Genomic DNA, 72,089 nt, shown 5'->3' on the forward strand with positions numbered 1-72,089 from the left:
AGGATGCAGGTCTTTTGCACATGGCAAAAGAGGGTGGGAGAGATATGTGTATCTACGGAAAACAGGAAATCTAGACAAATGGCCATGGAATACTTCCCTTCTACTCCCATATTAAGAGGGCTTTTGTCAGTGTTAGCATTGGGCTTTTACTTTTTAAGAAAGTCGAATTTACTGCAAATAACAAAACAGGACATTGTACTCTGAAAATGGTTAATCATATTTCTCTTTTTCTTCCTTTCTATAGAAACTGATCGTTCTAGGATTTTTATGAGGATGGCCTGGAAAAGACATTATAAATGCAGTTAGGATACTTTCTGAGTATACCTACTTCCGATTTTCCTCTACTAACAAAAGTTACAGGAGAAAGAATCCCAGGACGATGTTCAAATAATGTGATCAATCTACTAATTATGTAATTAAATTGGACAGTTAGGTTGATTAAAATACTTTGCTCCTAGTTTCTAATTTGTTATAAGGTATAATCACTGCATTGAACTTTATATATATATATTTATTATTATTATATATATATATTTTTTACCAGGAATTGTGCAGTTAGAATGCAAAAACATTTGGATGGAGTGCTTACTAAGTGCCAGGCACTCTGCTTTGGGTAAAGGATGCACTCAGTATAGTGCTGTTGTTTTCTGTTGTAGTTGTCACCTCTTGTGTGCAGAAAAAAAGAGAGGTAAGCCTGTGAGGGTTTGATGTGCATATCTATATCTACGTTACATCGCCTATCTATATTATTTTTATAAAAATTTACAGTTTAATCTTGGATGATATGGGTCTATTTCTAAAGATGGATCCACCCTCAAAGTGTTAATGCAAATAAATTTCTAGCCTTACCCATAACAGCTTAATAGTCATTTGTTTTCAATGTTGAAGTTGTAAAAAAAAAAAAAAACTGTTCAGAATGAGCCTGTGTAATGGCCTATACAGACCCAAACTCTAGGTTTGCATTTCTTTACGATAGTAATTATTAGCAGAGTGAAAACCAAAGTCCTTTTGACAGATGTATGTTCCCTTTCCATTGACCTTTAGTCTCTCAAATTCCCTTTTGAGAGAAAAATATGACTGAAGGTGATTTGTGGTAACCCTGCAATCTAATCTCATCATCTGCTGTCTTCTCTCTGGTTCTCCGTGCAATGTCCTCACCTGAGTAATGCCAGGCCGATCATCTCACATACATGTGGCACATTTAGGTAATTTTTCATCATAATTTCAATAAAAAAGCAGTACAGATTGTTGGCAGAATATAAAATATGTCTGAGCATACAAAGTCAGGGACAACTTATTTTGAAGGCTATTAAATTATAAAACTACATGACTCAAAAATTTTTATATTCTTTTTACACTTCTATATTAGTGACTAGAAGGATTATTTTTGTTATATATCTAAATACAATGATTAAATGACAGTAATAAGTGAACTGTAAACTTAACTGTTGACAAATGCTGGCACATTATTAATCATATTGTTGAAACTTAAATTGATATAATACTGAATTAGTATTTAAGATGCTGATTTTCTGCTTCTTAGGCAAGTCCTTTTTCTGCACTACCACAAAGCTTACGCCATAGTAGTACATCAAGTAATCAATCTATTTGATAGCAAATTTGATAGTATGTATATAAAATAAGTATTATGTTATGATATTTTGTATGATGTATGATATTATGTATATAAAATAAGTATAAAATTTCACATTTCTTTTCTCCAATTAATTTCTTTGTATTCTGCCTATCTGTGAAGGAAGCCAAGATGGGGGCAGATGAAAGTGGTGCAAATCTAAAATCATGACACCGGAGGAGGGAGAAAGATAGGAAGAGGGAGATAGGTTATCTTCTGTTAATTCTGAGATACATTAGAAATGAAATCAGTATGGAATGTTTCAATAAATAGACAAATCAATCTATATGCTTATGTTCTTTTGAAAATAGAAATTTGGGGTAAAGTTTTTCAGAGAAAGAAGAAAGTCCACCTGTGGACAACTTTGGCTTGTGGAGTTCCATCCTGCTCATGAAAGTCCCTTCTTGATGCCTAGCCTGAAAATTTCAGATTTGCTTAGCCAGCCCCCACTGTCTTACAAGCTAACTCCTTATAATAAACCAATCAAAATCTCTCTCTCTCCTGCCTGCCCCACTCTCTGTCTTGTGCATGTGCATGCAAGGTTTCTATTTCTCCAGGTAGAGTCTACTTTTTCAAGTATCATCTTTTTTTTTTTTAAGTTTTTATTTAAATGATAGAGTCTACTTTTATTTGAAGTTTAAAAATAGCAAATTATTAATAATGTGTACTTAGCAATTTAAAATTACTTTCAATTTTAATTAAATATAGTAAAGTAAAATCCCCAAGGTATTTTTCCTACAGCTAAATTTAAACATTAATATGAATGAATAATATGCTATTTGAGAATTATATACATTATATGATAATGTTGAAAATTAGAAGCATGATTCCTTCTGGACATATCAGAGTTTCAATTAAAAATTTGCAAAAATGTTGAATAACTCCTATTGATTGATCTTGTTTCTGTTTCTGTAATTGAACCCTGGTTGATACAGTGTTGCAACTATTAACTGTTACTATTATGTAAAAACTGAGAATGATTCACTGTTTATCTACTAGAAAAATGGGGGATTGATCCACACTAAATCCAGAGTGGCATTGCAACCTAAAACCTTTTTCTTTTTGCAGATTTAACTTTTTCTGTGGCTTTTTAAAAACAACTGCTAAAAATCTGACCATCCTGGAGCACGTGCGTGGCTCAGTTGGTTAAGCGCCCTCTTGATTCTGGCTCAGGTCATGATCTCAGGGTAGTGACATTGAGTCTCTGAGTTGGGCTCTGCCCTGGGCATGGAGCCTGCTTGGGATTCTCTCTCTCCCTCTCTCTCTGCCCCTCCCCGCTTCCTCTCTCTCCTTCCTTTTCTAAAAAAAAAAAAAAAAATTAAAACATCTTGACAATTAGGAAAATTAAAAATATTTTTTCTTCTTTAAAAAAAGGAAAGCTAAATGAACAGAGATTTAGATATAGTTTCTCTTAAATTGAAACTGACAAATGAGGTCACTGGAACTGTAATATATGAAAAGCAATAAAGTAAACCATGATTTGAATGAGAAATCCAAGGAAGACTTAAATGAGCATTAATTCCAAATATTTGCAGAAATCACTCTAAAGATATTGTCAAATCCTAGAATGCACTGATACAGATGAGCAGTTGCTTCTTATAAAATTAGTGGGATGCAGCTATTCTTAAAACCCATATGAGGGGCGCCTGGGTGGCTCAGCCGTTAAGCGTCTGCCTTTGGCTCAGGGCGTGATCCCACAGTCCTGGGATGGAGCCCCACATCAGGCTCCTCTGTTGGGAGCCTGCTTCTTCCTCTCCCACTCCCCCTGCTTGTGTTCCCTCTCTTGCTGGCTGTCTCTCTCTGTTTAAAAAAATTCTTAAAAAAAAAACAAACCCATATGATAGGCAATATAGGAAAAAAAAAGTATCCAATAGAGTCCTTTAGATTACTCACTTTTCTTTCTTCTTTCTTTCTTTCTTTCTTTCTTTCTTTCTTTCTTTCTTTCTTTCTTCTTTTTTTATTACCAGGTTTTTTTTTTTTTTTAATTTTGTTTTGTCTTTGAGATGTTTTGGGGTTTTTTTTGTTTTTTGTTTTTTTTGTAGATTTAAGAGTACTTGCATTTTCTCTTGATTGCATTTAAATAAACTCTTATTTGACAACAAGCTGTTATAAAACTCTTAATTTTTTTTTCTAGGAAAGATAACCAAGTTTCTTAACTTTATAACTTCAACAATTGTCAGTATTTCTTAAGAACTACTTACCATTCAATTAATTTGGAACCATCACTTCTCTTAAAAGAACATTTTGGTTTACAAGAAAGTATTTACTGATGGTTGAATTCTATTTATTTTTTTTTTTTACAATCCCATTTCGATTGGAACTCCAACACACTTACTAAAGAGAAGCCACTGTATATTCAGTTTCCCTGGGGCAGAGATTATACCTCTTTTGTTTACTCTTCTGTATGTCAACATGTCTAACAGAACTAGGTGCTTATAACTGCTTGTTGAATGACTGTGTCAATCCTTTTGAAAAGGATAATTGCCCTTTCATCTGGGCATTATCAGAGTTTAAAGAGTACACTTAAATTTTCCCTTCAGCAAAGGAATGGGCAACCATTTAATCATATCTTCTTGTTCTCCTTACTTCAGCTCCTCTTAACATCAACTTGGGATATAAATTTGATGATGAAAAAAAAAAAAACAGTCACAGGAATGGACCTTAAAGGGATAGGTCATAAAAACTTGTTGTATGAAAGTGATGGTGGGAAGAGAAGGCAAGCCTGCCAGAAAGTACTCCAGCCCATCAGAGAGAGCTCTGGTCATCCCGTGAGCTTGTAGAGTCATGTTACTTCGGCGACTGCTTTGGAAAACAGTGCAGTTCAAAAATGTTTTAAAGGTTGTATATTAGATTAGAATTTGAAGTGAAAAAAATATTTAATGTGCACAATTCATTCTTTGCTTTTCCTTTATTTCAAAATGGGCAGTATGGGTCTTGTTAACTTATTTATTAGAACTGAATTCCTAGAGTCCACAACTAACAGCCAAGCACTTACAAAAACCAGTTTTATGGAACCAGCATGAGAGATAATAATGAGGACTAGAGAAGGAATTAACAGAATATGTTGGAAGAAAGTGTTGCATAAAGGAGTGTGTCAGAACCCAGATGAAAAGGTGGGTATAAGGCTAAAACAGAATAAGAAAGCTACTGAAAGGATTAGTAAGCATGAAAAAGGAAAGGAAAGGAATGGAAAGGAAAGGAAAGGAAAGGAAAGGAAAGGAAAGGAAAGGAAAGGAAAGGAAGAAAGATATGTGAGATTCCAATTTATTTCTCTAGGTTTATCTCTGATCTCTCATATCGGATTCATTACATTATATTCCCACCATCTTCCTACTTATGTAAAGTCCTTTTATGACCTTTGCTGATATTCTTCTCATTATATGGAATGCTTTGTCTTAATTCCCTTTTACCCTTCTCTACTGGGAAAGCTCCTATTCTCTTTTTCAAAACATATCTAAAATATTACCTCCTCTGTGAATCTTTTCCTGTCATCTCAACACAGAATTAAGAGTTGATATGCTTTGGTTCATAAGTTTAAGATATTAGAGTATTTACACATATAAATTCTTATTTTCTGTAAGAGGATATGAAATTACCAAGAATCAGAAGGCTATGTAGTATTCCTCTTTGTAATCCCAAAGTCTTATATACAGCCAAATTTTTCAATAACTTAAAAAGATTACTTCTTATTGAGTGTTATCATTTTCCAATTATTTTTCTAGACTCTGTGGTTATAACAGTTAATAAAAAAACAACATATCTGTCCTCAAAGGAAGGTGGGATGAAGGGTTCAGGGGACCAAAATGAACATATAACACATAGATAATTAAAATAATTTTGGAGAGTAATAAGTACTTTGAAAAAAAAAAAAAGACTGGATATTGGGTATAGAGCCAGGGCAGGGGATCAGAGCCTCCATAATAAGGACCATCCCTGTAAGTGGTTGAAGAAGGGACTGGAGGTGCCTGCAATGGCCAGATTGCTTAGAATCATGTTGCATGTACTTGTGATGAGCATGGGGTATTGTATGGAAGTGCTGACTCACTATATTGTACACCTCAAGTAATATTACACTATATGTTAACTAACTAGAATTTAAATAAAAACTTTAAAAAATAATCATGTTGCATATAATGAAGAGTTTCGATTTTACTGTAATTACAACTGAAAGGCATTGGAGGGCTTTAGATACAGGAATAACATAATAATGTAACTTGCGGTGTGATATGTTAATATGTTCACATGGGTGCTCTGTGAAGAACAGACTGTGGGGAGACCAAGACCGAAAGCAGACAGACAATATACAAGACAGCCAGTAAATATATTTAGAAAAACAATTAATGAACAAATCTCTCATAAATAGAAAGATTAATGTTTCTGATACTTCCATGTAATTGACATAAAAAAAATTACAGCCAAGGGACTGACTGATTAGACATAGACATACTTTTTCTTAGATGCCAAAATATCTATAGTTTATTTTTATTATCTGTGCAGTCATGGATGTTATTACAGTGTTTCAGAATCCAAGGAGTAATTAGCAACATTCCTGATGGAGAAAGCCAGTTAGTCACACTTCTCCACCCATTCACATCCAACGCTTTATATTTATACAAAAGAATACAGACTACTGGGAAATATTAAAAATGTTTTTCATAATGACAGAGAATAAGAACCCCCATTATTTTCCTTTATATCAGAAAATTGGTGTCTTATTTAGGAAGTGTTTCTTGTACTACATATGTGCCAGGAATGGACTGAATATCCTTTAGGAACTCCTTCTATTGTATCATGGCCAATATTTTCATATACTGATAGGATAAAACCATCAAGTCTTTGGAAAAAGTAGTACATAGTATGTCCTGAACAATATATTTTGTACCATTCAAAAGATTATAGTAATTAAGAGGTAGTGAAGATCTGTATATTGAACAATACCTTTGGTATATAAAAAGAGAAAAAAAATTGGAATAAAATGCCACAATCATTAACCTATTTTTAAGTGAGATGGCCATTCTACATTCTAATGCCAAGGCATAAAGTCCTTTTTCTTTTATTTCTTTTTTTTTCTTTTTTTGTTTGTTTTTAAGATTTAATGTATTTATTTGAGAGAGAGATAGTGAAAGAAAGAACCAATTGTGGGGGGGTGGGGGTGGGGAAGGGAGAGGGAGAAACAGGCTCCCTGTTGAGCAGAGCTTGATCCCAGGACTGTGGGATCATGACCTGAGCCTACTTAACTGAGCCACCCAGGCACCCCTAAAGTCCCTTTTCTTAAAAAGCAAGATAATATTGGTGGATGTATCTACTTCTATGATTTGGGATCCTGTTAATACAAAGGAAAAATTTCACATATGTGGAATTTAAGAAACAAAACAGACGAACATAGGGCTAGGGAAGGAAAAATAAAATAAGATAAAAACAGAGAGAGAGAGAGAGAAACCATGAGACTCTTAACTAAAGAGAACAAATTGAGGGTTCTTGGCGGGGGGATATGGCTAAATGGGTGATGGGCATTAAGGAGAGCACTTGTGATGAGCTCTAGGTGTTATATGTAAGTGATGAATCACTAAAGTCTATTCCTGAAACCAATACTACACTGTAACTAACTTAAATTTAAATAAAAACTTCCAAAAGAATACAAAGGAAACATTGTGTCATTATAAAATACCTGATTCAATGAAAAAAACTTCCACAATAACATTTTTTGGCCCTTATTAGATCCCATATATGAATGAAATCATACAGTATTTGTCTTTTTCTGTCCAACTTATTTAACTTTGGATACTGCCCTCAATGACCATCTATGCTGCTCCAAATGGCAGGATTTCCTTCTTTCTCATGGCTGAATAATATAATGCGCATTTTTTACATCTACATTTTCTTTATCCCTTTATTTGTTGATGACATTTAGGTTGTTTCTATATCTTCACTACCATGAATAACGCTGCAATGAGCATGGGATTATAGATATCTTTTCCAGATAGTGATTTCATTTCTTTTGGATATATACCCAGCAGTGGGACTGATGGATCATGTGGTAAATCTATGTTTAATTTCATAAGAAGACTCCACACTGTGTTCTGAAATGGCTATATATTTTCATGTGCCTCTGACCACTGGTATGCCTGTTTTTGGGGGAAAAAAAGCCCATTCAGTTCATCTGCCTAATTTATTTATTTATTTATTTTTTGCTACTGAGTTGTATGAGTTCTTCACATATTTGGATATCAAGTCCTTATCACATATATATTTTGCAAATGTTTTCTCCCATTCCTGAAATTTCCTTTTCTTTGATTGTTTCTTTGGCTGTATAAAAGATTTTTAGTTTGAGGCATTCCTTTTATTGATTTTTACTTCTGTTGATTGTGCTTTTGGGATCATATCAAGAAAAAAAATCACTGCAAAGACCAATGTCAAGGAAATTTGTCCCTTGTTTACTTCTAGGAGACTTATGGTTTTAGATCGTGTATTTAAGTCTTTAACATATTTTAACAAACCTATTTAATTTTTATACCAGTCCTATCAGGGGTACACTATTAAGCACCTTTTATATCTGAGAACATGGGAGTCTTAAAAAAGTGAAGTGATTTGACCAAGATCATACAACTAGTAAGCAGTATTCAAGCCTACCATCTTATCTGCTACTATACTGAGAGAGAGAGAAGAAAAGGCAAGTCATAAAGTACACAGAGAGACATATCAGAATGTCTGTAAATTTTAGCTACCATTTATAAAAGCAAAGCAAAATCATATTTCCAAATTTAAAAAAGAGCAGCTTTGCTATTTTGCTATTTGCAATATTTGTTGAAATTTAGGCACTTCTACACTTTCAGTTTAAGTTAAAAGGACAGTCAAGGAGTATCTTTACAGGCACTAAGACAGTGTTCCACTAAGCTTGGGAAATCCCCAATGTGCTCAATTGTTTCTATGAATCATATGGATTTCAAATGTAAAAGAATAACAGAACAGTGAGCAAGAAGCCAGATATAACCCCAAATCACGGCCTGAACATATTTCTATAACCCTCAACTGGCTGTGTTTCAATAACTCAATTTCCTTTGCCTCCCGTTTTCTTTCTTTCCCACATTAATGCTGCTTCTTAAGCTTGTTTTGAAATGTGTACATGTTTGAGGGCTTTCCATGAATGAAAAGGTCTACTACAATGTTATTTATGGTTTTATTTGAAAAACATACCTATTTGTTTGTTGGTTTTAGTAGAATGAAATGGTCATGTTTCTCAATTTATATCCATTGCCTTTTAATGCTTCCCTTAGCAAATCTAATATATTCATTTTATATTGTGTTCTGCAATTTTGCAGTTCAAATGCATGGCCTTCTGTTACTTCCTTAGGAAAAAAAGCTCTCAAGACATGTAATATCTATGATTTAAACAGTATTGTCATTATTATGGAGATTCAGTAGGAACCAATGAAAATATCAGAGCACTTAAAAGTAATTTTATATACATAATATCACTGAAAGGAGATCATGTGGAAACAGCCTAAAATATTAAACCAGTCTCCAGTATGGCAAGGCTAATATTTTCTGCCCCATATCTTCTTGAATGAAGCAAATCATTTATCATAAGTGCTAGCTCTAGAAATACTTCAAAATCATGAAAAATTCTAATAATAGTCATTTTATATATCTATAAAGAGAAAATGGAAACAACTCTATAACTTAGAAATAATAGTCAATTATAAATGTGACTCACTCTGGGAACTAGACACCTAAGAATTAAAAAATATGTTATATATTTTAATTTTAGATATAAAGGTGGATACATTATTGGTGAAATCAGGTTGCTGAGTAAAAACACTGAAACTATGGAGTCCATTTGAGCATTTCACCTACAGTCTCTTACCAAAAAGCAGTGTGTAGGGGCAGGTGGAACTAGGTAGGGAAAGACAGGAAGGGGACTACGTGACCAGGCTCGTAGAAACCCCAGATGTGGAGTAATGTTATAAATGAGATATTAACCAGAGAGAAGGGAATTTAACAAATCTACCATGTTTGTTCTAAATATAGACAGGATATTCTCATGGTATTTACAAATCCACCATGTTTGTCTTACATATTGACAACATATTTGTGCTTAATTAAGCACAAGTTCCCTGGTCAGTTTTCTATAAAAGACCAACCATAAAAGCCCTCGTTGACAGCTCATTTAGGACCCCTGTCACTCTAGAGAGTTTTTTCCTTTCCTTTCTGTTCCCACCTTCCCTTAATAAACTTTCACTTCATCGTTTTGTGTCAGTGAGATTCATTCTTTGACTCCGTGAGACAAGAACCCTGCGACAGCAGGACTGGTGTTTGTACCTAGAAGGCTTCACTTAACCTATTTCAACAGGGCTCCCTCTGCTCTTTTCTCAGATCATATATATATAGTCTTTAAACTCTCCCAAATTCACTAGTACAATACCTTTTCTATTTCTTTCTCCAGAGATTTGAAAATATTTATTTATTTATTCCTCCCAACAGTGCTCTGTTTGTTGGTTTGCTTACTATGAGCCAAATGTTTGACCCTGGAGAAATTGTGCTAACCAGGATGTAAAGGATGAATTCCATTTCAATAAAAATGTATGGGTATAGAGACTTGGTTTACTATCAATACTGATAAACAATTCAGGGACGTGCTAGTAAATGGTTAACAGCTTGCTCTCTGGAGTCAGGGGAGACCCTGATATATGGCATTTGTCCATTTCTCTGATGTTAATAGTTGTCCCATCATTGCTAATTTCAGGCTAACAATATGATGTCACTGAACAAAAAGTTGAGGATGGGAAGAGATGTGCCCGGTCGGCTCTGAAGTTGGCATGAGCTAAATCTAGCACGTTACAGGATTTAAAGATCACCTACTATGTTAAATGTTGAGGAGGAAAAAAAAAGAGGAGCCTTGCTTTCAAGTCTTTTAATATGTCAGTGGAATTTTATGTCATATATACACAAACATAGCCTTTCTGGTAGCAAATGCTTTTTAAGAAGAGCTAGTCTATGAATTTGCATGTGGTTTATAATAACTCTATAAAGTACATTGGTATCTAACAGAGAAAGGTTTCTATCTGTGCTGAATTAAATTGACACAATTATAGTACAATTAATACAAATAGACATGGCAAGGGCTTTACCCACTTAATTCTTTTACTTACTTATTCATTATTCCATTTGCTAAGTATTTATGGAAGGAACCCTTTGTCCCTGGCCCTATGTCAGACACGAGGGATATGATGAAAACAGATTGACAAGATCCGTTTCTAGGAGCTTATTAACTACCCTCTGTTTATAATACAGGTTCAGGTAATTTCTGGATTTGTTATTATAATGCATTTTGGGGAGGGATGTAAAGGGAAATGGGAGAAGCAATGGATATTGTTGGGAAAGGTCCCTGAAAAGATGTGACCGCTGGTGGACCCAGGAGCTGGACCTGGGCCCTAGGAGGCCCTTTACCCATTCCACTCTCCTCAGAATACGGGCTCTGCTTGCCTTTCTCCCTCCCAGTGGCTGCTCTAAGGACAATGCCTTGAGGAAGTGGTGTGGTGTCGAGAACACCTGCATGTGCGACTGAATCTCTATATAAAATTGTAAGATCTGACAGGCGGGCGCGGGGATCCATTCATCTTGTGGCTGCCCGAGACAAGCCTCCTATGTAAGTTCCTTTTGCTTATTGAAACTCGGCCTCTTACTAATCTAGAACGGCTTGCTTCTTTCTTCAGTCTCTCCCTGCCCTCTGTGTTTAGGGGCTAGTTTTCAGACTGTACCCCAGGAGCTCTCAAGGAGGTTACCAACCCAGAGATGATGTTAGAACTCTTCTAAGCCAAAAAGTCAATGCTCTTAACTATTCTCCATCAATTCCTCCCTCTGACACCCACATCACGTTTCACACCCAAGTAAAACATCACTTTTCTCTTTTCCTCACTGGGTTTACAGAATTTCGCCTTACGGTGAATAAGGAACAGTATGGAGGGAAATGGCATGGAACACACAACGATAGAAAGTAGACAGGATCAGAGTAGACTTCTCTCATCTACTGTTACCTTTCACAGTATTTTGAGGGAAGGGAGATACATATATATACTTTCTAAACTGGAAGGTAGCTGGCACTAACTCCGAGAGCCGTAAGCATTCTCTTGTTCCTCATAGGCCTCCCTCACCATGCTTCATCCACCTTAATCACCTCCTTAGTTTCCATCAGCTAGTGTTTCCCCAAAACTGCCAGATCAGGAAACCACCCAGGCCCTTGACCAAAAACGTAGGTACCCAGCTCAACCTCTCCTTTAGAGATTCTGACTCAAAAGATCTAAAATGGTAGTGGGCTTTGTATTTTAACGAGGATCCAGAAGTGATTCTTTGTAAACCGAGTTGTAGGGCGGAAGGCTGCATAGGCATTTCAGTTTTCAACCCCAAAATGATTAAGAACATGCTATTGAGAGTCAGTGATCTCAATATATAGTAATTTGTGGGAGATAAACAGGTGTGTAAGCAGAAATAAATAATCTATTTTGTTATGTATGAGTTGACAGATATACATAGACATACAGACGTATAGATAGGGATATGCAGATATATATCCACGTGAAAATAATTTTGATGTGCTTAATCAGTGCCCTAGATTGATGCAACATAGCGTTTCATGCATCATTAAGCTTAATAAAAGCATCTCCTGTGAGATAGAGTTGGAATTTATCTGAGTTCAATCTCAACCATGGCTGCACGTTGCTATTAAATTGCTATGAGTGGGGCCCAAACACTCTCTAAAAAACTAAACAAGATGAAACAAAACAAAGTTTCCAGCTAATTCTAATATGCAAACTGAGCTAAGAGTCACTATCATTGGTATAGAGAGACTTGGTTTACTATCAATACTGATAGACAACTATTCAGGGACGTGCTAGTAAATGGTTTGACAGCCTGCTCTCTGGAGTCAGAGGAAGCCCTGATATATGGCATTTGTCCATTTCTCTGATGTTAATAGTTGTCCCATCATTGCTAATTTCAGGCTAACAATATGATGTCACTGAACAAGAAGTTGAGGATGGGAAGAGATGTGCCCGGTCAGCCCTGAAGTTGGCATGAGCTAAATCTAGCACATTACAGGATTTAAAGATCACCTACTATGTTAAATGTTGAGGGGGGAAAAAAAAGAGGAGCCTTGCTTTCAAGTCTTTTAATATGTCAGTGGAATTTTATGTCATATATACACAAACATAGCCTTTTTGGTAGCAAATGGGGCAATAATGATAATAGTAATGGTAAACACTATCGTTTATTGGACATTCACTCTCTTTTGAGCATTATGTCAATAGCTAATTACATAAAACATATTATATTTATATATACTACATAATATATAATCAACTGAATTCTTATTTTGTGAAGAACATTGTTCCTAACATTACCATATTATTTCTATGATGTGAGTACTATTTTTCTTTCATTCAGAAAAGGAAACTAAGGCCCAGGGAAAAGAAAAATACAGCTTTCGTAGAGTCCGACAACAGGCTGAACCCAAGTAATGTGAGTTCAGAGCTAACATCTAACCATCACTCCCACTGCCTTAGTGGTAAGAAAATAAATGATATCGGAGGTCAGAAAAGAATAAATGCCCAAGGCCTAGTAGGTCAAAGCTGGATTCATACTTAAGTGACCTATGAACTCTTGTTCTCTTCAGAGTTTATAATCAGTAATTAATGCTGCCAATATCACAGCAAAATCATGATGAGTAATCATGTTATAGCATCTGTTTCATGAAACCTATAAGAATATATTAATTATGACAAAACAAAGACATTAAGCTACTAGACTGATAAATTTATAGCATCTGTTTCATGAAACCTATAAGAATATATTAATTATGACAAAACAAAGACATTAAGCTACTAGACTGATAAATTTATAAGGAAACTATGATTTAATCTTTTGCATAAATTCACAAAACACAGTGACCATGATACCGCGAGAGCTTTATTATAATAAAGGGTTTTTTTAAAAAATTTATTTATTTATTTGACAGAGAGAGACAGCCAGCAAGAGAGGGAACACAAGCAGGGGGAGTGGGAGAGGAAGAAGCAGGCTCTTAGCGGCGGAGCCTGATGTGGGGCTCGATCCCAGAATGCCGGGATCACGCCCTGAGCCAAAGGCAGACGCTTAACGACTGTGCCACCCAGGCGCCCCAATAAAGGGTTTTTTTTTTTTTAACAATTTAAAGTAAAAAATAATATTTCACTGTCATCAAATGCATAAAACTACCAGACTTATTACCAAATTACTGAGCTATTATCTTCAAAACTTAATTCTCCTTCCTCTATTTTTTCCAGTATTTACTATTGTAAGGATGCCTAGGAGAATCCTTATTTTTTCTCTCTAGTGGTAACCCCTCTCACTTTGTCTCTCTTTCTTCCCCCTATCTGGAAGCAAGAAGATTTCTTTATATTTTTAATTAAAAATATGTCTCTAGAACCTAGACTCTAACAAGGTGTGGATCGCTTTTCATGGATTTTGCCATGAATGTATTGTACACTTTAAACTGCATACTGAATTGTTTCCCTTGGCTGTTTTCTGGTAGTTTTCGTCTCAGAATAGATCTAGAAAGAAGGGTGCTAATAGAATGGGGAGTAATGGACAGCACTGTGCTCCCGCATCAACTTGATACATAATAAGAGTGCCTCAAAGTCAACCACATAGTAAGAATGCCCACTACTCAAATTCTGGATTGACTCTGAGCTTGCACTTCCTCAACAGGGACAGAGGACATTGGGGTGAGGAACTAAGTGATTTTTCTCCTACTTCTCCATACACTGCCCCAGTCTGTTCTGGCAACAGAGGTACCTTGCTCTTGGTAAAGCCATTCTATCAACTTTATAGATAGAGAATATTTTGTCCAGATTCTGGAATTTCTATTTATCTGATTTACTCCCTTTTATGTATGTCTTTAAAGTTATTTTAGTGAGAAGTTGAAAAAGTCTATGCCAATTGTTTCAAGATTAATATTATTTTAAAATTTGTCAGAGGATTTCTTAAACCAGTTGATTCTTTGGACTGTTTCTAACATACCAGTTCTAGTCCAAGGTTGCTGTGGCTCCTCATATCCTCCAAGATTATTTCTTTAGTGTGAATCAGGTTTAGCTACTCAGGTCAGGATTTGCCTAAGAATATCTGCTTTGGTCCTTTGAACAACAATAGCATAGTGCTGTCTAAGCCCACCATAAGGAATAAAAAGAAATTTAAAAAAATAATAACTATAAAGCAAGTAGCCAATACTCTTCTAAAGAATACATGTAAATTATTTTATTTAATCTTAAAAACAACCGTAACAATAAAGAACTATAATGACCTCTGCTTTCAAGATGAGAATGCTTTGAGAGTTCATGTAAACCGCCTAGTAACAAACTGAGACACAAAGTCAAATTTAGAACTGAATTTTTGTGTAACTTCAAGACCTGAACTGTAATTTACATAGGTGAGTGATGAGCTTGTCTCAACACTAAACACTAAAACAATAAAAAAGACACAGTGAGGAGAGTGCTTGTATATTATTACATTGTCTAATTAGAAAGTGCAATTAGTTTAGAAAGCCCCACACTAGTCACTTCTACCAATAACAGATTAAAAACTTGGGAGGGGGGATATAGATATCCTGTTTTGACAATATAGGGTAGTCTTTAGTTTTCATTTAAGAATCATCTATTTTTATTAGGTACATATTTCATAAAATGTTGTCAGAAGAGAGAAATTTCAAAGCTCAAATCTTATTAAAAATCCACAAATACACAAAAGTCAACCTGAATTTGTAATACCCTTTGCATATTATGATCAGAGAAAATATTTAAAAGAAATAGAAATATACCACGATAACACTTTTTTCTTCCTTTAGAGATCAGACTGATGACAGCTTTTATTGTTCATGACGGAAAAATCTAATTTCACAGCCAGTTTGAAAATCTTGCTGTTTCAGCAGAGCTTTCAGAGATATGTGAATGAATGGGGTCAGCCCTTATTGTACAGCAACTATAAAATCCGAAATTTTTGTGACCTTCATATGCAACTTATATTGCTAACGTCATATTTCTTAAAATGAATGGGATTTCGGTGGTGCTAGGTCCCCTAAAATTACTAAGATACTGTAACTGATCTGCAGATATCTGCCTCTTTAATGCCTCTTGTCAGGGGATCAACATGAGCATACTCAAACAAAATATTTTAATTCTTTTTTTTTTTAAGATTTTATTTATTTATTTGACAGAGAGAGCCAGCGAGAGAGGGAACACAAGCAGGGGGAGTGGGAGAGGAAGAAGCAGGCTCCTAGCGGAGAAGCCTAATGTGGGGCTCGATCCCAGAATGCTGGGATCACGCCCTGAGCCAAAGGCAGACGCTTAATGACTGAGCCACCCAGGCACCCCAAAATATTTTAATTCTGAACAAGCCTTCACATAGATTGATAGGGTAGAAGAGGTAGATATGAACTGAATAATACTAACATTTTATTTAAGAATCCTGAAAAATAAAATTATAACCTTTTATATTTAAAAATTGGTACTTTGAAACTTTCTTTTCAGTTTCTTCATTTTGAACATAGCAAAATTTTACAGTAAGTATAGTTGTTTCCTTAAATCTGCAGGAAATAATTGTCCTCATCTTCCTACAAAATAAGAATTCAAAAGTCTAGACTCTTAACATTTCGCTCTTCAATAACTTAAAAGGAAAGTGGATGAATAATGTATCAAACCCTTGGTAACTGACAACTTTTAGTGGTTAGATTTCATTTTCGTCTATTGGCTTGAAAATAATGTTAAATCACATTTGTAATGAAGATGGTTAAAAGATTTGTGATATAGCAAAAATAACCTAGTAGATAATATTCACAGGTTTATAATGCTCAAACTAATAAATATTTAAATCACTCAAGTATAAACTACATTTATTTCCTACATATTTATTTCTAATAAAATTGGCATACAAAGCTACTCCTTAAAACTCAAAACTTAAAAAGTATTTGTATTGCTAAATACTTTTTTAGAAAGTGTTTTTTCCTAATACTAAACATATTCTCTATTTTTTAATCATTTAATTTATCAATAAGTGTATCAATAGTAAAGTGTAAGTTACTATAGTCTTTAAACTTATCTTATGTGGGAGGTGTCTCTAATGTGACTTAGCTGAAATTATTTTTTATATAATATCAAAAGTTGTGTTTAAGGTAAGTGTCTTTAGGACATATCTATGGGCTATATACAAAAAGCAAAATACAACATGTATAAGAAGTATACATTACATGTCATATTGTCATTCCTACATATGGTCACAGATGGTTTAAAACAGAGAAAATAACACCAATCAAATCTAGTGTGTAATCATTTAACATGGAAATGCTCCCAATGTTCTATATTTGTATTTTTTTCCACCGCCTCTACCCATACTTTCTATACAAACCTATTTCAATATGTGTTTGTTAAGTATTTACTGAACATTTTCTACCTTTCCAGATGAACAAGTTAATTTTTCCATACACATAACACTACACTCTATTAATTTGTAGTCTAATGTTATAAAATTTTAAAATTTATTTTGTAGGTGTCACTTGCATTTTATTTACTCTCACTGAACAGTGGTCTGAGTAAATTAACCCCCTTTTTTAGCATCTTGTATAGTCACCATCGTAGAATTGGTTAGAAATCACAAAGCAAATATGCACACTCATATACACTAGGATCTCTGAGAAAGATGATGGCTATGGTCTTTTTCCCCAGAAAAATGCAGTGATAAACATACACGTTATTTCACATGAATTCAGAAACACAAGCTAAAGCTAATGGCCTTCAAGGTGAGAAAAACAAAACAAAACAAGACAAAACAACCACAAAGTTGCAGAATACTTGAAACATGATAGAGTATCTGGTACCTGACTTGCTCTCCTAACATCAACAACTATGAATTTGACACCATGTATAATACAACTGTCTTTCAGATATTTGACACCAGACATCACAGTGTTATGATCCTTGAGAGAAGAAACAATAAAGGTGAGACTACATTTCCCTGGCATTCTGCCTAGACAGGCAGGATCTGCCTCTTCAGATCATGACACAGGCAGGAAGAAATCCAAGCAGGGCATGGCAGTCTTGTTGGATTGAGGAAACAGGTATTTATATGTTTGGGGAGGCCAAAGCATGTGAGGTTTTAGGAGGAAAGTACTGAAAAAAAAAATAGCTTTGTTGATAACACACTCACACACTCCGGAAATCAGCATTGGGGTCCCTTGAGTATTTGGATGGATCCTATGAAGTACACAGACAGGATTTCACTTCACTAGGCCACGCAAAAAAAAAATAAAAAAACAAAAAAAACAAAATGTTTCTTGAGACTATTTCCAAAGCTCATAGAAGCCAGATGGATGTTAAGTTTCAACCAGAGCGAGAGACCTTGTTGAATACTTGTGGCACGCAGCAGATACCCAGGGACAGTCACACCTTGGGAGCAGGGAGCAAGCTCTAGAGCAAGACTACTGTAAATCCACCCTCCAAAGTATAAAAACAAGTTTTATAAGATGCAGTAACTAAATTGCCTTCCAGGATGAAGTCAAGTACTGTGCAAAGGGGGACAAAAACCTTAAATCATATCAGGTACAACTGCCAGTGTCTAAGAATACAAGATACGTTGCAAAAAATGGTAAGAAAAATTTGACATTAAAATAGTAACCCACGGGTCCAAGAAGTTCAACAAAACAAAGCAAAATAAAATAAAACTACACCAAGTCACATCATAATTACTGATTATTAAAAACATGGTAATAAACAAAATCTGAAAACTAGCCAGGAAAAAAACAAGCTACCTTATGTATACAGGAATAAAGAATGACTACCCACTTTTCCTCAGAAACTATACAAGGCATTGGAAGTGTCAAAAGAAAAAGAAAAGTCAGCCTAGAATTTTCTTAAAAATATCCTTTAAAAATGAAATAAGAAACTAATTCAGAAAACAAAAGCTTGTGAATTTTATTTATTTATTTTTACATTAGACCTTCACTATTAAAAATTCTAACAAAACTATTCAACTAAAAATATTACATGGAAAATTGGATTTATAAAAGGAATAAAGGGCACTGGAAAGAAAAACTGTAATATAGGAACTTTGCTTTATTTGTTTCTTATTTCTTTAAAAGTTAACTTAGTGCCTTGTTTTATATGTAAAACAAAATATTGTGAGATTCATAACATAGGTACCAAAGAAATATAACATTAGCACAGATAAATGGGGGTAAAATAGAAGTATACTACTGTAAGGATTTTATATTACATATGACAGAGCAAGTCTGATACATATAACATCACCACATGGTAGGATATGTTAAGTTGAAGACATATCTTTTAACACTGGGGTGATAAGTAAGAGAGTAAATTGAAGAGAGATTACTAGAAAAACCAATAGTGAAGATACAATGGAATATACAATATATCCAATCCAAAAGAAGGATGAAAAAAAGGAATAAATGGACAAATAGAAAATAAATAGCAAGAAGGTAGATGTAAACGCAACTATATTAATAAATTCACTAAATAGGGAGGTATGGTCTAAAAGTTTCAATTAAAAGACAATGATTGTCAGACTAGTTTATATTGCCGCAACTCAGCAATAATGAAGAAAGACTACTGGCCTGTGCAACACCATGGATAAATCTCAAAACCATTATGCTAAGTGAAAAAAACCACACATAAATGGCTACATAGTTTTGTCCCAATACAAAACTACAGTGACAGAAATTAAATCAGTGGTTTTCAGGCACTGGGGATAGAAGGAGATTATTAACTACAAAAGAGTATTAGGGACTTTTTAAAGTGACAGAAATGTTTGAAATCTTAATTATGTTGGTGATTACATGATTGCATAATTTGATAAGACCCAATGAACTATATATACCAAAAAGGTGAGATTATATGGAAATTATACTTCAGTTAGACTCCAATAAATCTTATTTTAAAAGAATGAAAAAAAAAGCATCCAAATATGATCGATTAAAAAAAACCCCACAATTTACACATGAAAATAATGATAGGTGAAAAGTACATATATGTACATATATATGTAATATTTATGTATATATATCATGTAAAACTAAACATAAGACAGCTGCAATGGCTGTCTATATTAATATCAGAAGGATCAAGGATAAATTGGTAAACTGTTTAAAAAGAAGATTCTTCAAATCATCAAGAAGACATGACTATCTTAAATATTTGCGTATCTAATAATAGAGCTTCAAAATAAATAAAGCAAAAACTTCCTGAACAGAAAGCATATGTAAATAGGTGCACAATTAAAGATTTCAAACCTCCTAAAAATTGATAGAAAAACAGATGAAAAAATTGGTTAAGATTGTATAAGACTTGAACAAAACTATCAAATAAATGGACCTCATTGACATTTATAGAACGAACACTCCACACGAGCAAGGGGTAATGGAGCTGGAATAATTATACTCCCAGATTCTTCAGCCTTGGGTCGAGAGTGACCCAGATACGTAAATCCACAGACAATTCCGTTTTCCTGTGCTTGTAGGCCACAAGAGTTCCAGTAGCCTGGGAGGACAAGCTTTTATTAAAGACATGCTGGTGCTGGCAGTTGGAAGTGAATGCACAACAGGAGCCTGGTGGGCAAGAAAATCCCATCTAGGGTGAACAGAGAGTGCGCTGGCAGTGTTTGCTAAGAGACGTCAGTGGTAAAGTTGATGAGGGGCAGTTTCTGAGATGGAAGAGGCAGAACCCAGGCTGCCAGTGGAAAGAAAAAAGAGCAATTATGAATAATAAGTAGATAGAAGAGGAATCAAGAGCCAAAGAGATGGATTAAGCTGGGAAAGACTTGAGGATATGTGTTACATACTAAGGGAGAGTGTGTAGAATGTTTAGAAGGAAAGCTTGCAGATACAGTAGAGAGATTTTAACATGGGGGACGATTGAAATCTAAGCACACAGAAAAATGTGACAATGTGATTAACCCTCAAGGAAACAGAAACTAAAAGATTGAGACATTTGTAAGAGAAAGGGTGAGCATGAAGAAGAAAGAAAAAAACCAGGTAATTATTGGGTGTTTCCTAATTAGCACACATCGTTCAAGCATTGCAGATGTGTTAAATAGTTAACCCTCAATCTTTTGAGCTGTTATTCTCATTTTCCAGGTTAAAAATTAAAATAAAAAATAAAATAGAGCACAAAGAGAGAAACTGCAGTGCTGTGGTTCCAGAGTCAGAGCTTTTAACCACTCCCTATCCTACCTCCTTCCACGAATTATATTCTATTGTAATGTTTCAAATGGAGACCAATTCCCAGTGAGGAAGGGCCCACGATGAGCCACCAGAGGACCCATCAGAATGAGTGAAAGTTTCAAAGTCCCGGCAAATAGGGAAGTCAGAGGAGTGCAAGGTCAACCTACATTTCCCAAAGTGGGGCAGTTACTTGGAAACAGATAGGAAAAAGAAAATGAGTTTGAGAAAGGAGAGAAGACCTTAACAATGAGGACTTTTACCAGAGCCTGAAGCATGTGATGCTCAGTGTTAAAAGAATGCTAACTTCATGTTTTGTGTGTTCGTTTTTATTTGATTCCAATTGATTCCAATAACCGATTCAAGTGAAACCGTATGATAGTTGTCTTTCTCTGACTTATTTCACTTAGCATAATACCGTTTAGGTCTATGTCTGAGTTGAGAGACACATGGTTTGTAGGTGAATGGACAGTCAGTATACATCCAAAGAGTCTCACGGGACATTGGAGGATGATTAGTGTCGCTTCAATAAAAGAGCAAAATCCAAGATAACATGAACAAAGTGGAACAGAATCTTTTAGGCCAGGAAGAGTCCACAGGTTCTATGCAAGTTATGGTGAAGTTTCCATAGTATCTGATGCTAGATCTATTGCGGGGCATTCGTAGCTTTTCTAACCACTTACTAAACTATGTGGTGAACACTTCCTCCTAGTGCAACACTTTTAAGACTGACCTTTCAGGAGGGATTTAAGATTAATACAGGAGAATTCTCCTGAATCTTACGATCAAAGGCATAATCTTGTGTTTTGAATGGCGGGGACTACTCATTTGTACAGGATACCTCATCCTATCATCTGCATTCTTTGTATCCTATCCCAAACCAATTTCAGTGTTCTGATTCCTTGTCTTGTGACCATCATCTGCTTATTTGTGTTCAACTTACATACTGTTTCCTAAGGCGAACTGCATCCCATTCCTGTCCTATTGATTTGGAACTCCTAATGCCAAACTTGATTGCTTATTTGTACTTTAATCCCTGCCTTTCCCTTTCCTACTGCTATGGAGCATCAAAACTAGGCAAACGTCCTTCTCTAAACGTTTACCCGTTCACCATCAGTGCCTCTCACCATGCATGAACTGCCGGGGCACTTTGGTAGATAACTACCAGCTTCGTTCTTGGAATACTGCAGCAGCCCCTGGCCAAAAACTTACGTTAAGGATATAACAGGAAAACATGTTTGTGACCTTGCGGGCTTCAGTGTAAATGTCAGAGCCAAGCGGCTGGGAATGCCCGGTCTGCCTACCGGCTGGGAACTCCCGGCTTGTCCAACAGTTGGGAACGCCCAACTGTTTCAGGGCAGAACACTGCTGAAACCTGATTGCTCTTGACAATAGCCCTCAGGGTCCATAGAAACATGTTTAAGAATAGGCCCCACTTGCTAAATATTACATCATCTGATCCCCTGACCTTCCCCGTGATGCACCACTATCCTGGGACCTTCCCCGTGATGCACTACTATTCACTAGAATGTAATAGGATCACTCCCTTGATTAATTGTGATTGTGATTGTTTTTGATTGTTGCCAATAAATACGTGAGGTTGCCGCTGTTCGGGGCAATCGCTCCTGACGGTCGTCCCCTGCACCCACGCTCTCTTTCACAAGCTGACCTGTCCATGCCTCGTCCTTCTCCCTAATCAATGAATCAGCGGGGCTGCGGCTGCAGTTCTGCGGCCGGTGCCGTGGCAGAATACCTCACTCAGCATTTATGCAGCACAACCTACCCTAGTTATTTAAATTGTTAATACTAATTTTTAGTACATAAAAATGAACATGTGGATACTATAAAGAAAGCTATAAAGTTAGGGAAAATAATTTATTGAAATCCAATGCCATCCATAATGGGAAAAGGGATACGAAGAAAACACTAATTTATAACACTTTTTTCCCACTTGTAGGAATAAAATTGAATAAGGGAGTCCGTGAAACGCTTATAATTACAAGTAACGTTCAGCTGCAGCGAGAGTACACCAAAGTGAGATTAATGGTACTGTAAGGATTCTAGACGGCTCAAATGGGTGAGTAACAATGCTTGCAATATACTTCTGAATCTTTTTTTGAAAGTTCAAAAACAAATAGCTAAATACTAAGCCCTGGTATAAAACAACCGAAAACCACTTTAAATTTTAATTAAATATAACAAGGTAAAATTCCCAAGATATTTTTCTTATAGCTACCTTTAAGTACCAATATGATTGAATAATTTAGTATTTGAAAATTGCATGCAATATGGGTAATTTTGAAATGTATAAGCATGAGGCTATCTGGATATATGCAATTTTTAATTAAAGACTTATTGGCTGTATTTTTTTTTCGTAGAAATACCCCAGACCCAAGATGACTTAGTGTAATGAGTGAATTGTTACCCCCCTCCAAGAAAAAAAAGAAATGCATGTTGAAGTTGTAACCCCTGGTGCCTATGAAAATGATCTTATTTAGAAAAAATTGAGCTACCCTATGATCCAGCAATTGCACTACTGGGTATTTATCCCAAAGATACAGAAGGAGTGAAGAGAAGGGCCATATGCACCCCAATGTTCATAGCAGCATTGTCCACAATAGCCAAATCGTGGAAGGAGCCGAGATGCCCTTCAACAGATGACTGGATTAAGAAGCTGTGGTCCATATATACAATGGAATATTACTCAGCTGTCAAAAAGAATGATTTATCAACATTTGCTGCAACATGGATGGGACTGAAGGAGATAATGCTAAGTGAAATAAGTCAAGCAGAGAAAGACAATTATCATATGCTTTCACTCATTTATGGAACATAAAAAGTAGGAAGATTGGTAGGAGAAGAAAGGGAAGAAGAAAGGGGCGGTAAACAGAAGGGGGAATGAACCATGAGAGACTATGGACTCTGGGAAACAAACTGAGGGCTTTGGAGGGGGGATGGGATAGGTTGGTGATGGGTATTAAGGAGGCCATGTATTGCATGGTGCACTGGGTGTTATATGCAAGTAATGAATCATGGAACTTTACATCAAAACCTAGGGATGTGCTGTATGGTGACTAACATAATATAATAAAAAAATAGTATTAAAAAAAGAAAGAAAAAAAGTTTTCTGCCGATGTAATCAAGTTAAGATGAGGATCTCACTAGATTGGGGTGTGCCCCAAGTCTAATGACTGGTGTCCTATGAGGAAGGGGGGACATGGAGACACAGACAAAGAGGCAAGACAGCTATTTGAAGACAGGCAGAAAGTGGAGTGATCCAGTACAAACCAAAGACGGTGGCCAACTACCAGAGCTAGGAAGAAGCAAGAAAGGATATTTCCAAGAAACTCTCAGGAGAACATGGCCCTTGATTTGGGAATTCTGGTCCCAAGAATGGTGGAGAATACATTTCTGTATTTTTAAGTCACTCAACTTGTGGTGATTTGCTATGGCGACCCTAGGAAACTAACATACTTGGGACAAATGTCTTTGTGTATTTTCAACAAAAACATCTGATTAGGTTAGAATTTTACTGGTCTTCTGATGTGAGGGAGACAGTGCGTTATCTTCGTGCATATTTAAAATGCAGAGTACAAAGGACAAAGGCCCTGGAGATTGACAGACTTACATTTGGTAAGTCTGGGTTTGAATGGCAACTTGGGTACCTCATAATTTTTCATCTTTGAACTTTGATATCAGAAGCCTCAGTTTCTGATGTAAAAAACGAGATTACTAAAATCTACTTCATAGGATTGTTGTAATATCATTATTTGTGATAATATATGGCATATAACTGGTTCTTCCCCCTTACTTTGCTTTGCCTTTAATAGGTTAAAGTCTATTAAAAAATACAGTTACCTAAATAGGTACACAGAAGTATAGGGCAATGGGGCAAAATTCAACATTGATTTATAGGGTAGAAGAGTTTGCCAAAATCTTTCACTTTAATTTTCTGGTCCTCTAGACTCTGTGCCAGCTCTATTTGAGGTTAAATTGAAGACTCTGATTCCTATCTTTAATTATTGGAGGAAATAGGATCCCTTAATTACTTTAACAACTCATTGTCATTTGACCTTCCTATAGCCTTTGGACAAAGTATGAGAACCAGTGTGGTTCTATGTTCTAAAAAGATTGTGTTGATTATATATGGTAGTGATTTTCACCTACAAATTTAAAACATATGACACAAAGTTTCCAGTTATCACTTCGACGTGTGAAAAGTCTCAAATATTACTAAGAACCAAAAAAATGCCTAAGAACAAAGCTATTTATGTAAATATTTTTTTTCTTTCTTAGAGACAGAGGGAATGAGAGCACTCATGGGGGAGGGGCAGAGGGAGAGGGAGAGAGAATCTTCAGCAGGCTCCATGCCCAAAGTGGAGCATGATGCTGATGCGAGGCTTCATCTCTTGACCCTGAGATCATGACCAGAGCTGAAATCAAGAGTCAGATGCTTAAATGACTGAGCCACCCAGGCACTCCTGTAAATTAATTTTAATCCAGAAAATATTTTTATAATTTTACTTAATATAGGAATAATTTCTCAAACAGCAAAATGGAGAATCTTGATATCATATGACCTATCATAGGGCTCTGGAGAAGAAATAGGTGTGTCTATAATTACAGTTGCTAAACCACAAGCCATTCCACCTATGTGGTCTTGTAACTCATATAAACTTTTCAAATAACTTTTTAAAATAACTTGTATTTTTTTTATCATTTCATAATTGGCCTTTTCTGAAGAGATGCTTCCCTTCCCCAGTACATTTTAGGTTAAAGTTTGCATTAGAGAGGGTAGACTAGGCTGTAATAACATTTAAACCAACATCATACAAGTTTGTTTTCTCAATCATTTAACTGACTGGGTCAGGTATTTCTCACTGGAAGATGGTTCTCCATGTGGTGGCTTATTTACCAAGGCTTCTTTCTTCACATGGCTTCACCAACCCATAGTTTTTGTTGTTGTTGTTGTTTTGTTTTGTTTTCTGTTGTTTGTTTTTGAGAAAGAGAGTGCGGGCAAGTCGGGGAAGGGCAGAGAGAGAGAGAGAATATCCTAAGCAGGCTCCACGCCCCGCGCAGTCTGGTGCAGGGCTTGATCCCACCACTCTTGAGATCATGACCTGAGCCGAAATCAAGAGTCAGATGCTCAATCAACTGAGCCACCCAGGTTCCCCCAACCCTTAGAGTTTTATAATCTTATGGTTCTGGTCAGCTGATGGCAAAAAAGAATGTAAAGATAGTAAACAAATATCTTAAAAGCCCTGTAAAAACTCACATCACTTCTACTAATACCCTTCTAGTTAGAATTTGGAACATACAGGCATATCTAGCTACGAGACTGGAAGTTGTAGTCTGTGTCCATGCTCAGGAAGAAAAACATGGTTTCTTGGGGACCATCAGTCTCTTCCTCAATGGTGAAGATAAATAACACAGAAGAGTGCTAAGTGAAGTCTGGAAAAATGATGTGGTATTTCTTATATACACACAATTCTAAACAATATATAATCAAATGTATACTGAGTTCTGGAATAATTATGAATTCAGAGCTAGCAGTGGCTGAAAGGAGAACCCATACATAATATTTTGTATTATATGCTTCATATTCAGTAGTATGTTTTATAAGTAAAAAAGTGAATAATCTGCTTGTGAAAATAATATGTATTCATTTCAGAAACATGGATATTACATAAAGTAAAAAATATTTAAAAATTATCCTTCATTTCACTAGGGAACCTCAGTTAGTTAAGCGTCTGCCTTCAGCTCAGGTCATGATCACAGGGGTCTGGGATTAAACCTCATATCAGGCTCCCAGCTCAGCGGAAGTTTGCTTCTCCCTCTGCCCCTCCTTCTGTTCATGCTCCCTCTCCGCCCCCAAATAAACAAACAAAATCTTTTTAAAAAATTATCCTTCATTTCACAATATGACACAGCCATTGCTAATATTCTTATCTATTACCTCCCCCCCCTTTTTTAAAGACTTTATTTAGAGAGAGAGACAGAGCGAACATAGCCAGGGAGAGGGGTGGAGAGAGAGGGAGAAACAGACTCCCCACTGACCAGGGAGCCTGATGTGGGTTTGAATCCCGGGACCCCAGCATCATGACCTGAGCCAAAGGCAGACAGTTAACTGACTAAACCACCCAGGTGCCCTATCTTCCCATTTTTATGCACATCATTTATACTATTTATGTTTAACAACATTAGAATTGATATAGTAAAAGATATTAGGCTGAATCAAAACAAATGTTGATATAGTCAGCATTTTTGACTTCTAAGAATAGCTAATTTCATATGGTTTAAAGTAATAAACAGTAAAAATAAAGAGTAAGATGTGTTTTATCTGTTGAAAGTTATTCATTCTTTTTTTTTTAAAGATTTTATTTATTTATTTGACAGAGAGAGACAGCCAGTGAGAGAGGGAACACAAGCAGGGGGAGTGGGAGAGGAAGAAGCAGGCTCCTAGCGGAGGAGCCTGATGTGGGGCTCGATCTCAGAACGATGGGATCACGCCCTGAGCCGAAGGCAGACGCTTAACGACAGCACCACCCAGGTGCCCCCAAAGTTATTCATTCTTGATTCTATAATGTCATATTTAAAATGCAGGGTAGAAATAATTAAATTAGCCTCTGATAATTCATATTGTCTTACAAGCAAATTTTCTGAGATCATTCTATATGTAAGTATTCAATAACACTACTTGATGAAGGGATTGATTAGTGAATATGCTTCTATAAGTCTCTAACTAGTTAACGTTCTTGGAAAAACATATATTTACTGTTAAGGTGCTTTGAACACAATAAATGGATGGCAAGACCATACAGAAATAAGCAAGTTTTTTTTTTTAAATATGAAAACTATTTTTAAAAACAGCATTTTCACTGGGAAGTAGTGAATAAGTCTTCAAAATATTGCTATTTTACAGGTAACGATATTTAGATGTAATGAACTTGTTGAAATGTCAAGTGTATGATAGATGAGCTAATGTCTATATAATTAAAATTATAGCTTAACCCAAAAGCTAATGATCTTCAAACTTGACAAAGGTAGCTATTTCATTAAGTACCTAATGTTTTTTTAATTTTATGAGATATTGTAGAATTATGAGATAAGTTTTATTCTATTATGAGCCAAAACATACAGCAAATTATTACCTTATATAACCTTAATATAGTAATTCATTTCAAGATACAGAGCTGGAAGACCCAATTCTCTGAATTAATTCTATTTCATTTGACAAGAGTAATGATGCTTCAACCAGAAATATACTTTATTGAAATTTTATTGAGCCTGCTTCTCTTTCTTAAGCTTCTGTTTATTTAAGTTATTGAAGTGAAAATTTTACGTCTTAGTTGGTGGTTTCTGCAAAGTCTTTATTCTATTTTCACTCTCTTTCCTGAAAAATTATACTTTTAAAATAATTCAACTAACAATAAAAAATAACATTCACAACTGTCAAACATGAAGTTTTGTGCTTTTATTATAAGCATTTTAATGTATATATTTAAGCTATAAATAAAAATACATTAGAGTCCATACATGAAAACTTAATAAAGAAGGAAAACATCTATTTGCTAACCATGCAAATAATTTTGAAATATATTTTCAGAAGTTTTAGAGACCTAATGAGTTCTGTTCTGTCGTTTAACAGATGAAAATGTTATGCATTGTGAAGTGTCAGTGACCTAATTTTGTTCTATTTCTTTATTACTGATGTTCCCTGTCCTCTCTGGACTTCCCACTTCTGGAATTTTATTGACTTAGGTTTCTTTGTGTCTTCAGCTTTCTGCTGGACATAGGTTTTTTTTTTTTTAAGATTTTATTTATTTATTTGAGAGAGAGAGAGAGAGAGAGAGTGAGAGAGAGCACAGCCAGGGGGAAGACAGAGGGAGAGGGAGACTCCCTGATGAGCAGGGAGCCCACGCAGGGCTCAGACCCCACGGGGATCATGACCTGAGTTGAACAAAGGCAGATGCTTAACCAACTGAGCCACCCAGGCACCCCTGAAAAATAAGTCTTATTCAGATTGTATTTTTGTTTTCGACAAAAGGGTTAATTTGACTATGACTATCTTGTCCTTGTTTATTTTTTGACAGTGAGAAAGTCTAAACACTACAATAAGGCATAAATTGCAAATGTTATTTCTTTAAATTCTGGAATTTCCTGTTACAGAGATGTTTGAAACAAGTCTCATTCTTTGTAGGAATTTTTAAAAATCTCTATACACAAATATTTCTTTAACTCTGAAGTTTCATAGTTAAATTACAACTCATTATCCATTATTTTGTATTAATTTCTCCTGTACAATGGTGCTTTACAATCTGCAGGATTTATTATTTGGTTATTACTTAAGTAAATGGATTTTTCTTTCTAATATAAGCTTTTGATACATTCTCAATACCATATATTGAGATTTTTACCTCATGAACATCATTTATATCTATGTTAGATCATCTTTGCCATCCATATCATCTTGGCTAATTATTTTAATGTCCTTTTACTTTTATTTCACTGTATCTTAAGCTATTCTTCTGGCTACAATTTAACTTTCAGTCCTCCATTTGACTTCTTGCTATTCCAGAAGGATTTTTTTAGTGGTGCAATGGTAATTTTTGTCCTGTGTCTATTATTTGAGCTCTCATAATTTTGATTTAACATTTTATCTTTGACATTATGGTAGATTAAATTATTGGCTCCAATTCTTTACCCATTTCCATCTCCAAGACCTTTTTCTAAATATAATTTTGCTGTATATCTCACAGATATAGAGTGTCCTCTGAAACTCTTGATATTTTTTGGCTATGTGATTTGGTTTTCCAGGTGGGATATTAGTAGATATGACGGCAAGAAAGGGCACATTTGGATTTACACTCTTGTGTTTCTGCCATTGCCATGAAACCAGCACGCCTGGCCAGACTGCTGGCTCAAGGAGTAAAAGAGACACTGGAAGCCAACCAGAACTCAACTGTAGCCTAGAACTACACATGCCAATTTATATCACCAAAACCACCACAGGTGGCCTGTGACATATGAGAAATACATGCTTACTATTTTCTTGCTGTTGAATGTGTGAATGTGTGAATGTGTGTGTGTGTGTGTGTGTGTACATGGATGGAAGTACACTGATGGATGCATACATACATACTGAAAGAATTCATGGTCCTCATTTCCAGCTAAGCATGGAACAGCTATGCGTACATCTTCTATTTCTTGTGATAATTTAATTCCACAATTGATTCTCATTATTACTTGTTGTGTTTTTGTCTTTTTTCTTATTTTTCTTCTGTTATGTAGAGTTTATCTTTTAATGTTGCTGTATTTCTTTCCTTTTCTTTTTCCTTCCTCCATTTTGCTCAACAGGGAATTATATCGAGTGTTACTTCCTTTTGGGTGAGTGTTTGACTTTGGGTGACTTTCCCCACTACTGTGAGAGCAGTTTCTCTTTTCTATAAAACTAGAGCTTAAAGCTTGAAGAGTGTATGTTGCATTTATTTGCAGGTAGTTTCAGAGCATAGTTAAGATAGAAAAAATCAGCTAAAACAAAGGTCAATTTGGGTTGGTGGACTTGGGATGTATTCTTCAAGCCCTGATTTTATTAGACAGACTGTATAGGGTTTTCTCAACCTAATATGAAGTGTGGTTTATTATTATAGGGAAGCCCATCAGACTTGGGATTCTGGGAATGTGTCAGCTTTAGCTTTGTTTCTTGAATTTTATTTTATTTTATTTTATTTTTTTTTTAAAGATTTTATTTATTTATTCGACAGAGAGAGAGACAGCCAGCGAGAGAGGGAACACAAGCAGGGGGAGTGGGAGAGGAAGAAGCAGGCTCATAGCAGAAGAGCCCGATGTGGGGCTCGATCCCATAACGCCGGGATCACGCCCTGAGCCGAAGGCAGATGCTTAACCTCTGTGCCACCCAGGTGCCCCTGTTTCTTGAATTTTAAATATCTTTAGTACATCAGCAGTTATTCTCACTCGAACTCAAAAAAGGAGCATGAAATTAATATTTGTAGTTTTGGGTCCCTGACTTTTTATTTGTTTGGAGGAGAGGGACCTGGGGGAAAAGGGATTTCAATGTCCTTTTTCCTCCTGAATTTTGACTTCCTTTTAAGATTCTCTCCTATTTTCTCTTTTCTTCTTTCACTGGTTTATGTTGCATAGGTTTTCTTTACTGTTGGGGTAGCTCAATTCTGTTGTCAGTTTTCCTTCCATTTTTTTGATTGGTCCAAATAGCATTAGCTTGAAGGGAGGAGAAATCTACTTTTTGGGTTTTTATTATTTTCATATTAAACTTCTTTCTTATCTCTTAGCTGCTCTACAAATATAAATATATTAATCTTCAGAATTTTGGCACTTAAAGAATGTATCCTTATGGAGGGAGCCCTGCAGAGTGGTGGGGATAGGATTATGACATGGTCCAAGGAGCGTCTTTCTTTCTCAGCTAATTTTAGAAAATTATTAAGATTGTGCTCTTTGTTGCTTTCTCTTGTTGATGATTGCTAGGCTTTTATTTGTTTGTTTACATTTAGCTACTTACTGTAAAACAATATGTTATTGGACTTTACTATCCTACCTTGAAATTATGCATATTACTTTGGGCTTTCAATTACTTTTGCAATTAAAACTGGCATTTCAATCATAAATTTAATCTCAACTTATTTTCCTTAAAAAAGATATATATGTTCATTTACTAACATTTCTAATTATGGCTCTAGTATTAATTTGGATTATGAGTTTTTCAGCTGCTGTGCTATTTGATACAGTCATTAGCGTACATCTCAATTTTCATTAGTCTTTTGTTCCACATGATGTTTCTTCTTGTATTCCTTTTTACTTACTATGTTAATGGATATTCCTATCTTTGTAAGGATGAAATCATTTTTCGTAAATAGCAATAGCAAATACGAATTTCCATAAGCTTCAATTTCTTTCCTGTGGTGGCAGGTCAAAATACGACTTCATGTATTTGCCCTTCATCTTCTATCACTCTTAACTTAGTGTCCTTTAAAAGTCAAACTATATTTTATTCTCTCTCCTTATACTTGTTTCTTTAATTTGTAATAGTATGCATTCAGTGCTAAATTCTCGTTAAAACAGGTGGTTAATTTTTCAGACTGAAGGTCTCAAATCTCCAGCACAGTGTATTAGAAAGCTTCAGAAGTGTAGTTAATTGAATAACTGAACAAACTCTACAAATTGGGAACCTCCAGTCTTTGCATCTGTTGAAAATTCTCACAAGTGCACATTAGATGAAAAATGCCGGCTCCACATAAATACAAAGGAATCCCTAGTCCCTAATGGAACTTTGATTCTCTATAGCAAAAACATAAGTGAATTTGAACATAATCTTCTTAATCAACTTATTAAGAAGTGCATGCTGCTGTTTTCCAAAGAATAGATAAAAATGAATGATATATTGGGAATTACAATTATACCAAAACATAATTCTTTAATCAAAAACACATTAGGCTTTTCTTACCTATTAAAATATTCAAACTGATTTTAAACCAGATGTGAAGTCTTTATGCCAATATACACATTCAAAAAATCAAACTTCTTAAAGTAATTATAAAAAAATGCGAAATGGGTATAAATGATAGAATAACATTAACACTGACTACTCAAAATGCTGCATTACAAAGACTTCATTTAGACGATTAAGGGAAAAATAAGAGTGATGTGGTTTTAATATTTGTATTTAAAAACAATTTTTTTATGTTTGTATTAATTGAAAATCATACTCCAACTGATCAATATAAGTGAAATATGACTGGAGCTGTGTTAAAAAACAAACAAACATATTTTCCTTTTAATTTAAATTCAATTTAGCCAACATATAGTACGTCATTAGTTTCAGAGGTAGAGGTCAGTAATTCATCAGTTACACATAATCCCCAGTGCTCATCACATCACATGCCCACCTTAATGCCCATCACCCAGTTACCCCCATACCCCTCCCACCTCCCTTTCAGCAACCCTCAGTTTGTTTCCTAAAGTTAAGAGTCTCTCATGGAAAACAAAACAAAACAAAACACATTTTTGTAATGTTTCAAGAGTAGCTATGGACAGAATAAAGCTTCAAAAATCTTTACAAGAGAACATGACAAATAGCTCCAGATATTTAATGGATATTTAATGGATATTTTTTCTTTCTCCAAAAAAATGTACCGGCTAATATAATAGTGAGGAAAATAAGGTATGTATGTATATTTTATTTAAAATATTGCATGTCATTAGGCTGATGAGTTGTTTTGTTTCAAACTACTTTTTTTTTTTTTTAAGATTTCATTTATTCGAGAGAGAGAGAGAGAGAGAGTACAAGCAGGCGGTAGGGGCAGAGGGAGAGAGAATCTTAAGCCGGCTCCCCACTGAGCACAGAGCCTGACTTGGGGCCCTATCTCACCACCCTGAGATCATGACCAGAGCCCAAATCAAGAATCAGATGCTTAACCAACTGAGCCACCCAGACACCCCCAAACCACCTTCTTGTACTTCAGTTTGATTACTATGGCTAGAGTAGGGACGCATTTCTGCTTAGTCGACTGATAGTCTGTTAGGTAAATTATCAGACATAACAGCCCTACTTTTATATAATAACACAAGACTGTTGTTGCTGTTTTGTTTTTTAAAGAAGACTATCTCACGGTCTTCCAGAAAGACCACTCTGGTCCCTTTCTGGTCAGGCCTATGATTTGCAAAAACACTGTTATGGGAGGAGAGACAACAAAAGTAAGAGTACCTGATGTGTAAACTGTATAAGACGTATGAACATACATCATGGGCTCAGTGGTAGTAAGAGATGAATTTGTCTTATGATATTATCTTCATCTCATTCCTCCCATTTCCCTCTGATACCATTCATCCTCACTGACTCTTGTATGTCCTGGGCAAATTAAGAAGCACAGACTGCATTTTGAGCAATTATTAGCTATTAGGAGAAGATCAGGTTAGTTAGCAGGCATGTGGAAAGAGAAAAGAGAGGGCATTCACATTTTTATTGTTACCCTTGGAGGAAAGAGTGGTTCTATCATCAATGGTCTTCTGAGAGAAGTGTACAGAGGTCAGAAATTTACGAATATACACATGCTAGAACATATAGATGCAGTAATGCCTTGTTTGTAATACTTTCTTTGATCTTTTCTCCCCTCGGTGTTAGCATTCAGTGAAATGAAAAATATTCCATTAACTACCCCCGCACACACAATGAAAAAGAATTGGTTTATATTTTAGAAGTATTTAAATTATTCCTCAATAACTTACTGAAAATACCCTCTAATAGTTTCAATAGATTAAGTTGCTCCTGTTTTATCAATCCATTTGTTTCTGCAATATAACAAGTCTTGCAAAACTCAAAGTATTAAAGCAATCACTCCTATTTTCCTGTTTTATAAAAATCCTAACACTCTGTTTCAATATGGCTCCATTTTCCCCTTAATATTTTCCTTACTCTCTTTTTTACACAGAGTCCAAAATCCCCTTAGAAAGTTTCAAGTGATTCTCATATTTAGAGGATTATCTTTATTTTTATTTTATCTGGTGTTATGAAAGAAAAAAACAGGATAGAGAAAGATGAGTTAAACAAAATTAAAGTAGCTATTTCCAGTGAAACGCATTTTCCAACACATGTTTATTGAGAAGACTCTTCATACCAGGTGACAGGTTAAGATTGCCTTATCAAAATAAAATAGACATACTTCTGCTTGATAGCTCAAAATTTAGATGGAAATCTATTACAGACAAATATGAAATAATAACATTATTGCTATGGTAAAGACATTTAATGATGAAAGAGTGAAGAGAGTTCAAGACTTCAGATAAAACTTCCAAATTATCACCAAAAGAAGATCTGATGCACATTAATTTAGCAGTTTGACATATTAAGAAGATAAGTAGTTTAGATGATTAATAGAGTTTTTATAGCAAGTCTTTCCAGGCTAAAATTCTGGTTTGTCAATTCACTAGCTGTAAGATATTACACACATTTAAGCATATTTCTCTGGTTGTGAATTAAAACTGATTATGGCACTTTTATATTTGGTACTTTTATAAAAACCAACTTCTTCACACAATTTGAAACTGAAAGCTGATAACACAGGTTTATATTTCTTCACTAAATGCCTACTAAGAATTCAACAAATATCATCTATTATTATTATTATTTCTTGACATTTTTTCAAGTTGCAATTCTGCAATTTGTTTTTAATATCAAATTCTCCCTCTGCACTAGACACCCCACAATAGCAAACACATAGTCTCTTTACACTGGCAACATAAGGATCCAGCATGGTGTCTGGAATTTGGTAAGTATTATATAAATATTTGCTAAATGGTGTTTAACATGAAAAAGATAATGTACATTATTAAACTATTGCACTTGTTACATCCTGGGATTTCTCTGGTTAAAAATGGGGTTGGGGAATATACACTGTTTTGGGAGTGAGAGCAAAAGCAAAAATGCCCTTCGACCAATTCTTGAATAAGTAATCTGTGAAAAATTATCAGGGCATAAAAATACTATAACTAAAAGACTTATAATTTAAAGAGAAGATCTGGGGGCCTCCAGGTGGCTTAGTCAGTTAAGTGTCTGACTTCAGCTCAGGTCATGATCTCATTGGATAGAGCCCTGCATCAGGCTTCACACTCAGTGCGAGTCTGTTTATCTCTCTGCCCCCTCCCCTACTGCGGCTGCTCTCTCACTATCTCAAATAAATAAATAAAAATATTTTAAAAAATTAAGGGAAGATCTGCATCATCTCACTGGGACTTGATGAAATTGAGTCTCTCTCCTTTCTGGATCAGAATAAATTTTGATTTTTAAAAAAACTTTTACTGAATGAAACAAAGAGACAGCAAAAGATGCGATTAGTCATTTTTACTCTTCTTTATTCCATTTGATATTAGTCTTCTGTTTCAAATGGGAACCCCTGATCTCTAACTAGTATGGAATTTTTAATTTGGCATATTAACTCAGTGATGGGGGCAAAGAAGAGGTCTTGTTTGCCATTTGCTACAAGGTGGTCTCAGGCATTATTAGGAGCTGAGGGTTGGAGGTTAGGTCAGAGGTTGATTTTTCACATTTTACTGTTTGGTTCAGGTTGGGAATTAAAGGTGCATGGTGACATCCAACCAGACACACCACACACACACACACACACACACACACACAGCTATTTACATTTTTTGGATGTTTATATAGAGTTTTTTTTCTTTAACTTACTATCAAAGAGGAAGTTAGTAAACTGTTCAATGAGACTCTTGAAACAGTGGAGTTTTTTTGACATGACATAATAGTTCCACAAAAACAGACTCTACATTCCAGACCTTTAAATACTGACCATTCCTACTCCCCACATTTCTTTTATCTGGATTTCAGAGATCTCAGCTCACTTGGCCTAGAAATAATAGCAACAACCAGGTAGCCCTATTTGCTTCTCAGGAGAAAGAACAGAACAGGGAGGTATTGAGAATACCAGATCCCGGACAGATTCATTTTACAAGGATGTTCCATAACAGACTGGACCAATTATTTATTTTTAAAAAGATTTTATTTATTTTTTGAGAGAGAGAGAGAGCACGCAAGCAGGGGGAGAGACAGAGGGAGAAGGAAAAGCAGACTCCCCACTGAGCTGGGTGCCCAATGTGGGGCTCAATCCCAGGACCCTGGGATCATGACCTGAGCCAAAAGCAGCTGCTTAACTGACTGAGCCACCCAGGTCCCCCAGACTGGACCATTTAAAATACAGAAAACCAAATAAAGAATTAAATTACCTGACTTCTGTTACAAAGATCAAATATTCTTTCATTCTCCTATTCGAAAAGTGTTTACTTAGCTGTTATTATCATGAGACATTATGCTAGTTTTGGGGTAAGCAATAAACAACAAGACAGGCACAATCATGGTATCATGGAGCTAATAGTATATTTTAGTGTCGAAAGACAAATCAGTAATTACCCTATGGTACAGTACCTGCGCAAGTAGAGGGAATACAGTGTGCTAAGCTAACACATAGAGGGCATAGCCTGTAAAAGGAAGAGACACAGATATTCCAGACAGGAGTGACCCATAAGTAATGGCGCAGACTTGAGAGAGAGTGATGGAGATCTGAAGAACGTTCAGTATGATTCCATTTAGTAGAGTATGTGGTGACCAGAGGTAAACTGGAAAGCTAAAAAGGGCAGAGGAAAAACTTACAAACTATCCAGATCTACAGATTTTACCTTAAGCAGCTTGGGGAATCATTTCAAAGTTCTTATGGAGCAGAGTGACATAGTTATATTTGCATTTACAAAGATCAATCTGATCTCAGTGTGAAGTGTGGATGAGAGGGAAGGAAAACTGGAGACAGTGGGATTAATTAGAAAGCTGTTGGGTTAATCCAGAGAATTTAAGTGAGTAGCCTATGTTTTCAGAAAAAATATATGTGAGGTAAATAAGTAAATAAGTGGGACTTTGTAATTTATTGATATGGGCTGTGATGGAAAGAGCTGGTGTGAATGATAGTGATAAAAAATTATACTCAATCATAGAAGCACCATTGAGAAGGGAAATTGCACTCGTTTTTATAATCATGATTCATGGCACTTGGAAAACAAACAACGGCACAGGGCACAAAGTTGCTAGATGCGTGGTTTTGAACATCAGCACTGATAATGTAGCCATTGAATTTGAAGTCATCAGGATGCAGACGATTATTGAAGCCGCCATGATAATGAATGACACCTAAAAAGTGTAAGATGACAACAGACCTTGAAAGTAACTCTGAAGATCAATATTTAGTACATAATTTTAGGAAGCTGAGCATATAAAATGATGTTGAAAAAAAAAAAAGAAACTAAAAGAAGTAGATAACCAGAATTACAGAATCAGTCATGGCCGTGAAAGAGAAAATGTTGAAAAAATAAAGAGCGTTAGATGCTTGATGGATCAGGCAGGTATCGGACTCACAGACTTTACTGGGTTTAAGAATCAAGAGGGCACCGATGGCCTTAGAACAATTTTGAATCAAGTACTACAGATCAGACTTTCATAGTTGAAGAGCTGAAGACTTCAGGCTAGCAAATATCGTCAGTTCTTCCATGATGACTGTGAAGAAGAGGAGTTAGTCAAGGCAGCAGTTGTGAAGAGTAGGGTGTCTAAAGGGAACTTCCTATAAGGTGAAAGAGGGTTGAGTGTGTTTAAATGATCACAGGGGGCATTTTCCAGAGAAGGAAAAGTGAATGCTACACAGGAGGGACAGCAACATTCCTGAGAAGTTTCTTGGTGAGTGGGTGAGATACAGAGCACACATGGAGGAAGGTGCTTTGCATTGGTTCAAGAACCTCTACTTGACTACAACCAAAAGGAAGGAGAAAATAATAAATAAAAGTGCAGATAGAATTGCAGGTTGAAGAGAAAGTTGAGGAAGTTCCCACCCAATGGTTCTGTTATTCTGTAGAACTAGAGGAGAGATGGTCTCATGAAATTTGTTTGTATCCAGATTTTAACCTAACTGTTTTTTTCTGAAATATAAATTAAACAATAGATACTGGTCACTCTAGGTTATAGTTCTTTTGGTTTTTCCACTTGTCTTTTATCTCTACATAGTTCAGAGAGCAGCAAAATGAAAAACCAGTAGGCCAACATCCAGGCTGTCTGAGGCACTAACTACCATACCATAATGCAAAAGCTTCAAAGTTCTGGGCTTTTTTCCCCTTACTTGTAAAATGCATGCTAGAGGGGATGTTCTATATATGGTTTTATATAGCACAACGTATTTTTTGGCCTAATTTCATTTTTAAACTTAGTAGCCTACTTAATCATAATTGTCAACTAAAGCGTATATGACTTTCCCGGCTATGGCAACAATACAATTCTGATTAGCCACTTATTTGCATGTAAGGATTCCAATTTACAGGAGTTTGTATATACCGTCTGTTGGGTTGTTGAAGCATACTTAATATTGTTAAATAAATTAAGGAAAAAAGCAAAGTTTTCATGTTTAACGATATAAGATGTTACTAAACACACACACACCACAAAAATAACAGGAAAGACAGCAAGGATCAGGTCACTACTCTTACCATATTAATTGTGAGACAATGGAAAAATTAAAGTGCAGAGAAGAGCTCGAGGCCCCTCAGTGAAGTCAAAGCGTAAGAGGCACAATTCATAGAAAATGATTTCTTTTGTTGCATATTAAGCAACACATACAGATACCAAGACATATGTTCCTTTAATTGAAAGGGAAAAAAGGAATCTCAAAAGTATAAGATCAAAATTTACATATTATAGTAAAGACATAATTTACTTAAACTCACTGTTTAAAAAAGAATATTTTTTCATTCATTTAATATCTTAAAAAGTGAGAATGACAGTGTACAAACAGAAAAAAAAAAAAAAAAGAACAGCAAGTAGGATATAAGATACCTGTTCTTATTCCTTTCATGTCAAAGGGTGAGAAAGCTAGGACATTATTGTTTCAAAATATGTTTTCTAGCAATGTTCTAGTAGGAAATACCGTAGCTTGTCATAAAGTGAATGTTCCGGATTAGTAAGCATTCTTTAAGAACCGGATGGCAAATTCTCTTGATAGTGGGATTCTCACTTGATATTTTTATTCAGATAATACGGCTAGATATATTTGTTTCAGAGAATATGCTTTTGAAAACAAAAACTATGAAACAAGTAAATGAGCAGAGAGAAGAAAGTCTAAACTTCAGTAGCTTTATTAGTCGGTATCGGTTTTACATAATCTGGGCTGGTCTAATACACTTCAGTATTACTAGACAAGCACATTTCCTCCAATGCTTTAATTAGGGTCGTATAATACACTTTTCGGTTAATTTAGAAGTAACGAGCACAAGGTAAATATAAATCTGAATAGATTAAGGAGAAAGAACAGGTTGACTTGAAAGAAGATGAGGAAAAATGCCAAGAAGCTCACCATCCTTGTCCTGTCTCCTGCCCGCTCCCAGGGTACCAGCACATCCCGAGCAGAAGTCAGCCTCGGTCCTCCTACAGCAAACCCTCGCCAACCTCCCCAAATGATGTCTTTGGAGTTGCTCCATTTCAGTTGGTTTGGGGAAAAGGAAAGACATTCTCCTAACTTACTAAAATTGGAGAGATGAGAAAGATTCAGTCCTTCTGCTCACCATATGTCGATAACTTACTATCCCAAGGATTTCTTTTACTCTTCCGCTTATATAGACTAAGGGTCTGTGTTGAGCTGGTAGGGAGTGGGTGGAGCCATGGTTTGGGGCTGCACAGCCATTTCAAACACTTGCTCAGCAATCCCCAAAGAAATTAATTCTTTTCCTCAGTTGCAGAAGCAACACAGAAATAAGTAGATGACAACAAGAGTACTTGATATAGTGTTTTATTATTTTTTTAATATTTGATTTATACATTTGACAGAGAAGAGAGAGAGAGAGAGAGCACAAGTAGGCAGAGTAGCAGGCAGAGGGAGAGGGAGAAGCAGATTCCCTGCTGAGCAGGGAGCCCCATGCCATGCGGGGCTGGATCCCAGGACCCTGGGATCACGACCTGACCGGAAGGCAGACGCTTACCAACTGAGTCACCCAGGGGCCTCTAGTGTTTTATATAAAACATATATCCACAGAAATCAAATGTTACTAACTCCATATTAAAGGTAAGAAACATAAATATTCAAACTCCTATGATATGAAAATACAGATTCTTGGTCAAACATGCAGTATTATCATTAATATTCTGGAAAGTACTTCATTTTATCAATGAGAGTATTTAGAAATCATTTTATGGTTTAGCATATTTACAATTCTGTTAACAAAAATAGCCATCAAATAACACTCACCAGGCTTTTGTTAAGTTCTGCAACCATTGTTTTCCTTCTTTTCTGTCTCCATTGTCTGCCTATATTACATATGCATATACGTTCTTCATTAAATTTAAAGCAGCTTTCTATTTATTGCTGCATTTATTTCTCCATTACTAAAGTAAACTGCAAATACTGGATGCTGTTGTGTTTGTTTTTTTAAGATTTATTTATTAGAGAGAGGAAGAGAGAGAGATTGAGAAAACGAATGGGAGGAGGGGCAAAGGGAGAAGCAGATTCCCCACCGAGCAGGAAGCCCCACGGGGGACTCTATCCCAGGGCCCTGGGATCATGACTTGAGCCAAAGGCAGACACTTTACCAACTGAACCACCCAGGCACCCTGGACACTGCTTTTTTTTTTTTTTTTAAGTACAAATAAAAATCAACTTTTGTTATTCTAAAAGAATATTTTAAAACATTTAACAGGAAGTTATTTACCTATTTTAAGTTATATTCTTAATATTAGACGCTGCAATGGACATTATTTTAAACAACATTTTCAGCAGAAAAATAAAGGTTGAAAAATAAATACAGGAACGATGGTGGTTCATATTCCTAACTACTCACAAAAACCTGGAACTAATTCATAATGTGATATGCACCTAAACACATAAATACACACTTGCAATTGCTTTAAAATGTTTCACATTTACTCCTGTGATTAAAACAAAGTACCAATAGATATGTTCCCAATGCTATTCCTGGTTTTCTGAATTTGTTTATCTTGAGAATCAGGGCTCTCTCAGCTGTTGGTAATGTACTCCTTTTGAGGAATGCTCTAGATAGGTTGCCTTGGGAAGCACTTAGTTTTATTGAATAATATGTCAGTGCCAGATACCTCTTATAAAAAACTTGATTTTTCTGGGAAATGTGTTCATTTGAGTGGCTTTTAGATAAACCAGTTTGGAGAATGGTCAGGAGGCATTTCAGATCTTTTTCATTGCTTTTGTTAAAAGTAAGGTGGGTACTGTTACAATTTCCCTGGGGCTCTCCATAAATCAGACTGTGGCGAAGGTTTCTGAAAACATACCCAAGTCTCTAAGGAGAAAGACTGGAAACCTATAAAATATTCAGAAAATATAAAATAAAATAACTAATACTAAAAGTAGAGTAACTAGAAAATGCAGGTTTTGAAAACAAATAAAGGGCTTAAGGAATCCAGACAACATACTTGCCAAACATCCACCCTCAATTACATTCTCCCCAACAGAGAAACAAATACCCAAACACATCTGCCTAGGACAGAGTGAGAGGCCAGGAAATTTTATGCAAAATTGATAGAACATCAGCAAGTCACCTTAAGTGAAATACAGAAAACATACATTTAATGAAATAAGACCCTTATCAGAATAAAAAGATTAAAACAACTAATAATAAAGTTAATAAATTAGTAATAATGCATAGACTATTGAGAATATCATTGGTATATTGGTATATGACTTTTTACCAAAGGTAATAATTACAGAAGAAGAAAGGGGAAATATTGCAACATAAAAATGTATAATTTTGGAAAATTAATCTATAGATAATAAAGATTTAATTAGTTAATTAATAGGCACTTAATCAAGTAGTTGGGTAGAAAAATGGATAATAAGTTGAAAAACCTCTTTTAAGAGATTAAAATATATTTTACTTACTTTTAATTTTTTGGAATATCTAAGGAAAAAGATCATTTTTTTAAAGATTTTTATTTCTTTGAGAGAAATAGAGAGGGAGGGAGGGAGAGGGGGCCCAACTTGGGGCTGGGGCTGGATTTTGACCTAAGCCTCTTGACCTGAGCCGAAGGCAGACACTTAACTGACTGAGCCACCCAGGCACCCCAAGAAAAAGATCATTTTTAAAAAGGAATCTCTTGTGCAATCAAAGTAGCCATTTCCCCTTGTTTATTTTTTTTAAAATTTAATTGATAAAAATACTAATTCAAGAAACATGAAATGAGGTGCAAAAGACAAAGTGCCCCAGACAATTAAGGAGATGGTTTTGCTCAGGCTGCTGCAGTAAAGAGAATGCTCATTAAGAAAGAACATCTCAAGGGAAAGGAAGGAGGCCTGGGGTTTCATGGAGGCAGGTAAATAAAGGAGCCATATGCAATGGTTAATTTGTTTGTCAACTTGTCTAGACTATGGTACCCAGTTGTTCGATCAGCCTAGATGTCATTAAAATATTTTTTAGATATGATTAACAATTAAATTAGTAGACTTTGAGCAAAACAGATACCCTTCAATGTGGGTGGGTCTTACATAATTCATTGAAGGTCTTAAGAAAAAAGACTGCAATATGCCACAGGAGAAGGAATCCTGTGTCCAGATTGCTTTCCATCTTGACTTACAATAGCAACAATTCCCTGGAACTGCAGTCTGTTGGGCTGGTCTAGTAGCAGGTTTTTAGACTCGGTAGCCCCATAATTACACGAGCCGATTACACACACACACACACACACACCCCTTTCCCCCCCCCAACTAAAGAACCCTCAGTGGTCCCACTGACCTCCAAACCACCTCTGAAGTCACTATTCCCTTTTCTTGAAATATAACACATTTGTACTTCATCAGGCCATTTCCTGTCTGTAGAATTTCAAAAGTCGAACCAACCTTCCTTCATTTTGTCCTGTTATTATCCTTTTCATTCCAAGCTAGCAGAGTTTCTTCTTGAGTAAACTTCTTAAATCCTTGTTGGTCTTCTGTGCAATTCATGGGGATCCAAGCCCTCAGATAAGATGCTCTTCCATAGATCTGTCCTGGATAATGCCATCTCTACCCCCGGTTTCTTCTGAGAGGGTTAATTACATCCATGAGTCACAAACATATTCTCCGAGTTCCTCCAGCCATATTAATCAGATTGCTTGTTTTTTGGCAATTCGTCTGTAGGAGTTCTTTGTGTATTTTGGATATTAACCTCTTATCAGAAAGAGGGTTTGCAGTTTTTTTTTTTTTTATTCTGAAGTTGCCTTTTCATTTTGTTGTTTCCTTTGCTGTGCAGAAACTCTTCAGTGAATATATCTCAGTAAAACTCTTAAAAAAATTGCACACAAACCATATTTCCTGTCTTTTTGTACCACTTTAGTTGTTTTTTTTAATGCTTTCATCAAATTTTATTTATTTTGTTTGTTAGCTGTCTCCCACTGATAGAATAAGCTCCGTGGGGGCAAGCTTTTATATATATTATGCATTGCTGTACCTGCAATGTGTAGAGATGTGTCTGGCATATTGCAGGGTATAATAAATGTGTTAAATGTGTAAATTAGGCACCTACATGAATAACCTAAGAGTAAAAAGCTGAGTTAAAGTGCACAAATAAAGCCAAGTGCTAGAAAATAAGACATAAGAATTTTATCCTGCGATAAAATGACTACAGATAAAGGTTTCTAAAAGGAAAGGAGAATATATATGTATATTGTTTTGCTTAAAGTCTACTAGTTTAAACATTAATAATATCTGAAAAAAATTTAATGACATCTATGATGGTGTTAGACCGAACAACCAGGTTCCACAGTATAGCCAAGTTGACACACAAACATATACACACACACACACACACACACACACACACGGCAATGTTTACTGCAACTATTCTAAATAGGATATTCCCAAAATTTAAATTAAAAAAACAAAATGTTTTCAATGTGAAAACTCCACAAAGGCCCAGATGGGTTCACTAGTGAATTCTACCAACATTGAAGGAAGTAATTATACCAATTCTCTACAATCTTTTCAGAGAATAGATGCAGGGGAAATACTTTTAATCTACTCTATGAGGCCAGCATACCCTAAAACCAAAACAAAGTAAAAACATTACAAGAAAGGAAAACTACACCAATAATCTCTCAAGATCATAGATGTAAAAACTCTAATATTAAGAAATTTATTCCAAAAAAGCATAGACAGAATTATACACATTGACCTAGTGGAATTTATTCCAGGTATGAAAGACTGATCTGGCATTTGAAAATCAATTAATGCAATTCATCACATCAATAGACTAAAAAAGAAAAGTTACATGATATCGTATTAATAGATGAAAAAAGTAATTGGCAAAATCCAACATCCACTCATGATAAAAACTCACATAAACTAGAAACAGAGAGGAACTTTCTCAACTTGGAAAGACTACCCACAAAAACCCCAGAGCTAACATTATAGTTAGCGTTAAAGAACTGGAAGTTTTCCAACTAAGGTCAGATACAAGGCAGAATGTCGCCTCTTACCACTACTTTACAATATTTTATTGGAAACACTTGTTAATGTGTTAAGATAAGAATAGGAAATAGGAATGCCAAGGTGGCTCAGCCTGTTAAGCATCTGCCTTCAGCTCAGGTCATGATCCTAGGGTTCTGGGATTGGGTCCCACATTGGGCTCCTTGCTCAGCGGGGAGCCTGCTTCTCCCTCTTTCTCTGTCCCTCCCCCGGGCTCGTTTCTCTCCTCTCTGACAAATAAATAAATAAGGTCTTTAAAAAAAAGAAAAAGGAAAGGATATAAAAGCTATGCAGAATGAGAAAGAAGAAAGAAAATGTGCTTGGTTCACAGATAACAAGATACTCGATGTAGAAGACCGAAAGAATTGAAAAAAAATCACTGGAATTAATAAGCAATCATAGCAATGTTACAGGATACAAGGCTATTATCAAAAGACAATTACTTTTGTATGTGAACAAATATAATTTGAAACTAAAAACACAGGGGCGCTTGGGTGGCACGGCGGTTAAGCGTCTGCCTTCAGCTCAGGGCGTGATCCCGGCGTTATGGGATCGAGCCCCACATCAGGCTCTTCCGCTATGAGCCTGCTTCTTCCTCTCCCACTCCCTCTGCTCGTGTTCCCTCTCTTACTGGCTGTCTCTATCTTTGTCGAATAAATAAATGACATCTTAAAAAAAAAAAAAGAAACTAAAAACACAATACCACTTAAATTAGCACTCCAAAAATGAAATATTTAGGTATAAGGGTAACAAAATATGTACAAGGTCTGTAGGAGGAAAACTACCAAACTCTGATGAATGATGAATGAATTAAAGATCTAAATAAATGGACAGAGACCTTATATTTAGGCTTAGGAAGACTTGATATTGTGAAGATGTCAGTTCTTCCCAACTTGATCTACAGATTTAATGCAATCCCAATTGAAATCACAACAAGTTTTGTTATCGGTATTATCCAACTGCTTCTAAAGTTTATATGAAGAGGCAAAGATCCAGAATAGCTGACACAATATGGAAGGAGAACATATTGTACTAGTGACACTTCCTGACTCTAAGACTAAGTAAAAAACTACTGGGGCGCCAGGATGGCTCAGTCAGTTAAGTGTCTGAATGTTGATTTCAGCTCAGGCCATGATCTTAGGGTTTTGAGATGAAGCCCCTCATCAGGCTCTGTACTCAGCAGGGAGTCTGCTTGAGATTCGTTCTCTCTGCCCCTTCTCTTGTTCATGCGCTCTCTCTCTAAAAATAAATAAATCATTAAAAAAAAAAAGACTAGGTATAAAACTACAGTAATCAAGACGATGTGATAGTGGCAAAAGAATAGACACATTTTTTCTGCCACAAGGTAACCCCTGATATAATTTTTATTCTAACCTCTCCCACGTACGTGCACATCCCTCTTAAATTCTCTACCTTGTGAGGCTCGGTCTCACTTTGTCATTTTCATTAGTAATGAAAATGACATTATTCATGGTGATTGTCATACATGTAATAGGTTTTAACTTATATACTATAGATAAAAATATTTTGTAAATCATAAAGCAATATATTAATGTAATTGATACTATTATGTTGAAGGATAAAGATAGAAAAATCTTGCTACTTAGTAAAAAGACCAATCACTAACAATAGTCAATTTAAAACATTTTAAAGTCTTCTAAAGTGTAAGAAAAAGTTGAAATGGAGAATAATTAAAGATAAACTTTGGTTAAAATCTTTGCTTTGTTTGGAGATTTGTATTATGGAAACTGGGGACCAAAACAAAGGTCCTTTCATACTACCTGAAAAACAAGGTCTATTATCTATAAAACTGTAACAGAGTAAGGTCTATTACAGAAAACATTATGGCCAGATAGGACCATGGCCCTTCATGTTTTATTAGTTATATGGGAATGAGAAGTTTTTTCTTTAAGTCTGAAACACAACACAGAGTCAAACATTAAGTTAAGGGATCAATCAAATAACACAATTTTATTTCCCTCTTGTTCTCCATTTTATGGATGAACTAATTAAAATTCAGAGAGAATTATTATTTTTTTTCCCAAAATTTTCTTGGTAGTTTCAAGGATACCATTGTGCCAACTTTGCTAAACTACATCAATGGGTAAACAATGAACTTCAAACAACTATGTCACTCCCACGATGAGCCAAAGAGAGTGGCTGTGAGGGTGTTTTTTAATAGAGGTTGTCTCCTAAACAATGATCCCTTAAAATATAATGCCATGAAATAAACATTAAGGATTTATTTAAACTTGTTTAAGTTACATGTGTTTCTGTTTGAAAAGTTACAGATTCCATATCCTTTATTGTTTCAGTTTTTGATTAATGGTGAGAAAAACAGACTTTCTGTAATCTTATTCAAATATGTCTATGTCATCAGAGAATACTTCCTTTTCATTTTTTCAAATTTAATTTCTCTATTAGCTGACCAAACTAGCTGGGAATAACTTTTCTTTATTCACAACAAAAAATAAAATGCTTTATGTACTAATTTTACCCTAAAACAGGAAAGGTTTTTTCACTGAGTTAAAAAAAAAAAATATATATATATATAATGGCTTAATATCATTTTTTACTTAAAGACTCCACAATAATTTTAATATGAAATATGTTATTATTCAATGAACTACTTTGGAGTCATTTTAGGTATTTTCCAAATATATATGTATGTATACACACACAAATACATTTCAATGTAATATGGATACATATTAAGCAGTGAACATAAAAATACTTGGAATTTTATTCACAAAATAATGGAGAATATAGCCTATATTTAAAGCTTATTTAAATAATTTGATTCTCATTTATTTATCTCCAAGTCACAGCTCAAACCAAATAGGATTTTTTATCAACTTGAGTGTATTGTTACGTAATTAACTTTGCTTGTTTTTTCACGTATGTGTATATATGAATGATATTTATATAAAGTCTCTGTTGAAAGGAAGAACAAAGAAAGTACAGGAAAAAAAGGGATATAAGAAACTGTAAGTGAAAAAAGAAACAATTTAAGAATACTGGGGTATTTCCTGAAACAAACAAACAAACAAACAAAACAAAACCTAAAACTAAATGAAACAAAAACTGAACAACCATATTTTAGGAATGATTAGAATTGGTTTATTCCTGGAGACTTTAACAGCAGGTACTCCTGGATATTCCAAATTGCCTCTTAGTCTAAATTTCTATGTTCCTGAAAATATTATCAGCCCAGCACGGATCCATCTGCTTATTCCTAGCCCAAACAACAAAGCCATGGATACTAGAAACCATTCCAATGGTAGGAAGGGAAATCTCAAAACAGCAAAACTAAACATAAATTTCAGCACATGTCTATTACAAATTCCCTATGATAGAGGGGAAGGGAGAAAGTATAAACTCTCTATATTTAATTCAATAGGGATTGAATATATGGAAGAGATATTTTTGCTTGGCTCTTTCAACTTTCCTATTTTTTTTTTCCCTCTAAGTATGCTTGAAAAGAGCATATTCAATATTGACCCAAATTGTTGGGCTACTATCATTGAAATAATTTTAATCTGGTTTAGAAATGGTGCTACAAATTATGCATGCTATGTATAGTGATAAACCTTTTTCAACTTTGAGACATTAGTACAATTATGCAGAGGAATATTTGTATAAAATGGGTAATTATGTTCCATGAATGACTTGGTTAATATGCCAGTATGTCCTTGCATATATCTTATATGCCAATACCTGGTGAAGAAAACGGAGTAAGAACAAAACTAGGACCTATTTGAGTGATTCTACAGAACACCTTCCAAAGCATTAGACTCATTTATAATGTATGCATATGTTTCCTATTCAAACTGATACTGTAGATTTCATGCCCCTGATGAATGACATTGAAGTTCAATCTATTGAAATGTGCTATAATTACTACAATCTTGCAAATTAATTTAAAAATATTTACTAATTCTTAAGCCATAGATCTTGTATATTGCTGCTGCTTAAGAATGGTGTTCCAGCTTTGGCGTATTTTTCTTTTCAAAATATAATGTTCCACATTTTTATGTAAAAATATTTCAGTTGTTCAATAGTCACATCTAATTGTCCTTTTTGATACTGCACAAGCTAAATAAACCTTCCATACTTTTAAAGCACCTTCTGTATTGTTAATTAAGACAATATTAAATGCTGTTACATTTCACATTCTCCTTGAGGTTTCAGCACACTTACTACAGAGTATATTTATACTTCTACCAACAGACAGAATCTACATCTACTTACAGCTCTATCTACCTAAAATACACATAGTATTTTAACCATTTTAAAGCATACAGTTAAGTGGCATTTAATATACTCACAATGTTGTGCAGCCATCACTACTATCTAGTTCCAGGATATTGTCATCACCGCAAAGAGAAACCCGTATGGACTAAACAGTCACTGCCATTCCCTCCTTCCCTCAACCCCTGGAAACCACCAATCTGCCTCCTATCTCTATTGATTTGCATATTACGGGATTGATATGAATGGAAACAAATATATGTGGCATTTCATGTCTAACTTCTATCAATTAGCATCATGTTTTATTTTTTAAAAAGCAAACAAATAAAAGAGATACAACCTGATATTCCCTGTTGAAATTTAAACATACTTTTTGAAAAAGTAGATTTGTGTGTTGAGAAAAGCTTTAGTGCATAAGGTCAGCTAACAGAAGGTAGCTTACTCTAAATGTGTATGTGACTAAGTAAAGAAAAGCAGTTTTGATTTTGTTTATGGTAAATTGTAGAAGATGTCCTTGCTGTCAATGTCATCTTGGAATTAATTTACTATTTCTTCTTCTTTTTCCCAGTCTCACTTTTTTTTTTTGTACTAAGTAGGCAATAAGAAAATGAGAATTCACTCTTAGATGGCTGAACTTAAGACATTCTGGAATGTTCCAGTCGTTGGGAGAGTCCTACTTATGAGCTATTCGTATCTAAGATAAAAATAAGCTGTTTTAAGCTAAATGTATGAAGAAGCAACTGATAATGTAATTTCCAGATAAACGCAGATGAAAATGCCTCAAAAGGTAAGAAAAAATACAGCTCTACATCTCTAAAAATTTGGATAGCATTATTTGTAATACTACCTAATCTATGAAGAAGCAGTATTATTTCTTCCAATCCCAAGATGTCATAAAAGTTCGGAAAGCTTTGTGCTGTTCCTTCTCTTTTATTTATTTATTTTATTTCTTAACTGAGACCTTACTATTTTTGTACTCTACTTATATGACTGTAATAACAAAAATAATAGTTTGAAAGAGGTAATTATCTTCTTATTCTACTTTGGGATGTTATATTTTATAATTAAATGTTTAAAAGGTGTCAATACCAGAACAGAATCTAAAATGAGACCCATGTTCCCTGTATTCTCATCCCTAAGTCTATTGAATATAACATTTAAGTATATTTATTTTTAATAATGAAAGTTATTATACAAAATGATAATCATATATGATGGAAGATTAGGAAGTAATGCAAAATGCATCCTTCTAATTTGAAGAAAAATTATTCTTTTGGAACCAAATTAATAAATTCAATGTAAAATTCATGTGAATGAGAGAGAATATTTTACAAATCAGAAGAAGCATATTAAAAATTATTTAATACTGGGACGCCTGGGTAGCGCAGTCGTTAAGCATCTGCCTTCGGCTCAGGGCATGATCGAGCCCCGCGTCAGGCTCCTTCGCTAGGAGCCTGCTTCTTCCTCTCCCACTCCCCCTCCTTGTGTTCCCTCTCTTGCTGGCTCTATCTCTGTCAAATAAATAAATAAAATCTTTAAACAAAAAAGAGAAAGAAAATTCTAAAAAAATATATATATATTTAATACAGGATAAACTTCTTGTACCTAAAATTTAAGTAAGAGAAACTTCTAGCTAATAGATTGCATTAACAAATTTTCGGAAGTAACTAAACAACAGTTTTAAGCAGAAGTCTTAGATAAGGGAGACTCTTATTAGTTTTTATTTCTAGTAATATTCATAAATGAGATGCTAATATATGGAAATGTAGCAGTTTCTTCTTTAAGAGTTTATTCTACTGCAAGTCAGAAAAAAATTCAGCTGGTCTTGTCATCACCTGAAGGAAATGTTAATCCAGATCGTCTGGTTCTGTTTGTTCTAACTTGCTTATTGAGGTAAACAAGTGTGGCTGGCTAACACTCTTACATTTTTAATTTTAGCTAATCAGTTCATAAAACTTAAATGTTGATTTCTTTAACCTTGTGTGGACATCTGTGCTAAAGTTGCTTAATAATTCTATTGAAATTATAATTTTTCCAAGTTTTTGATGGTGATTCTTTTTCTTCTGCTGGTTGTGAACAGGAGAAAACACAAGTCTGACAGTAACTTATACATATAAGAAGGGACCCAAACTTAGAAATGAAAAAATCATTGAAGACAAGAGCATAGAGAGTGTGAAAGAATGCACATTCTCATTGGCATAATTGACTTTCAGATTCTATTATTATTTTAGGTAATTTTTTTCCTAGATTTCAACTCTGTGAGCTATCATATTCCCTCTCTATTTAATCCAGTATGAACTGGATTTTAGAGTAGTTTACTGCTTCTTAATTGGTACACTCACTGTGACAGAAATGTTTGGTTGTTTGCAGCAACATACCATCGTCCCCTCCCTCCTTCATGCATATTTAAGTAATGTGTCAAAGTGTTGATCAGAAACACATCTCCCTGCTTTTCTTCTGGGTAAATATGGACATAAACCTAGGTGGTGGCCAATGTGATATGGGCAGGAATCAATTACTGGAGAAGACAGTAAGAACACACTCAAGAAACGGTTCTTATTCTCTCTCCATTTTGAGGCTTGGGATGAAGAGGCAGTAGTGACAGCCTGAAGGATAAATGTTTCACTTTACTAAGATTTGGGGGAAAGCTAGAAGAAACTATGTTGTCACTATCTATTCCTTTTTTTTTTTTTTAATTTACTTGAGAGAGAGGGAGAGTGAGAGTGAGAATGAGAGTGAGAGAGAGGGAGAAGCCGACTCACCGCTGATCAGGGAGCCCAATGGGGGGACTCGATCCTGGGACTCTGAGATCATGAGCTGAGTCAAAGGCAGACAGTTAACTGACTGAGTGACCCAGGGGCCTTGTCACCATCTATTCTTAAATGACTAGCTTTTTACCATGTTTTACCTGACAGATAATTACAATCCTACCATGTCTAACTTTTTATTTTTGAGTCTACCTATGGAAAGCCAAAACTTAAACCGACAAAAAAAAATCCTTCTAATCATCACTTGTTTCTTACTTTAAAACTAGAATTGGGGCGCCTGGGTGGCTCAGTCATTAAGTGTCTGCCTTTGGCTCAGGGTGTGATCCCGGCGTTCTGGGGTCGAGCCCCACATCAGGCCCCTCTGCTGGGAGCCTGCTTCTTCCTCTCCCACTCCCCCTGCTTGTCTCTCTCTCACTGGCTGTCTCTCTCACTGGCTGTCTCTGTGTCAAATAAATAAATAAAATCTTAAAAAAAAATAAAACTAGAATAAAGATGTCCTACACATATTAATGTTAGTATTATGATTTGTTAACGCCCTGTACATTTAGTTAGTGTAAATCTGTCCAACCATGAAGCTCTGGTAATATCCATGTTCTAAAACTAATCTCCATAATATTTTAGCTGTGTGACTTGGGAAGGTATTACACTTCATCAGGATGTGTTTCCTTATCTGTAAAATGGGACAACACTACATACAATGAACTGTGTGTACACGGTAATTCCTCAATACATGTTAGTCATTGCTGTAGCAAGGCTTGGGATAGAAACTGAATGATGCTGGCTTTTCTGAGCAACCAGCTGAAATCCACAGGAGTTCACACCATTTTTAGGCACACCGGTTCCAAGAAATGAAGAAATATGTGGCTCTTTAAGTATCCTACTCTGAGGTAGGAATATTTTAAATATTTTAAATAAATAGCCAAAGCACTTAAATAAATATCTCACAAATATGCAGTGGGGCACTGACAGCATCTCCTCCAGTGGGTGGAAGATTATAAGCAAGTAAATATTGCTAATAATGGGGGAAAAAAGTAAGAGGGGGTAAGAGTCTGTGGTAGGTAGAATTCTAAGATAGTCCTTGTGTTATGTAGGGCTTCTATAACAAGTTATCACAACCTGGGTGGTTTAAGATAAATTTATTTTCCCACAGTTTTGAAGTCTATTAGTCCAAAATCAGGGTGTTGGCAGGGCTGGTTCCTTCTGAAGGCTGGGAAAGAATCTGTTCCAGGCCTCTCTCCTTGGCTTATAGACGGCTGTCTTCATTTTCACATGGCATTCTCCTTGTGTCTGTATATGTTCAAATTTTTCCTACTGGTAAGGACACTAGTCATATTGGATTAAAACCCAGTCTACTGAACTCATTTTAACCTGATTACTTCTGTAAAGAAGTTATCTCCAAATAAGGTCATGTTGTGATGTACTTGGGTAAGGACTTTAACATAAGAATTTTGAGATGACACAATTCAACTTATAACATTCTTCAAGATCCTTGCCCCCTGGTATATAGGCCCTGCATTAATAAGTGCTTTTAAGTGTAATATTAATAGCATGGGATAGTCATTCCCTTTGAAAGGCTGTGTTTTATGGCAAAATACAAATCCTTGAGGGATTTTTCAGATCTATTTAGGTCTCCAGTCTGTGAATTTTAAGTTAATCAAAGGGGAAATGATCCTGTGGGAGCCTAACTTATTTAGATGAGCGCTTTAAAAGAAGATCTGCAGGTCTGAAGCAAAAGATGCTTTTTTAAGAGCATCTTAGTTTATCCTGAATAAGCAAATTGCCATGCTGTGAGAGAGGGCCAAATGGCAGGGAATGGTGGGCAGCCTCCAGGAACAGAAGACCTCAGTCCTATAAATGCAAGAAACTGAATTCTGCCAACAACCAATGAAGTAAGGAGACCCTGAGCCTTAGATAAGATACCCGTCTCAACTGACACCTTTTTATGTGAGCCTGGCAGGATCCTGTGCAGAGCACCCAATTAACTTGCACCTTAGCTCCTGACCTTTGGAAACTTTGAGATAACAAATTTGTGTTGTTTTAAGCTGCTAAATTTGCGACAGTTATTTTAAGACCCAGCAATTAAAAAAAAAAAAAAACTATATGAGAAAAGAAGTGTTCAACAAATACATACCAAATGAAAGGTCACATCTCTTTGGAAACAGATTTTACATCTGTTTGAAAATGATATTTTCAGCACATACTGATACAGCTTCATGTTTATAGGAGCTGAAGTACGTACATAATGGATTTAGTATACAAAAAAGGGGGGGCTTTGGGTATTTGGGTGAAAAGTTGATTTTTGCCTCATACAATATATTTCATAATTTTATCATCAATTATTTTAGATAATGCATAAAGAAAGTATCTTAGATGATGCATACCAATATGTAAACAGAATTTATGTATGAGATATAGGATAACCAGGTAGACTGTGAGAAGGGAGGAAGAATATGATTATTATGATTAATACTTTATTGGGACTAGAGTTTGTTCATTAGTCATTTAATGTGTTAGGAACTCTGTTAGTAGGACTGAATTTAACTAAGTCAAGTGTTGACAGATCAGAGGAGAACAAAGTCATGACATTAAACAACAGAATCTGTACTGAGTCATTAAGAAGGAATCAGAGTTTATAGTGCTGCATTCCAGTCATTGGGTCATATGGAATTCAGTCTTTTCTATTGTTAGAGGAATAAGGGAAGCACATCCGATCCCAAAGAGGAGGGCAGGCCTGGTTCAAATCCTGGTTGGTATTAACGTTATTTAACTTCTCAATCACAGAAATCCATACTTGGATGTGCTGTGTTTTAGATTTATGCTTTTAATTTAATAAAAGTCATTTTGTGTTTAAATTATAAAGTTACCATTTTGAAAAGCCTTGCTCTCGTAAAATAAAAACTGAAGGTGAAAATTTCCTTATTCTCCAAATGGGTATTTCTGTTAGCTCCCTCATTTTTAATCTTTCTCAGCATGGCTATGGTTCTGGTTACGAGTTTTCATTTCATTCCAAGCACCACTAAAACCAACATTTTGCACTCACACTCTTGTATATTCCAAATTTGAACCAAGATATCACGAATACCTTAGCATTGCGTCTTCCTCCCCAACTTCAACCCTGCACTACTTCCTTCTCACTGCAGAGCTGCGTGGGAGAGGACAGGACCCAGTCACGCATGAAGAGGTTTCGACTTTGAAGTGAGTATTAATGCTCAGAAGTGGGATAAAATTAAAAGCCTGTGAAATAGAATAAATGCCATTCCACCTTTTAGGATTTTCCTCACCTAAATCCCTTACTTTCGATATGTTCAAATACTATTTTTCTTAAATTTACCCCCCCCACCCCCTGCCCATAAGCAGTCACATTTTTGATCTTCTGGTTTTGGAAAATAGTTCCGCCATATCTCTTTACTTTTTTTCTAATGTGTACACTCTGGATTGAAGGAATTCCTGTTAAAATTCCTGTTCTACACTAATGACCCACAGAATTTTAATTTCATGTATACTTCTCTTATTTTATTAGAAATAGAGACTCCATTTCATATTAACACTGCTTTAAAAAAAATTAAACTGTAACAAATGCAAACTGTTTTAACCATCAGCTTTTAAAATGGCTAAAGCTATCAGTTGTTCAAAAAACCTTTTCAGCCCATTTTTTATTTAACCAGTTTTCCTGATAAAAATATTTTCTATTACACCAGTTGAGAAACTACTATACTACAATAATCTTTAGATCAATCAGTTGACCTGAACTGAATATCTCTCCCGGGCCATTCTGAAGTTAACAATGTTTAAGGTTAATCTACTTTTCTCTGGTCCGTATTTCTAAAGAGATTGTGTTGGCTTGCTTAATTCTCTTAATTTCTACAATGCTTCTTCAGAAAATGTTGTAAAGATTATGTTCCTACAAATAAAAATGTGAAACCTCAAGTGGATATACTGCATTGTTTTATATGCCACAGTGTGATTTAACATTTGAGATGCAAAACATCTGTCTTCAACATTTATAATCTCTTCTATTTCATGAATGATAATGGAAGAAGGTAGTCAAAAGAATATTTCATTCATTCTTCTCTTTTAAAAATCTTGTTCCAATTGACAATGTTATAACTATTAAGAATATAGATAAATGTAGAGGACTGGAACTATGTAAGTTGTTTATCGTCCCCAAGTAAACCTGCCCAGCCTCCAGTATTTTATACCTAATGGCCATTGTTTATTTGACATGAACCAGCCATGACAGCTAAGTCAACTGGGAGCAGGCATATTTCCCAAGGGCAGCCCAACCAAAGCTCATGGGAATCAATTTGTGTTGGTAAATAAAGAACTGAAGAGGAAGAGTCATGATCCTTAATGAGCCAGGGAGGAGTCCTTGCAATTTCTTATAATTAAAATGCCTAAGTGGAATATTGAATAATGTCATTATCATTTATTCAAAATAATGCATAATTTAAAACTGTTTGCCTCATGAAAGAATTAAAAGTAGAAAATGTTGAAATGTTTAATTCATTAAGTAGAGTTGAAATCTTTTTGATTCTTTTAAATTTAATACTAAATTTTCATGCATTATATTATATACATAAATAAAAAACATATGTAATAACTAAGACATAAACTAGTACCTATAAGTTGGTCCATGTTTTATCTGTAGTTTAAAAAGAAAATCTGTATGTGAGATGTATGCATTTGAACTGTATAGACCTACACTTTCAAGCCTTTTAATCATTGACTTCTAACTAGCATATCAGTTTTGCCTGCTCCAGAAAGATACTGTCATTTTATCTCTTTATTTAAGGACACTTTCAAGTTTCTTTTTCTATCAGGTTTCCTTTCACACACACACAGAGACATATTTTTTTATATATAATTATATATATTACATTATTTTTTTCCTTAGTTAAAGCAAGAACATTGTGAGATAAACTTGCAGTGTATAGTTTTATGGCTTTTCTCTTTCTGTGTCTTAAATCACATATATTGTGTCACAACTCTAATAGCTGGCAAATTTGGAAACAAGAAGATCAATCAATTAAGAATCGTTGATGTATGTTCATAAACCTGCATTCTGGCAGATGTGGGAATTCCTGGACTGGAAGAAGGAAAAGTGTGTTGGGATGTGACTGAAATGTGGGATTAATAGTATAGAAGTAAGATGGCCATCATTGGTAGAGTCTTAATAGGCTAACTGAAGCAAATGTTCATATTGTTGTGCAATGTTCTTGCTTTTTGTGAAATGCATTGTGCATATAGAAAGCCTTCTTTGTTTTGACTGAATTTTGACAAGCCATCATTTATATAAGCAATCCTCTATCAGTTGACATTTAGATGGGACATTTAGATTCAGATGGACATCTAAATTCAAATGTTACAATTAAGCACTATGTACATAAGTCTACTATGTTTATATCTACAGATACCCATGTCTGTATTTATGTACATATTACAGGAGAGTTTCCATGATGCATATTCCATTTGTTCAAATTTTCTTTCTGCCCTTCATTTTCTGTACTGAAATTTTGGGCTTCATAAGTCTGCTTCTGTCTCTAAGTAATACTTTTTTAGTACTTAGTCTTAAAATTGCAAGTCCTTCTACTATACGGTTAAAGAAATAAAAGCAAGATAAGAAGTTGAAAAAACTCGATTTCATAATGCTGTTGAAAAGCAGATAATATTCTTCTGAATAAAATTGTTCTTAGAAGAAAAACTAAATAAATAGAATCTTAAAAAAAAGAAAATGTAGCATTTTAAGACATCCGGTCTTAAGAAATTATGTTTTATAAACATAACCTTTAAACTCTAAAAGTCTATAATAGTCACTAATTTGTTGCCATGTAATAATATTTAAATTGCCATCTGTGTTTACTGGAAATATCATTAGTTTTAAGTTTTCTTTGTTAAGCCAGAAGAGGATTATTGGCATTTTCTTCTTCTTTCTTCTTCTCTTCTTCTTCTTCTTTTTTTTTTTTTTACAAGAAAGCATCAGGAAAGACCAGGCTCAGAAAAATTAGTAATACACATCTAGAAGACATAAAGTTTAATAAGAAAAGTAAGTGTACTTAAGTTCAGATAGAGGGGAACAATTTTCACAAAATGGCTTAAATGATTTATACTGCTACTAGTATATGAGAGGGCATTTTTGTCTACATTCTTGACAACTGTAGATAACATCAATATTTTCACAGTCTAAAAGATGAGGACTGATAACTCATTATGATAGTTTTGACTTGCTTGTTAGTTGTCTATCAGAAATGTAGAAACACTGGTATTACTTTATATGTGTGTGCCTATTAATATCTTTATATATTATTGCTTGGCTATGTTAAATTTGTAACATATTGCATAATGAAATATTACTTATAAATGTTATATATATATGTCACAAATGTAATGACAAATATTATACAAGTGATTATTAAAACTGATAAATATTTAAATGTGTAAAATAAGTAAACATTTTTTAAACTATGTAAACTTTGTTCCCATAAATAGAATTAACAAAATCTAAACTAAGGCCTTAGTTCTAAATATTAAAAAATGCTTAACTTTCATTACAACATTGTAAAATGGCATTGGCAAGTGAAATATGTAATAATATAAGAATTATTGACTGTACAATGATCTTTCATTGTAGATTGAAAGATTTATTTGATGATTCAGTAATTTCAAGAGTATTTATCGTTGTACAGGATAAGAATATTTCCCTCATCACAACGTAATGGAACAAAGCCTTTTCATTAACATCAGGGTGGCATTTGACCTTGAACAACTCTTCTTGGCAATACTGAAACCACTGAAAAGCTAAAATTGAGCAAAAATCAAAATGGCTGGACTAAGGCTTTTAGTGAAGCTAGATTTTAAAGTAACTTTTTTCCTCTCTTCCACAAACCTCCCCTCCTCCCTTCTTAGCCTTTTGTTTTAGGAACCTGGTACCACCCTAATGACATGAGGAAGGAGGCTGGCAGCAAGTACACAATTCCTGTCAAAATCAGCTAGATCCTGTATCCCCCTATGAAACCCCCCAACCTCTTCTGGAAAATTTGCAGTTTTTTGAACGCCATAACCGGCTGCAGGACCTTTGGCCAGCAAAGCAATAAACCATTGTTCCTCTTTGTCCCAAACTCTTCACATTTGGCTCCGAAGCACAGAGGTCAGTTTTTGACAATATCTTGTTAGATTGGAAAATAGTCATTATAGTGTTATGGGGCAGTTATTATAAATACACATTTATGTATTTCTATAATTACGCATGCAGGTTATATACATAGATAAAGCTTTGTTCCATAAGAATTTACCTAACTTTTTTCATTGCTTGTCAAAATCTATCCACATAACCAATTATACAACAATAGCAGAGAATAAAGACTGCTCTTCTGTGGAGAAATCAAGGAGGTTTTTGTGGAAAATAGGAGTATGTTTACCCTTATAGAAGGCTTTAAAAATAGGTATTTTATGAGAAATAAAGAAGTGATAAGAAGTAAATCAGTAAAACATAATATGATAGAAGCCAATAGAGGAGAAAACTATGAGAAGAAAAATGCATTTGGCAATGTAGTGGAAGAGACAAGTGGATAAGATATAGATTGAGAAAAGTGCAATGAATTCAGCAATTTTTAGGCTGTTCGTGAACTTCAAGAGGAGTTAAATATCTCTATTCTGGCAAGCTAGTTACTAGACAAAAAGAGATTAAGGGCATATTTAAAAGCGTTCAACAATATATATAACAAAAACTTTTTATTGAAGCATAACTTACATATGGAAAACTGCACAAATTCTAAGTGTGCAGCTCAGTGAGTTATTCCAAAGTGAACACCTATGAGTCAATTACCCAGTTAAAACATCATGTTACCAGTATAAACCAGACAGGCCCTCTTGTGGGTCTTCCTAATAATTACCAGTTTTTCCTTTCGAAGTTTAACCACCAGCCTTACTTTCAACACCAGTGATTTGCTTTGCCCATTTTTAAATATAAAATGAATATAATTATAAATATATAATTATATATTACATAATATATAAATAATATAAATATAAATATAAATTGAAAAATGGCTACAAATATTATTTAATGTTTGACTTCTGTTGCTCAATATTATGTTTGTGAGATACAGCAATATTCCTGAAGGTCCCAGCAGATTATTTTCATTCCTGTATAGTTTGCCATTATATGAATGTTTCATAATTTATTTTTCATTCTATTTTTGATGGACACTTAGGCTGTTAAGCAGTATATGCCTACTTTTTCTCCCATCAGGCCATTTGAGTCTGCATGTGCCTGTGAACAATCCCTGGCTTGCTAAAGGGTCCTCAGCTTGCGCCCCCAAAACCTCATTCTCTTCTGTAGCAGAGGATTTTTCTGACACCAAGGATCTTGGGCAGCTGTTTGCAGGCACAACCCGCAAGTGCATTGTAGGTAGCTCTCAGCTCGTGGGAATGGAGTTGAGTAGATAAACAGCCAGTTTTCTTGCCTCCTGTAGGGCAGTTCTGAGTTGCGTTACACCTAAGTCTCAGAGGGTTCTCAGAAGACTGGATTCCAGTTGCTCACTGCTGCACGGTATTCCTTTTTCTTTCTTCCCTCTCTCACATTCAACATTTTCTCATTGTCTCAACTCATGCAAGTCTTTGTTTTTGTGTCCAGTTTGAGGGGAACCTAAACTAAAACAGCTAGCTCCTGAAAGACGTTGCCTTGGGAAAAGGACCTCAGTATTTCCTTCTGGAGCTTTGATGATTGATTGGTAACAAAGGGGTTACTACACTGGGGGTGCCTGGGTGGCTCAGTGGGTTGAGCTTCCAACTCTTGGTTTCAGCTCATGTCAGGATCTCAGCATCCTGGGACTGAGCCCCTTCCAGCTGGCTCCACGCTCAGCGAGGATTCTGCTGAAGATTCTCTCTCCCTTTCCATCTCCCTCTGCCCCTCCTTTCGCTTGTGTGCTCTCTAATAAATAAATAAAATCTTAAAAAAACAAAAACAAAAACCAAAAAATGCATTGCTGGTGGATGTGAGTCAGACAAACCTGGCAGTCTGTCACATACAAACACTAAGACCTTCCTCTTTGGTACACAGTGACGGATACTAAGTGAACAGCAAGCACGTGTTATGCAAAAGTTCTTGCACTTAAACACATAAGGCCAAAAGTAATAGCAAGGACTGTAGATTTGGCTGGCTTTTATGAACTTCTGTAGAAGACTTGAAGGAGGAAAATGATGCTATTCTCTCTCACATGATTTTCCATATTTTTGTCCCTCTTTGCTTCAGAAGTATTTTTCTTCTGAAATGCCTTTCTCTCTTTAGCTCTGCCAAACAAGCTATTAAACACATTTTACATAGTTCAAGTTATTTTTTAGTCCTTAAATTTCCATTTGATTTATCTTTATGTTTCTCATCTTACTCCTGAAATTCTGGTTTATTTCTTTGAACATGTTAATCATAATTATTTTAAGAACTGTATCCCTTAACTCCATAGCTTCATTTCCCAAGTCTCTTTCTAATTACTGCCATTTTCTTCATTTTAATTTCAGTCCTCTTGTGTGTCTTATGATTTTTGATTGATGGCTGAATGTAGTACACGAAGAATTTTACACATCATTTAGGTCATAGTACGATATTCGTTTGTACTTTGTTACAAAGTCAGGCTTGGTGAAGATCCTTTCAACCCAGTCAGGGACTGAAGTGATGGTAAATCATTTTCAGTTCTTGTGAGCAATGGTCTGTTTCAGGTATTCCTAGAACATTTCTCTTCCGGGTCCTTACTAAAAATATAGCATATTTACCAGCTCCGTGACAGGTCCTGCACTTCACTATTTATTTCTCCATCTGTATGAGAGTGCAGAAATATCTGTTCAAGGTCTCGGTCTCTCAACAGGACTTTCAAAGTTGCCATGTTGAAATGTGGTGTCAATTGCTATGCTTCACCACCTCCCTCTCAAAATTTGAGCAGTCAGCTTTCTGATACCCCAGAACAGATTTTTTTCTGAACCATTTGTTCACTCATGCTTTTGATAAGTATTCATTTGAAATAGTCTAGTTCACATTAAAAACAGAACTCTCCACAATTTTTTTTCTCAATCACTATCTGAAATACTCATTTGTAAAATATTTTAGATATTCTGATATATCTCACATTAAAGATTTTTACATGTAATATATTTTATATAAATCATTCTCCTACTTTACTACAGATATTTATAGACTGGTTGTTTGTCTTACTCATCTTCATAAATTGTCTTGTATGTTAGGCCCCCCCAATCCTAGTTGCCATATTGAATAAAATATAAATGGTTATTTTTTATTATTGATGGTCTTCAACTATCCTAATGGGTATCCCAGCTTAGCTAATTCTTTTTTGTTGGAAATAAAAAGAATTTGTTTTCATTTTATTCATCATTTTCCATTTCCCTGGTTTGCACAGCAGTAGTTACTGTATCAAATTATAAAATGGTTTTAGATGGCTGTAGCATTTGCTAATAACACCCTACCTTGATAGCTAGTAAATATAATATCCACCTCATTTGACTAACTTGCAAATTGTTTTCTTACTTGAAATATTCTATTCTTGAAAACCTAGTACACCCTAGGCAGTACAAGTGAATGGTGGCTGTTATATTTGCTGAGAGGTAAAATTACTCCACATTAAGATTCTAGCCAGTGCCTGATGTAATCACCTGAAAATTTACTACCTACGGGGTTTTATTACTGAAAAAAAAAAGATGCATTTCTTAAATACTTGAAAGAATATAAATGTAACAAAGTTAAAAATGATAATTGCACTGTTCTAAGGACAATCAGCTTCTGTTGCCTGCCAACAAATTAACATATGTGCTGTTAGAATGATACATAACATAAAGCAAAGCTAAAAATGTCCCAGAGGAGGTATGCTATTACATAAACTGAATGCTTTTAAGAGTAACTCAACAATGTTGATTTTATAACTTTTTTTGTAAGAGAGGTATTTTTTGAAATAAAGATTCTTTTTATTCCAATTTAAGAAAATATTTTCATTCTGATTTATTATACTTTAGATATCAACATAATCCTCTTCTGCCTTAAGACATAGATGATAGATTTTATACATATTTCATGTAATTTGAGGTTAGATATATAGGATATGTTTTCTCTTAGAATACCTGCTTTAAAGGTAACTATTAATTACTAATTATTTATTTCTTTATAGAAACTCTTTGTCTTCAATAATTAAAACAAGGCAAATTGCTTTGATATCTTTTTAAATAAATTTTCAGGTATAACTGACATATGATAAAACGTACCCATTTTACATGTACAGTGCAATGAATTTTGACAAATGTATTCGCCTGTTTACCACAACTCCAAACTACAGATATAACATCACTCTGGAATGTCCTCTTTGCCTTTCTATAATCAATCAACTCCAGTTTGCCACTGATTTTCTTTCAACCATGATAAATTAGTTATGTCTTCCCTAGAATTTTTAAAAATTAAATTATATAAGATGTATTCTTTTGTGCTGGTCTTCTTTGTTTCTCAGCTTAGTATTTTTAAGGTCAGCAATTTGTTTTAAATGTACAACTTTTTAAATACCGTAATCAAAATATTTTATAAATATAGTACGTATTGTCTTTCTATACTCAAAACACAAATTATAGTTATTGAGAAACCAATTTTGCCAAGAACAGATGAAAGCAAAAGGATTAAATGTGCCTCAATGGACAAAAGTGTCTTGTTAGTTGGAATGGCTTAATATATAGGGAGATTGACCTACCATGGTGAACTCTCAATTACTGCAAATACAAAGTAAAAGTTGACTGGTCAGGGTAATCTGCAGTTGTCAATTTCCCAGTGAAGAACCTTTCCTTGCCAAGGAACCAAACAAACTGCTTGTGTATAACCCAAACTCCTCCACACTTGCAATGAGCTTTAAATTTAGTGAAGAAAGGAAAACAGAAATAAAAACTGAATTTCAGCACAGTAAGTTACAAGTATATAAAGAAAAGGGGGAGAATTTAGAATTTCACACACACACACAAAGAGCCCTTTTCTCTGATACAGAAATAGGACCTTGACATACGGGCAAGATTTTATCAAATAGGGACTAAAGCTGAAAAAGCGATTTCAGACAGAGGAAACAGTATGAACAAAGGTAGAGAGATGGACAAAATGCTCAGGATGTTAAAATATCACTGCTGGGTGATTGTGAAAGGAAATAATTGAAAATTAGGCTAGAAATGTAAGTAGATCAAATGCAGACCACGGAAGTTTTCACATGCTAAATGACAACATATTTCTTTAAACATCAGGAAGATATTGAAGGTCTGGAGTTATTGGATGGGATGTTTTCTAGTATCTAAAATATTAGTCAATTCCCATGATATAATGATATGTAGAATTGTAGATGGTTGGAATTCTGGTTTATGCCTGAATTCAATGGAAAACTTCTAGTGGTTCATAGTTATGGAATATGTTGTCCCATACACTGCTATAATTCTGTGTGCATGTGTGTATAAAAGCATGGTGTGTGTGTGTATTATGGTAATGTGTATATATATATGTGTGTGTGTATATATATATATAGTGCATATATTATGGATAATCTATCAATTTTTATATCTTGAAAATTTTTAACATTTCTAGAGATTGAACAATGTTAAATACCTACTAGGTAACTGGAAATTATCATATGGTATTTTTCTTTAGCCTTAACAATAGGGTGCATTATATTAATGTGCCTATATTGAGCCAGATCTAGTTTCCTGGAATAAATTCCATTTAGTTATGACATGCTATATTATTTAGTATGTTCTTGGTCTATTCACAAATATTGTATGTGAGATTTTGCATTGATATTCTTAAGTGAGTTTGCTTATAGTTTTCATTTATGATACAATCTTTTTGTGTTTTACAATAACTATGTGCTAGCTTCATATAATAAATGTAGAAGTTTTCATTTCTATGCTCTAGAGTTTAAGTAGATTTATGACTATCTCATTCTTAAAATTCCTCTGGGAATTTATCTGAGCCCAGTGCTTTCTGTTAGATATGTTTTTTCTTAACTTGATTTCTACTACAATATTACATTTATTTAGATTTTGTTATTCATTTAGTAGTCTCTCCTTTTTGTATAGTGTTTGGTGGATTTGGACTTTTCTATCTCTATAGAAGTAAATTTTGGAGAGTTTAATCTTTCTTAAAAAACGTGCTTTTCAACTAGAATTGTTCGGAGTGAACTTACATTATAAATTCCTCTATTATTCACCCTTGCCATTTTCAATTACTGCATTTATATTTCCTCTTTTTAATTTTTCCTTTTGGTTGGATTTGTTTGTGATTCACTTAGTTTGCAGATTTATTTTTACAACAAATCATTTTTTAAGGTTTATTTCAGGTTTGTGAGATAAATTTTAGGTTGCCTAATTAAATTTGAATTTATAATAAAAAAATGCTTTTTTTAGTATAAGTTTGCCCCAAATACTGCATCATCCAGAACTGTATAAAGAATTACTTGTGTTTTTTCTTTTTGTCTTTTTAAATAATAATAATTACCTGTTTAGATTGGAAGATGGTGATGGAGTAGGAGGACCCAAGGCTCACCTCATCCCATGAATACAACTAGATAATTGTCAAATCATCTTTAATACCCCAAAAATTGATCTGAAGACTGGTAGAACAAGTTCCAAAACTAAAGGGAGAGAAGAAGCCATATCAAAGAAGGTAGGAAGTGTGGAGGTGTGGTTTTGGAAAGAAATGGATCTTGGCTGCTACAGTGGGGAGGGAGCCATGGCTGTGGTGAAGGGTAAGAGACAGACTAACACAAAGGGGAGCCCATATAGAGAAGATGAATCCCCATAATAAGTGACTTGGAAAGCCACAGAGGTCAAATTTCATGAGATCCTGCAACCAGCAGGGCTTAAAGCCTGGAGCAGTGGGCTTGCTTCAGGGAGAGCCTGGAGGCATTGGGGTTGCTCTTGATAAAAGAGAGGGCAAACAGCCCAAGGACATATAGCATGGAAACAGCAACCTAAAGAGTTCTTGGGGCACAGGGTGGGGAGGTTATTTGCTCATTCAGAGTGTGTCTGGAGAGGTGGAGAGGCAGCATTCACAGAGAGACCACTCTAGGAAGAAAGGAATTGGCTAGTGCCATTTTCCTCCTTTGCCCCTCAGTATAAGTACAGGGCCACCTGTGGGAACTAGCACAGCTCCAACTCTAGCTAATGTCTTATACCAAGCCCCACTCTCCCCTCTAAGCTCTGGGGAATCACCCTTCCCAGTCTAACTTGCCTCAGTCCCAGTGCATCAGGACCCCTCTCCCTGAAGACCAGTCCAAACACCTGCCAACACCATGTGTCCTGAGTTTGTGAAGTCTCAGCTCCGGTGGTGGTATACCACGCCAGGTTCCATTTCAAAAGCAGATCAGAGCACACCGAGTTAAAACTCACCATATTCAGGCCAGGGACCAAACACTGCCCCCCATAGGCAGAGAGAGACTCTGCAAAAAACTGGCCTGAAGGATAAAGTGGCCAGGACACAGCAGCAGAGCATACACACCACACAATGGACACTGCCAGAAGCACCAGGCCCTGGAAATAAAGGACACTACATTGCAGGGCACTACAAGACCTCTTCTTCATAAGGCCATTACCCTCAAGAACAGGAGACACAGCTGATTTTCCAACACGGAGAAACTCGCACAGACAAAAGGAGAAGACAGGAATTTGTCCCAAATGAAAGAATATCGTGGCCAGAGATCTAAATGAAACAGATGTAAGTAACATGCCTAATAGAGAATTTTATGATCATAAAGATACTCACTGGATTTGAGAAAAAAGCATAAGGCATGAGTGAGACCATTAACACAGAAATAAAGAATAACATAGGAGAGTTGGACCCTTGGGGCGCCTGGGTGGCTCAGTCATTTAAATGTCTGCTTTTGGCTCAGGTCATGATCCTGGAGTCCCAGGATCAAGCCCCACATTGGGCTCCCTGCTCAGCGGGGAGTTTGCTTCTCCCTCTCCTTCTGCTCCTCCACTGCTCCTGCTCTCCTGCTCACTCATTCTCTGTCTCAAATAAATAGGTAAACTGAGTCAACTAGGTGCCCCAAATTTATATTTAAATACTGACGTTATCATTATAATGGTCTTTTTAGTAAATAAAAGTCAAAGCGCATGTACAGTATGCTGTATCTTTTCTAAGTACAAAAGTAAATTTAGAAAAATATACAGATTTACTTATTTGTACAAAAAACACAGGAAGGGTGAATAGAAAAAATAATGAGTTGGTTACGTGCAAGAGGTGGAAAGGAATGACATTGAAAGGATAGGGTGATAGGAACAGGGATAAAATGAAGGATAACTTCTGGAATACAACTTTTTATATATTTCTCATTTTTAGAATCATGGTAATCTTTCACATACCCAAAAAAGAATGAAAATCAACAAAGATAGGACAAATGGAATAAAATGCAATACAAACAAAACAAATAGAACTAATTATAGGGAAGGAAAAAGTAAATTTTGAACATAATGTTTTAGCTATTTTTCATGCTTATGAACTAATTTCAGAAATATTCTATGTGTATTCTGGAACTGAGAAAATGAGTAAATATATTGTGGACAATAAAATCCAAGATTCTTACCATTAGAGTAGGGAATTATAAATACAGAAAGGGGAAAGGCTAAAATAGACCTGATGTTCGACTGGAATTAGAAGTATAACTATGATTTTATTACAGTTTAATATATATATGTATCTAGGCAGAATTATATTTAGATAGATGTGTTTATATATACACATAAAATCACATAAACAGGTCTATTTATGTATCAATGTATAGATTTATAAATATATATATATACACATACACACTTTCATATACATGGGCACAAATTTATTTGGTTATAAATATACATGTATACATAGTTATGGGGATAAAAAGTATCTATAAATTGTTTGAATTATCTAAGCCTAAAAATACTTTAAAAGAAAAAGCTCAAAAATATGCTATTTCCACTGACATTATCTTAAAATCTTCCTCAAATCCCTTTTTCTCCTTTTTGATGCAGATTCTTACGCTAAATTAAAAATAAAATCCCCATTTTTTCCTTCACATAATTTGTTTCTTTATTTATGTTCTATGATGAAACACTTTCAGTATTTTCTATTTTTGCTATTTTTCTTTACAACTGAACATATTTGATAAAGTAAAAGGAATGACTGAAGCTAGAAAAATCACTACTTTTGTCACAATAATTTCCTTCTATTTATCAACTGAATTACTATTAGCATGTCCAGTCACTTTTTGCTATACAATTTACTCTTTAAAGTTGATCCACATCGTATTGTGACCATTAAAGTGAAGTATACTTGATGTCATTCAGTGAAGATAATGACTTTAGAGTCCTAATATTTTTCCAAGTCAGTTACCATAAAAGTGACAAGGTTAAAGATGCATCTTGAATACTGCATATGTCTTCCAGATACAATGCTCTACACTTAGTAAATATTTACAATCTTAGTTGTTAGTCACCAACAGTTATATGACTCATCCTCGTTTCATTTATTCAAAATGTCAATAACTGCTCAATTTTATACACGTGATTATGCAATATTCACTTCTGCATTTATGGGAGTTTATTATAGATACAGAGACATGAAAGCAATGGTGTTTGGAGCTGGCTCATATTGGCTCTCAAGCACTGCTTGGGTATACTTTTTCCTAACTCCATGTTCAGTGACTTCATACTGATAGTTTAAAATCGCCTTCGTGGACACATTTACAGTACGGGAACTGGTATATGGTATCAATCAGCTCTCCTTCCCATTCCCCCCTCCCCACGGAGCTGTCTGCTAAATATTTACTAGCATTCTACTGCTCTAATGTCCTCTGGGAATATTGGATCGTCTACATTGATAAAATTTCAAGTGGAAAGTTGAAAGTTTAATAAGGTCTCCTTTTCTGTCATTCAGCTTCAGCAATACTATTTTTGTTGTTTTCCTAGGAAAAGTAGCCTCCAAAAGCAGGACTTCTGCACTTGCTGTTTCCTCTGCCTGGAATACTATTTGCCCAGATGACCGTATAACTTGTTCCTTCATTCCTTTTAGGTTAGCCTAAAATGGCATTAATCAGTGACGCTTTCCTTGACCACACTACATGAAATAATTTCTCAGGGTACCCACATCCAGTAATCTTCCCAAACAAAGCACAGATTTGTTTCATTCCATAGCACATTTTACTATCTACAGTACTCCTTATTGACTTGCAATTTGATTACTGCCTATTTACCACTAAAACAATGCAATCTCCATAATGGCAGGTGCTTTGCCAAGTTTGCTCACATTTCTATCTGCAAGATCTAAAAACCAGCATATAAGTGACACTCAAAAATATACATTAATAACCATAATGGAAATACCCCTGTAAATAGTATTTTCCTATAAAAGCAGTTTAAAATGATAATCTTTTTAAAAAAAATTATTCATTTGTTAGAGAGAGAGAGCACAAGCAGGGGGAGTGGCAGGCAGGGGGAGAAGTGGGCTCCTTGCCTGCTGAGCAGGGAGCCCCACGTGGGACTCAATCCCAGGACTCTGGGATCACGACCTGAGCTAAAGACAGACGCTTAACCAACTGAGCTACTCAGGTCTTCCAAAATTATTTATATTCTTAAAAATTAGTGATTTAATTATATATATAATTTCTGTCTCTTTTCTGTTTATTTATCTCTCGATCTCTTCATATAAATATGCTTTCTTTAAATGTTCCTTTAATATGGTTTTATCCATATTAGTAGACATGCATTAAATAAATAAGTTAGCTATTATAAATATCACATTAAAGAACTGCTTTCTTCATAAAATAATTTTGGGTTTTTTTCATAAAAACTGTTTGTATGTGCAAAAACCACATTTGTGTGTAAAAAAGTGTTTATACTCCTAACACATGCTTATTAACATTAAGAAATATAATTTGAAATTTTTTGCTCATGTTATTAGTATAATTATAAAACACTATTGTATAATGTTTGTTAATTCTTTCAACAAACTCTCAATGATTATATATTTTAAACATACTTTCTGTGCTAGGAAGTTGTTGATATTTTTATTTGAATTTTTTATTACTAGTGGGGCTTACAAAATTTAAATTGTATAAAATTACTTCATAACTCATATACATTAGGTGCATAAGTCCTTTAAAGTTTAGAGAAGAAAGGGATAAAGAAAGGGGGGTAATCAGAAGGGGGAATGAAGCATGAGAGACTATGGACTCTGAGAAACAAACTGAGGGCTTCAGAGGGGACGGGGTGGGGGAATGGGATAGACTGGTGATGGGTAGTAAGGAGGGCACGTATTGCATGGTGCACTGGGTGTTATACGCAACTAATGAATCATCGAACTTTGCATCAGAAACCAGGAATGTACTGTATGGTGACTAACATAATATAATAAAAATATTATTATAAGAAAAATAAAGTTTAGAAAGTGCTTTCATAATTATTGTCTCACTTGATCCCTAGAATGGGACTTAGTGTCCCAATTCTTTTGGTGATGACACTGAAAAGCTTTTGGGCATATGAATCTGTTTTATCAGACTGTGATCTCCAATTCCTTGGAAATAAGAAACATGTCTAATTGATTTTTGTGGTCCCAGAAAATAGCATCATAGCTGTTACATAATAAGTGAGAGCCATTATGAATAAATGAATGAATAAATGAGTGAATCAATTCTCAGAAAACTTCCATTAATATCTCAGAGAGTAACTTACATAAGTGAGGTACAATGTCTGAACTCAAATCAAGGACTTCTGACCCCAAGCATTTTGTTTTTTTCTTCAAAGATAGAGAGCACCTCGATTTTTTTTTCCAATTAAAGACTTTTTACAAAGTCTTAAATTTTTAGAGCAGTTTCACATTTACAGCAAAATTGGAGGCAGGTACAATGCTTTACATACACTTCTCCTCTTGCCCTCATGCATGCCTAGCCTTCCACATCGTCAACAACCCCGTCAGGGTGGAAAATTTGATAAACCTATGATGACACATGTTAATCACAGTCCACAGAGTACAACAGTGTTCACTCTTGGTGTTGTACATTTTCGGGGTTTGGGCAAATATATAATTATATGTATCTATCATTATGGCAGCATACGAAGTGTTTTCACTGTCCTAAAAATTGTGTGTACTCTGCCCATTCATTCTTCCATCCTACACCTCCAACCCCTAGTAACCACTGCTCTTTTTCACTGTCTCCACGGTCTTGCTTTTTCAAGAGCATCATATAGTTGGAATCATACAGAATATAGCGTTTTCATATTGGCTTCTTTCACTTATTAATATGCATATAAGTTTCTTCCATGTCTTTTCATGGCTTGATAGCTCTTTTCCTCTTAGCACTGAATAATATCCCATTGTCTGGATGTTTATTTACTCATGCCAGAAATCTCTTGCTTACTTCCAAGTTTTGGCAATTATAAACAAAGCTTCTATAAACATTTGTGTGCAGGGTTTTTTGTGGTTTTCAACTCCATTTGGTAAATACCAAGGAGTGGGTTGTATGGTTAAGAGTACATTGAGTTTTGTAAGTAACCACTGTCTTCCGAAGTGAGTATATCATTTTACATTCCTACAGCAACGAATGACAGTTTTTGCTGTTTCACATCCCCACCAGCATTTAGTTGTCAGTGATCTGGATCTTGGCCATTGTAACAGGTATGTAATGTTTTCTCATTGATGCTTTAATTTGTATTTCCCCAATGACATATGACATACAGGTGGCATCTTTTCTGGTGAGGTGTCTGTTAAGGTCTTTAGCCCACTTTTTCCTTGGGTTGTTTTCTTATTGTTGAGATTTAACAGTTCTTTGTACATTTTGCATAAACTGTCCTTTGTCAGGGGTGTCTTTTGCAAATACTTTCTCTCAGTCTGTGGCTTATCTTCTCATTCTCTGACACTGTCCTTCTCAGAAGTTTTTAATTTTAATGAAGTCCAGTTTATTAATTATTTCTTTCATAGATCGTGCCCTTGGTGTTTGTATCTAAAAAGTCATTGAGTCATTGACTCACGGAAACTCAAGGTCATGTAAGTTCTCTCCTATGTTATCTCCTAAAGTTGTATAGTTTTGCATTTTACATTTGGGCCTGTGATCCATTTTGAATTAATTTCTATAAAGGCTATAAGGTCTGTGGATAGATTTCTTTCCTTTTTT

This window comes from Ailuropoda melanoleuca, chromosome 7 (genome assembly GCF_002007445.2).
Source record: "Ailuropoda melanoleuca isolate Jingjing chromosome 7, ASM200744v2, whole genome shotgun sequence".
Taxonomy (NCBI): Eukaryota; Metazoa; Chordata; class Mammalia; order Carnivora; family Ursidae; genus Ailuropoda; species Ailuropoda melanoleuca.